The 70,711-nt window shown below is 42.9% G+C and overlaps 5 protein-coding genes and 3 non-coding genes across 11 annotated transcripts; all 8 read left to right on the forward strand.

Annotated features, from left to right (window-relative positions):
* The first annotated feature begins 7,377 nt into the window (after window positions 1–7,377).
* Window positions 7,378–11,936, forward strand: LOC110523785 (protein phosphatase 1 regulatory subunit 3B). 2 transcript variants are annotated; one of them, XM_021602804.3, is made up of 2 exons: window positions 7,378–7,496; window positions 9,423–11,936. In XM_021602804.3, the coding sequence occupies exon 2, from the start codon at window positions 9,454–9,456 to the stop codon at window positions 10,306–10,308; it is 855 nt and encodes a 284-aa protein (XP_021458479.3). In that variant the 5' UTR covers window positions 7,378–7,496; window positions 9,423–9,453; the 3' UTR covers window positions 10,309–11,936. The 2 variants fall into 2 exon arrangements, with proteins under 2 accessions (XP_021458479.3, XP_021458478.3); XM_021602803.3 differs by having other exon boundaries at window positions 7,479–7,759.
* Window positions 11,937–16,318: 4,382 nt separating this feature from the next.
* Window positions 16,319–19,074, forward strand: eri1 (exoribonuclease 1). The gene is made up of 7 exons (XM_021602805.3): window positions 16,319–16,769; window positions 16,890–17,062; window positions 17,228–17,450; window positions 17,599–17,682; window positions 17,804–17,913; window positions 18,025–18,139; window positions 18,248–19,074. The coding sequence occupies exons 1-7, from the start codon at window positions 16,692–16,694 to the stop codon at window positions 18,488–18,490; spliced, it is 1,026 nt and encodes a 341-aa protein (XP_021458480.2). The 5' UTR covers window positions 16,319–16,691; the 3' UTR covers window positions 18,491–19,074.
* A 397-nt stretch (window positions 19,075–19,471) lies between these two features.
* On the forward strand, window positions 19,472–46,947 carry mfhas1 (multifunctional ROCO family signaling regulator 1). Its single transcript, XM_021602807.3, has 3 exons — window positions 19,472–23,418; window positions 45,198–45,540; window positions 45,741–46,947. The coding sequence occupies exons 1-2, from the start codon at window positions 20,463–20,465 to the stop codon at window positions 45,326–45,328; spliced, it is 3,087 nt and encodes a 1,028-aa protein (XP_021458482.1). The 5' UTR covers window positions 19,472–20,462; the 3' UTR covers window positions 45,329–45,540; window positions 45,741–46,947.
* Window positions 46,948–51,879: 4,932 nt separating this feature from the next.
* On the forward strand, window positions 51,880–56,531 carry rpl17 (ribosomal protein L17). 3 transcript variants are annotated; one of them, XM_021601278.3, is made up of 7 exons: window positions 51,880–52,008; window positions 52,548–52,597; window positions 52,845–52,885; window positions 53,187–53,321; window positions 53,768–53,866; window positions 55,888–56,079; window positions 56,453–56,531. In XM_021601278.3, the coding sequence occupies exons 2-7, from the start codon at window positions 52,558–52,560 to the stop codon at window positions 56,498–56,500; spliced, it is 555 nt and encodes a 184-aa protein (XP_021456953.1). In that variant the 5' UTR covers window positions 51,880–52,008; window positions 52,548–52,557; the 3' UTR covers window positions 56,501–56,531.
* On the forward strand, window positions 52,694–52,763 carry LOC118964759 (small nucleolar RNA SNORD58). The gene has a single exon (XR_005051952.1). It is a non-coding gene; the product is annotated as a small nucleolar RNA SNORD58 (small nucleolar RNA).
* On the forward strand, window positions 53,585–53,654 carry LOC118964757 (small nucleolar RNA SNORD58). Its single transcript, XR_005051950.1, has one exon. It is a non-coding gene; the product is annotated as a small nucleolar RNA SNORD58 (small nucleolar RNA).
* Window positions 56,290–56,359, forward strand: LOC118964758 (small nucleolar RNA SNORD58). Its single transcript, XR_005051951.1, has one exon. It is a non-coding gene; the product is annotated as a small nucleolar RNA SNORD58 (small nucleolar RNA).
* Window positions 56,532–65,258: 8,727 nt separating the features above from the next.
* Window positions 65,259–68,903, forward strand: nkx6-1 (NK6 homeobox 1). The gene is made up of 3 exons (XM_021602809.3): window positions 65,259–66,376; window positions 66,741–66,913; window positions 67,847–68,903. The coding sequence occupies exons 1-3, from the start codon at window positions 65,824–65,826 to the stop codon at window positions 68,090–68,092; spliced, it is 972 nt and encodes a 323-aa protein (XP_021458484.1). The 5' UTR covers window positions 65,259–65,823; the 3' UTR covers window positions 68,093–68,903.
* The last annotated feature ends 1,808 nt before the right edge of the window (window positions 68,904–70,711 follow it).

The raw sequence follows: 70,711 nt of genomic DNA on the forward strand, positions 1-70,711 counted from the left end.
GTCTGCCTGATTAGTTTCTTTCCAACTCTCTTGCCTCTTTTTACCTCACTCTTTCCCAGTCCCTTTCCACTCACAAGGCAGGTAATACGCTTGACGTCATCTTTACTAGAGGCTGTTAGTCTACGAACCTCACTACAACCCCCCTTTAGGTCTCTGATCACTACTTTGTTTCTTTTTCTGTGTCCCTTTCCTCCAACAGCCATTTAACCTCTACCCAAATGGCTCCCCCCTCCTGCTCTGTGGCTGAGTGATCCCCCTCCCCTTCTCCAGACCATCTCTTGAGACCTTCTACCGTTCCTCAAATCCCTCATCCTTGACCACATCCCCTCTGACTTCAAAATTGCCCGTGTCGCTCCCCTCATCAAGAAACCAACAGTCGACTCCTCTGATGTCAAAAACTACAGACAGGTATCCCTTCTTTCTTTTCTTTCCAAAACATTTGAGCGTGCTGTCTCTGACCAAGCTCTCTCAAAAGCTCTCTCAGATCTTCTTGACCCTAACCTGTCAGGCTTCAAGACCTGTCACTCGACCAAGACTGCTTTTCTCTGTGTCACGGAGGCTTTCCGCACTGCCAAAGCTGACTCTCTCTCCTCTGTTCTCATCCTCCTAGATCTATCTGCTGCCTTCTACACCGTGAACCATCAGATCCTCCTCTCCACTCTCTCAGGGCTGGGCGTCTCTGGCTCTGCACACTCTTGGATTGCATCCTACCTGGCAGGCCGCTCCTACCAGGTGACAGGGAGATGATCTTGTCTGCACTATACACTCTCACTACTGGTGTCCCCCAGTGCTCGGTTTTAGGCCCTCTCCTCTTCTCTCTATACACCAAGTCACTCTGCTCCATCATATCCTCACATGGTCTCTCCTATCATTGTTATGCAGATGACACTCAACTACTTCTGTCCTTCCCCCCTTCTGACACCCAGGTGGTGACACACATCTCTGCGTGCCAGGCAGATATCTCAGCTTGAATGTCGGCCCACCACCTCAAGCTCAACCTCGACAAGATGGAGCTTCTCTTCCTCCCCGGGAAGGCCTGCCTACTCCAAGACCTCTCCATCATGGTTGACAACTCCACAACTCTGTTGTTTTCTGCAAACATCAAAGCAGTGACTCGCTCCTGCAGGATCATGCTCGACAACATACCATGTCACCCCGCTCCTCCGCACACCACACTCCACTGTCTTTCAGTCAAAGCTCGCATCCACTACAAGACCATGGTACCTGCCTACGGCGCAGCAGGAGGAACTGCCCATCCCTACCTTCAGGATGTGCTCAAACTCTGCACTCCAACCCAAGCATTCCATTCTGCCATCTCTGGTCTCTTGGCCCTCCCACCCCTACGGGAAGGCAGCACAACAATATGGTGGAACCAGCTTCCCCCTGAAGCTAGGACAGCAGAGTCCCTGCCCATCTTCTGAAAACATCTGAAACCCTACCTCTTCAAAGAGTCTTAAATAATCCCACAGCACCCACCCCCCTACAAAAACATACTTTTGTGAACTAACACTCGCACTTGACTTTGTTTTCCACCTTGCTAGCTCTGACCTTGCTGATAGCTACCTTGAGGAAAACATGTACTTACTATGACTGTGATATGTGTTTGTCCCACCTAGCTATCTTAAGATGAATCTACTAACTGTAAGTCACTCTGGATAAGAGCGCCTGCTAAATGTCTAAAATGTAAATGCAGTCCATATCTGGTGAGGGCAGCCCTCACTTTGCCAGAAATTAGCCCATCTTTTCCCACTAAACATACCAATATTGACATGATGTGGGCTCAATGCGGGTTAAACCATTGGACCCATGAAGGCTGCTGTAACGGCATTCCTCCTCCTCTTCTGAGGAGGAGAAGCGAGAAGGATCGGAGGACCAGTGCGCAGCGTGGTAAGTGTCCATAACGTTTATTTTAAGACATAAACTGAACACTATGAAAAAACAAAAAATTAAACGTGAACATGAACGAAACCGAAACAGTACCGTGGCAACAAACACACACAAGGAAAACAAACACCCACAACTCAAAAATGAAACCCAGCCTACCTAAGTATGATTCTCAATCAGAGACAACTAACGACACCTGCCTCTAGTTGAGAACCATACTAGGCTGAACTCAAAGCCCCAACATAGAAAAACACACATAGACTGCCCACCCCAACTCACGCCCTGACCATACTAAATAAAGACAAAACAAAGGAAATAAAGGTCAGAACGTGACAGTACCCCTCCCCCCCAAAGGTGCGGACTCCGGACGCAAAACCTGAACCTATAGGGTAGGGTCTGGGTGGGCGTCTGTCCGCGGTGGCGGCTCTGGCGCGGGATGTGGACCCCACTTCACCACAGTTTTTCTCCGCCTCATTGTCCGCCTCCGTGGCCTCTTAAACACGGCGTCCCTCGCCGCCGACCTCGGACTGGAGACCCTAGAAATGGGTCCCGAACGGACGGGAGATTCCGGCAGCGCCGGACGGACGGGATACTCCGGCGGCTCGGGACGGACGGGAGACTCCGGCGGCGCTGGAGAGGAGGAAGGCTCTGGCGGCGCTGGACAGGCGGGAACACCTGTAGGCAGAAGACGGAGAGACAGCCTGGTGCGGGGGACTGCCACCAAAGGGCTGGTGCGTGGAGGTGGCACTGGGTAGACTGGACCGTGCAGGCGCACTGGAGCTCTTGAGCACCGAGCCTGCCCAACCTTACCTGGTTGAATGCTCCCCGTAGCCAGGCCAGTGCGGCGAGGTGGAATAGCCCGCACTGGGCTGTGCTGGCGAACCGGGGACACCATGCGTAAGGCTGGTGCCATGTACGCCGGCCCAAGGAGACGCACTGGATACCAGATGCATAGAGTCGGCTTCATGGCACCTGGCTCGATGCCCACTCTCGCCCGGCCGATACGAGGAGCTGGAATGTACCGCACCGGGCTATGCACATGCACTAGGGAAACTGTGCGCTCCACCGCCTAACAGGGTGCCTGCCCGGTCCTTCTCTCTCCGGTAAGCACGGGAAGTTGGTGCAGGTCTCCTACCTGGCTTCGCCTCACTCCGTGTGCCACCCCCCAATACATTTTTGGGGCTGCCTCTCGGGCTTCCAGCCGCGCTGCCGTGCTGCCTCCTCATACCAGCGCCTCTCTGCCTTCGCTGCCTCCAGCTCTGCTGTGGGGCGGAGATATTCCCCTGGATGTGCCCAGGGTCCTTTGCCGTCCAGAATCTCCTCCCATGTCCAGGAGTCCTATGTTCTTTGCTGCTGCTGCTGCTGCCCTTTACCACGCTGCTTGGTCCTTTGTTGGTGGGTGTTTCTGTAACATTCCTCCTCCTCTTCTGAGGAGGAGAAGCGAGAAGGATCGGAGGACCAATGCGCAGCGGGGGAAGTGTCCATAACGTTTATTTTAAGATATAAACTGAACACAATGAAAAAACAAAACAATAAACGTGAACATGAACGAAACCGAAACAGTACCGTGGCAACAAACACACACAAGGAAAACAAACACACACAACTCAAAAATGAAACCCAGCCTACCTAAGTATGATTCTCAATCAGAGACAACTAAAGACACCTGCCTCTGATTGAGAACCATACTAGGCTGAACTCACAGCCCCAACATAGAAAAACACACATAGACTGCCCACCCCAACTCACGCCCTGACCATACTAAATAAAACAAAGGAAATAAAGGTCAGAACGTGACAGCTGCCCACATAGAGAGCAATAGTAATGGTGCCTTTTTGTAGGTACTAACTCCACCATGGGCAAAGCCTATGGGGAAAATGAATAGAGTTTTTCGATAAACGCCAAAATAAGGTCTGTGGTAAACACAGGTTTAGGAGATCTTACACGTTTTATTCTATCAAATCAAATTGTATTGATCACATACACATATTTAGCATATGTTATTGTGGGTGTAGCAAAATGCATGTGTTCCTAGCTCCAACAGTGCAGTAGTATCTAACATTTTTTTACATTTTACCTTTATTTAACTAGGCAAGTCAGTTAAGAACAAATTATTCAATGACGGCCTAGGAACAGTGGGTTAACTGCCTGTTCAGGGGCAAAACGACAGATTTGTACCTTGTCAGCTCGGGGGTTTGAACTAGTCCACCGCTCTAACCACTAGGCTACCCTGCTCCCCATCCACACATGTGGAGATCATCCGTTCACCCACACCGTGTCTCACAAAGACATGGCGGTAGGAACCAAAAATCTCCAATTTGGACTCATCAGACCAAAAGACAAATTTCCGCCGGTCTAATGTCCATTGCTCGTGTTTCTTGGCCCTAGCAAGTCTTTTTCTTATTGGTGTCCTTTAGTAGCGGTTTCTTTGCAGCAATTCAACCATGAAGGCTTGATTCACGCAGTCTCCTCTGAATAGTTGATGTTGAGATGTGTCTGTTACTTGAACTCTGTGAAGCATGTATTTGGGCTGCAATTCCTGAGGCTGGTAACGCTAATGAACTTATCGTCTGCAGCAGAGGTAACTCTGGGTCTTCCATTCCTGTGGCGGTCCTCATGAGAGCCAGTTTCATCATAGCGCATGATGGTTTTTGCGACTGCACTTGAAGAAACTTTCAAAGTTCTTGAAATGTTCTGCATTGACTGACCTTCATGTGTTAAAGTAACGATGGACTGTCGTTTCTCTTTGCTTATTTGAGCTGTTCCTGCCATAATGTGGTATTTTACTACCTTGTCACAACACAACTGATTGGCTCAAACGCATAAAGAAGGAAAGAAATTCCACAAATTATCTTCTACGAAGGCACACCTGTTAATTGAAATGCATTCCAGGTGGCTACCTCATGAAGCTGGTTAAGAGAATGCCAAGAGTGTGCAAAGCTGTCATCAAGGCAAAGGGTGGATATTTGAAGAATCTCAAACACAGTAGGGAGAACAAGCATTTGATACACTGCCGATTTTGCAGGTCCTACTTACAAAGCATGTAGAGGACTGTAATTTTTTATCATAGGTACACTTCAACTGTGAGAGACGGAATCTAAAACAAAAAGCCAGAAAATCACATTGTATGATTTTTAAGTAATTAATTTGCATTTGATTAATTTGCATTTTATTGCATGACATAATTATTGGGTTCAAGTCCGGGCTCTGGCTAGGCCACTCAAGGACATTCAGAGACTTGTCCCGAAGCCACTCCTGTGTTGTCTTGGCTGTGTGCTTGGGGTCGTTGTCCTGTTGAAAGGTGAACCGTCACCCCAGTCTGAGGTCCTGAGCGCTCTGGAGCAGGTTTTCAACACTCTGTACTTTGCTACGTTCGTCTTCCCCTCAATCCTGACTAGTCTTCCAGTCCCTGCCGCTGAACAAGATCCACACAGCAGGATGCTGCCACTACCATGCTTCACCGTAGGGACGGTGCCAGGTTTCCTCCAGACATGACGGTTGGCATTCAGGCTCAAGAATTCAATCCTGGTTTAATCAGACCAGAGAATCTTGTTTCCCATTGACTGAGAGTCCTTTAGGTGCCTATTGAAAAACTCCAAGTTGGCTGTCATGTACCTTTTACTGAGGAGTGCTGGAGAGATGGTTGTGTTTCTGGAAGGTTCTCCCATCTCTACAGGGGAACTCTGGAGCTCTGTCAGAGTGGCCATCGGGTTCTTGGTCACCTCCCTGTCCAAGGCCCTTCTCCCCCGATTGCCCAGTTTGGCCGGGCGGCCAGCTCTAGGAAACTCTTGATTCCAAACTTCTTCCATTTAAGAATGATGGAGGCCACTGTGTTCTTGGGGACCTTCAAGGCTGCAACAATTCCTTAGACCTCATGGCTTGATTTCTGCTCTGACATGCACTGTCAACTGTGGGACCTTATATTTGTGCCTGTCCAAATCATGTCCAATCAATTGAATTTACCACAGGTGGACTCCAATCAAGTTGTAAAACATCTCAAAGATGATCAATGGAAACAGGATGCACCTGAGCTACATTTTCCAGTGTCATAACAAAGGATCTGAATACTTATGTAAATAAGGTATTTCTGTTTATTATTTGAAACACATTTGCAAAAATGTTTAAGAACCTGTTTTTGCTTTGTCATTTGGGGGTATTGTGTGTAGATTGGTGAGGGAAAACATTAATTTAATCAATTTTATAATACGGCTGTAATGTAACAAAATGTGGAAAAAGACAAGTGGTCTGAATACTTTCCGAATGCACTGTATATCCAGGTATCTCTGCCCTAGCACTTAATCCCATTACATTACACATAAATCATTGAATAAAAGTGTCTTCTGTAGGGGATGAGATTTGTTAAGAGCAGTGATGCATGGTCTGAATATTAACACGCATTGCTTGTGGTATGGTTTTGGAAACATCAGGACCTTATCTTTAATATCAGAGAGAAATACTTTTCAAAAAACAGAAGGTTGTTGATACACACCTTTTAAAAGGGCTAGGGTTCCCACAAGGCCATATTTCCATGTTTACAGTGCAGTGTTTACAGTACTTGTTTACGGAAAACAGACAGAAGACCATGGACTACCTGTACTAGTTAGTGAATTTGGCTGTTTTGGCTTCCAGAGTCAATTCACCCTTTAAACAGAACATGTAAGATCCTTGGACTAAGATGAGTAACGTTAGGCTACTTTAGTCCAATATTGGGCATCCTTGCCTTAAAATGCTTAAGCAAAATAATGGTAAACGGCCTAAGTGGGACATCTTAATTGATCCACCAGCTTTGATTTAGCTTTAGGACCTAGACAGAAAGTAAGATGAGAAGCGAGAGGGTTTGCTCAGCTTAAAATCTGTCCACGATAATAAGACCAAGAAGTGAGGATTTTTTTTATGATAGTCAATGAGTGTCGAATTTGGTCAACAACCAAAAATTGTATTCCTAATTTGCTACGTGAGGTTTATTTGATCGAATAGAAGTTGTGTGCATACCTCACAAGACATGCCACAAGAGTGACTACATGACTACATGGAACTCTATTCCACATCAAGTAAATCATGACAGCAGTAAAATTAGATTACAAAAACACCATATGGGACAGCGGGGACTGCAAAGCAACACAAACATTGGCACAGACACATGCATACACACACGATAACATACGCACTATACATACACATGGATTTAGTACTGTATAAATGTGGTACTGGTGGAGTAGGGGCCTGAGGGCACACAGTGTGTTGTGAAATATGTGATTGTATTGTAATGTTTTTTAAATTGTATAAACTGCCTTAATTTTGCTAGACCCCAGGAAGAGTACCTGCTGCCGGGGATCCATAATAAATATAAATGGTTAGGTTGTTAATAAGACGCACGTGGCATTCCGGCAATTTACAACAAAAAAATACTATATTGGTGTTGTGACAGTTGTTGACGAGCAAAACTGCCCTCTCATTTGCTAGAATGGTCCCGCCTGATCTTGCCTGCCTTCTATCTTCGAGGACATGTATTTCCATCGTTAGAGCGGTCATTCGACTATCTCTAGATATTCTTTCACCAAGTTGACGATTCACCGAGCGCTCCTCCACGGCCCACTTGTGATTGGCTACAGGTAGGCCTACATGTTCACTTGAACCCAGTCTGGTGTTTGAAACGGTGGAATGACCGAATCTGGATACAGTTTGAAGTTGCTATTTACTTTTGATTTGTAGCAATAGTAGAGTAGCATTGCAGCAAAATTGAATATAGCCTACATGTAAACGGCAAGGAAGAGGAGCTTTCACCGCTGAGATGGTGATTTCTGACTAGTAGACGTAGCCTATCTTGTCAATCCTTCCTGAATTCATTGCAAATGTTACAAACCAATTGCACAAGGTAAGCTTGTTTCATGACTAACGTTAGATAAATGCAATTATCACTTTTGCAGGATTGTAATCCAATTCGCAGTGGTAGTTTATAACATTGAGTTAGTTCATAGCCAAGGAACTCAAACCTCAGCCTCTGAGGTCGAGAATACATAGTCTCTGAATATGGCCCATAGACAATGCAGTCATGCAACATTCAACTAACCTTTACCTTCTGGGTACTTTCTTCGTTCTTGATTCAGAAAGTTGCGGTGTATTATAAACATCTGTTTCCAGTTGCAGGTGGAACGCCAAAAAAAAGAAAATATCCAGGAAAATCTTAAATCCACTTTTTGTATTAAGTGAGATGCGTCTTGCATTTGTGTAGATCTTTGTTTGGGTTGCGTGGCCTCTGCATTGTCACTTAAAAAAACTGGATAGTTTATGGAAAGAATTTGGAAACGTAAAATGTCTCCTCACTCTCTGCAAAAAGTGCTTTTAATATCTTTTTGATGAATATTACCTCATTATTGGGGTTCTACTTGCAACTAGAACAGGAGATTGATTATAAGACAATGCGGGCTTCTGAAACGAGATTTAACAAAGTATCGCCAAGTAGTGTGAATGAATGGCAAAACATTTGCTGATTAGGCAAATCCTCAAGCAGCACCATCATATCAATGGCTATTCGTAAGCTTTAACATGTAATGTTGGGTATAGTTTATTGGCTAGTTAGTGTACCGTGTTTTTTATTTCACAATGAACTTTCAGAAAAACTGAAACCAGAAAGAGAGACAATTATGGGTCCTGTGTTGCTCAGTTGCAACACCAGGGTTGTGGGTTCGATTCCCACGGGGATCCAGTATGCAAATGTAGGGAATCACAACTGTAAGTTGCACTGGATAAAATTGTCTGCTAAATTGCCCTTGTTTGGCATATTAGAAATTAAAGGACAGCATGTGTGTAACACTGAGTAAGTAATGATCTGTAGCGTTTCAGTTCTGAAGTTCATGTTAGTAAAGTGAGACAAGTTTAGTGCAGTAAGAATGGGCTTTAAAGTGATATTTTGTCAATGAGGCCCTTTATTTAATTCCCAAGAGTCAGATGAACTTGTGGATACTATCATACTTAAATACTTTCTAAACTCTATTTCTGTCAGATATCAGTTGCGTGCCTATGCCTCACCTCAAGACAAGGCTATCCAATAAAATAGGTCAAGTACAAGAAATGTGGATATTATGGAGACCTCAAACTCATTTAGCATTTCAGAAGAACCCCCACCCCACCCCACAGCATTTCAGGATAAGGCTATACATGATCACCTTCCCTTTTCCAAATGATTGCATGATGGATTGTACAAATGCTAAGGCATACCCATGATTATACACATTGGGCAAGTAGGTTAGAGAAGACCTTTTGACAACTTAAACAGTGATATTATATGGCAGACAATCAAATGCATGTGATGGTTGGCTGAACATGAGTAACTTGGGGGTTGATCTATCAGCTGATGAAATTTATGCAATGTTTGCTCTGGCCATGCACTTAGCCTACGGTTGCTTAATGTTTCATATGCAAATTCAGCAATAAAGATACTGTATACATTTCACAAGAGAATGTGTATTCTGTCAAACATTGTTTGAAGCAACTGGACGAATGACAATGTTCTGGTATCTTTGTTTTTTTCCCCTCAGTCTATTCAGCCTCTTTCCTCACAAGTCCACCATGCCGATTGAATTGGCCATGCCGCTCTACCTGTCAAACGATGACTTCTGCTACACAAGGTCCCCGAAATCACTACGACCCTGTCTGAAGCCCTGCATGCGGTTCAAACCCTCTGCCCCTCCTATGCAGACTGAACCAGATTTGCTTCATGAGAAGAATGGGAAACCTAAAAGGCGAGTGTCCTTCGCCGACCACAAGGGCCTGGCCCTCACCAAGGTGAAGTTCTTTTCTCATTTTGACACTATTAACATCCCACTCAACATCACAGAGCTGTTCAGCTCTTCACTCAAGTTACCAAATGAGGAGGACAAACTGATAATGGGCTTCACCCAGCCCTCCTCTGATTATCTGCTGTTCCGTCAGCGTCTGGAGACTGAGCTTGTCTGCCTAGAGCACTGCATGCTGAAAGAGAAGGCACTGTCTGGAACCGTGAAAGTCAAAAACCTGTCCTTTGAGAAGTCTGTCAAGGTGCGTGTAACCTTTGACACTTGGAAAAGCTACACAGACTTGGAGTGCCAGTACTTGAAGGACACCTACACAGGCTCGAACTATGACACCTTCGCCTTCAAGGTTTCCCTTCCAGCTGAGCTGAGGCCGCACAAGCACATAGAGTTTGCCATCTGCTACGAAGTCAATGGCCAGACATACTGGGACGGTAACCAGGGCCGAAACTACAGGATCATCTGGTCTGCTCTGAAGATGGACGGCCAGGGCAGCTTCAGCAATAACCAGCAGAGACACTCGTTTGATCTTGGAATTCAATTAGACTTCTATGGAAGTCCTAGATGCTCCCATGGGATGTTCCCAGAGTGGCCAAGTTATGCAGGATATGAGGATATTAGACCGTACTACTGAAAAGCCGTCATCCTTAGAGTAAAGTGTTTTTTGTTCAGAGAAAGGGCTGTTCCCGAAAATGAGTGATTCTTTTTTTTCAGGCCAGGCCAGTCTCGACATGCTCGGGGGAACAAAAGCAATAAGAAAAATAAATACGTTTTGGGATGGGGGTTGTATACTCTGTGGATTATCAGAACTAGAATATTCAGATGTGACATTTACTGATTGCATAGCAGGTTTAATTAACAGGCATATCTCAGTGTAGATGTTGACTGAACCAAGAGAAGAACATAATTAATATCTAGCTTTTGTACTTGATCTACAGTGGGTTCTGGAATTATTGGATCCCTTGATAAAGATGAGTAAAAAAACGAAAAATTCAAACTGGTCTCTATTCTATGCTCAAAAAATGTATAAATTATATTTTGTACTAATACAATTGCTCAGACAAAGATTTTGTTTAACAAGTATTAAAAAAAAAAACGCAAAGATGAGGTCAAAATTTAGGGATCCCATGTTTTCAATATGCCATCACACTTCCTTTGCGAGGATAACGACAATTGAGCCTTTTTCAAAAATGTTTTAGCCCCATAACATCAAAGATGCACCACTATATTTTACAGTAGGGATTAGGTATTTTCTGCATATGCGTTGTTCTTTTGAAGGCTAAACCCACCATTGGTGTGCGTGGTCAAAGAGCTCTATTTTCATGTCGTATGACCATACCACCGCCGGAAGTTTGCTAGACTGCAATGGCACTTGGATAGGAACCAGTGCTATTGTCATAAGACATGAAAATAGTAGTCTTTGGCCTGCACACCAATGGTGGGTTTAGCCTTCGAAAGAACAATGCGCATGCAGAAAATACCTCAGCCCTACTGTGAATTGTGTCGTTATCCTTAAAAAGGGATGGACAAACACAGGGATGCTGGACTATTGAAAACAGAGGATCCAATCATTTTGTCCCTTATCTTTTTGAGATTGTTTAACAAGTATTATATTATATATATATATAAAATCTCTGAGCAATTGTATTAGTGTAAAATATACATTTCATGCAATGTAGCTCAGTATTTATTTTATACAGTGTATTTTGCCCCTCTTTGTCAAGGGATCCAGTAATTCTGGACTCCACTGTATGTGTTGGGATAAGCCATTACACTAACTGGTAAAACTATGTACACTGTTATGTGTGATGCAGGTCAAAATAATTGGAAGAGCAATGTTTACGATAACTTTCAATGATTTTTAACAAATAGATTTGGAATCAAAATGTCTGTACTTTCACATCACATCTCTTGTACTGAGTTCTTTAAGTTGATTTATGTTAAGTGATATGACTTCAGAATAGACTGGTATTTTTAAGTCCCTTCAGGATTTACACCATGTTTGTACTGAGCTCATTCTGGTATGTGGGTGTATTGAGTTCAAATCCTTCAATTTTTAAAGGGGTGGGAATGGCAGGAATTTACTTGGGACTGGAACCTTAGAAATACACATTTCTGTCTGCTCCTGTTGATGATTTCAAATGTTTTACCGTGTTCACTATGCTGCTCTATGTAAATAAGAGTCATTGGATATGTTTTAAAAGGAACAAGTATGAAGGATGGATTTTTGTATGTCAGAATTAAATATGTTTTGCAAGAATATTACATTGTTTGTTTATTTAAACTCCTCGTTGAAACCTCCAGCACAGAGGTGGTATTACTACTGTGGGTGATATGAAACAAGCCTTTTGATGGCAATTCAGTGAAATGATAGGAGCGCTAACCAAAGGTTTGTTTGACTTATCAATCCCATGACCTCGTCACTATGAACTATGATACTCAAACAGATGTCTATAGAAGTGACTGATGAAGCCTGTTCAACGCATAGCAACCTGTACAAAGGTCTGCCAGCTGAACTATATTCAGCAAGACCCTTAGACACCATTCACCAAGCCATACATTAACAGATAAGACTGTTTACTGTAGAGTTCACTACTATATCAAACACACTAAAAACAAAAATGAACTGAGTGAGGGGTAAGAAATCTTTCTTGGTCACTAAGAACAATTTGCTGCCTTTTATTAATGGTCTTATAAGAGTTGGCAATTTTAGCATGTAAATCTTGGGGCAAACAGAAAATATAAGGAATTTGAAATGATTTATACTTTAACTTCTACTTTTGATACTTAAGTATATTTTAGCAATTACATTTACTTTTGATACTTAAGTATATTAAAATCAAATACTTTTAGACTTTTACTCAAGTAGTATTTTGCTGGGTGACTTTTATTTGTAACTTTCTATTAAGGTATCAAAACTTTTACTCAAGTATGACAATTGGGTACTTTATCCACCACTGACAAACGGTACCCACAAACTGTTAGGGCCCACATAAAGCTTTCCCAACTGTGGAGTACCAACATCAGTCCCAACACCTTACCACTGCCACACCTGGTAATCAGCGGAGCCTTGTGTGGAAGCAAAACAGTTCATTCAGCCTCATTTACTGCCTTTCAAAAAAAATCATGGCTGACTTGCATAAACAAATGTGTTTTCTACTGACAATTGAGATGTACAAACTATGGCATAAGGGGACGACAAGCGGAAAAGAGGCAAATACGTAATTTTAAGACATCAATGAGCGAGCTAGGTTGGAGGTAGCCATAACTATTTGTCCACCACTTTTGAAATGTACAGCGACAAAATTCAGAACATTGGCCATTGTTAGTGTTCTCCCTGTACACCAAGTCAGAACCGTAGGATAGATAAAGGAGGCATATAAGCAGACAATGAAGGCTCTTACAATATTCAATGATTACATTTCTCTAAAACTTGAACCCGAACGAACATGTCTGGAGAGACCTGAAAATAGCTGTGCAGCTACGCTCCCCATCCAACCTGACGGAGCTTGAGAGGATCTGCAGAGAAGAATGGGAGAAACTCCCCAAGTACAGGTGTGCCAAGCTTATAGCATCATACCACAAAGGCTGTAATCGCTGCCAAAGGTGCTTAAACAAAGTACTGGATAAAGGTTCTGAATACTTACACTACCGTTCAAAAGTTTGGGGTCACTTAGAAATGTCCTTGTTTTTGTAAGAAAAGCATTTTTTTGTCCATTAAAATAGCATCAAATTGATCAGAAATAGTGAAGACATTGTTAATGTTGTACATTTCTATTGTAGCTGGGAATGGCTGATTTTTAATGGAATGTCTACATAGGTGTACAGAAGCCCATTATCAGCAACCATCACTCCTGTGTTCCAATGGCACGTTGTGTTAACTAATCCAAGTTTAGCATTTTGAAAGGCTAATTGATCATTAGAAAACCCTTTTGCAATTATGTTAGCACAGCTGAAAACTGTCCTGATTAAAGAAGCAATAAAACGGTCCTTCTTTAGACTAGTTGAGTATCTGGAGAATCAGAGGAGTGGGAGTCCCTGGTGCACAACTGAGCAAGAGGACAAGTACATTAGTGTGTCTAGTTTGAGAAACAGATGCCTCAACTATCATAAGTCCTCAACTGGCAGCTTCATTAAATAGTACCCGCAAAACACCAGTCTCAACGTCAACAGTGAGGAGGCGACTCCGGGATGCTGGCCTTCTAGGCAGAGTTGCATCGAAAAAGCCATATCTCAGACTGGCCAATAAAAATAAAAGATTAAGATGGGCAAAAGAACCCAGGCACTGGACAGAGGAACTCTGCCTAGAAGGCCAGCATCCCGGAGTTGCCTCTTCACTGTTGATGTTGAGACTGGTGTTTTGCAGGTACTATTTAATGAAGCTGCCAGTGAGGACTTGTGAGGCATCTGTTTCTCAAACTAGACACTCTAATGTACTTGTCCTATTGCTCAGTTGTGCACTGGGGCCTCCCACTCCTCTTTCTATTCTGGTTAGAGCCAGTTTACGTTGTTCTGTGAAGGGAGTAGTACACAGATCTCGTACACAGCTTTGCACGATATCGTCAATTTGCTTTTCTTTCAAAAACAAGGACATTTCTAAGTGACTCCAAACATATGAACGGTAGTGTATGTAAATGTGATATTTCAGTTTTTAATTTTGTATACATTTGCAAACATAAAAAAAACGGTTTTTGCTTTGTCATTATGGGGTGTTGTGTGTACATTGAGGAGGAAAAAACTATTTAATCAATTTTAGAATAAGGCTGTAATGTAACAAAATGTGGGAAAAGTCAAGGGGTCTGTATACTTTCCGAATACACTATGTACAGTACCAGTCAAACGTTTGGACACACCTACTCATTCAAGGGTTTATTTATTTATTTTTTACTATTTTCTACATTGTAGAATAATAGTGAAGACATCAAAACTATGAAATAACACATATGGAATCATGTAGTAACCAAAAAAGTGTTAAACAATCAAAATATATTTTATATTTGAGATTCTTCAAATAGCCACCCTTTGTCCTTTGCCTTTCTCTCAACCAGCTTCATGAGGTAGTCACTTGGAATGCATTTCAATTAACAGGTGTTCCTTGTTAAAAGTTCATTTTTAATGTGTTTGAGCCAATCAGTTGTGTTGTGACAAAGTTGGGGTGGTATACAGAAGATAGCCCTATATGGTAAAATATAAAAAAAAGTCCATATTATGACAAGAATGAGTAGTTGTGTCCAAACCTTTGACTAGTACTGTATGTGGAACAAAGCCTTACAATTATGTTTAGTTATTAATTTAATTTGAGAATAATTCACATCCCACTGTTAAATCAACTTTCCATGCACAGTGTAAGCACCAGTATTTCTGCATGAGTTGTGCTGTGACCACCAATGTACTGTAGCTTCACCATTATTTTATACTGAAGGACAATATCAACTTAACATACAACAATTTCAAAGATTTTACTGAGTTCCAGTTAATTTAAGGAAATCTGTCATTTGAAGTAAACTCATTAAACCCTAATCTATGGATTTCACATGACTGGGAATACAGATATGCATTTGTTGGTCACAGATACCAACAAAAAAAGAGGTAGGGGTGTGGATCAGAAAACCAGACAATATCTGGTGTGACCACCATTTGCCTCATGCATTGCGACACATTTCCATCGCATGGAGTTGATCAGGCTGTTGATTGTGGCCTGTGAAATGTTGTCCCAGTCCTCTTCAATTGCTGTGCGAAATTACTGGATATTGGCAGGAACTGGAACATGCTGTCGTACACATTGACCCAGAGCATCCCATACATGCTCAATGTCTGGTGAGTATGCAGGCCATGGAAGAACTCTGTTATTTTCAGCTTCCAGAAAATGTGTATAGAACCTTCTGACATGGGGCTGTGCATTATCATGCTGAAACATGAGTTGATGACAGCAGATGAATGACACGACAATGGGTCTCAGGATCTTGTCACGGTATCTCAGTGCATTCAAATGGTCATCGGTAAAATTAAATTATGCTCATTGTCTAGTTTATGCCTGCCCATAGCATAATCCCACAACCACCATGGGGCACTTTGTTCACAACGTTGACATAAGAAAATCTCTGGCTCACACAATGCCATACATGTGGTTTACGGTTGTGAGGCCGGTTGGACATACTGCCAAATTCTCAAAAATGATGTTGGGTATGGTATGGTATGGTATAGAAATGAACATTCAATTTTCTGGTAACAGCTCTGGTGGACATTCCTGCAGTCAGCATGCAAATTGCTCACCCCTCAAAACTTGAGACATTGTGTTGTGTGACAAAACAGCACATTTTAGAGCTGCACCTGTGTAACGATCATCCTGTCAGCTTCTTGATATGCCACACCTGTCAGGTGGATGGATTATCTTGGCAAAGAGATGTAAACAAATTTGTTTACAACATTTGAGAGAAATAAGCTTTTTGTGCTTGTGGAAAATGTCTAGGATATTTTATTTCAGCTCATTAAACATGGGACCAAAACTTTATAGTTTGCGTTTATATTTTTGTTTCGTAAATTAGATTGATTGCTTGTTACTTTCTAGTGTCTCCTTGTTTAGATTCAACTAAAAAGAGGAGCCTGGTAGTCGATTTACTGATGTAATGGTCTTCCCTGTCATTAGGTGTCGCTAATGTATTTTAGGCAACAAGTTTAACCGGAACTGCAACCGGAGATTACGTTTGATTGTTTATATTTTCCCACAATTTTATATGTATATGTAAAATGTGTATTGTCTGAATAAGGTTGGAAATATATGAATAAAGGGAAGTGTCTAATATCGTGTAACGTTAACCTTGTTCCGCGACAAACTTCGGATAAATATTTTTTTAAATCGCTGACCACGGACACGCGGGAAGAACGCGCGGAAACAGAGGACATGACAGGAGGATTGTTTGCTACAAGAGACCAGCTAGCTAGCAAGTAGCACGCAAACATTTTATTTCCAGTCAACATACTTGGATTAGTTGGTTGAGGCAATCCTATCCCTCAATAATGGAGGAATACAAGGAGAATATTCAAGACGAGGGTGACAATGTGAAATTGTCTTCTAAACCCGAGGAAGATGACAAGGTGAGTAATTTACTGTACAGCTAACGTTAACTCTGCTACAGTAGGAATAACAGCCAGGTGGTGTTTTAAACGAGTTACCTACTTGTGAGACTAACGTTATATTCATTTCTCTACTTCAAGTCTTGCAACAAGGTGTGTAGTAACATTGGCGAACCTGTCCCTCAAGTATCTTCTACTCGTGGCGAGTTCAGTGATCCTGTTTACAAGGAGATTGCTCTTGCAAATGGACATATCAACCGCATGAACAAGGATGAGCTTCGGTCTAAACTGGCAGAGTGTAAGCTTGACACAAGGTATGTAGGAACACTTGTTTCAGCAGGAGATTGCTACAAACGTAATCCATTGGAGATCAGGATTTCTACGTTAGGAAATCCCAGAGCTGCTTGACATATCACTGGAAAAAGATCTGTATCACTGAACATGATCCCAAGTGTGTGTCTCTCTCACTGTGTGTGTAGAGGTGTGAAGGATGTGATGAAGAAGCGGTTGAAGAACTACTACAAGAAGCAGAAGCTGTCTTTGATGCAGTCTGTGACAGAGGGTGGCCCAACTGATGCCTACTACGACTTCATCTGTGTGGTGGACTTCGAGGCAACGTGTGAACAGGACAACCCCCTTGACTTCACGCATGAAATCATTGAGTTTCCAATGGTCCTGTTCAACACCCACACTTTAGACATTGTAAGTGAGGAGGGGACTTTGTTAGAATCAATGCATTGTAAGACTTGCGTGTACTATCAGATGTATGGCCCTTTTGAGTTCACATTAGTAGTTGATGCAAATAATACACATGTTTTGTTATCATGAATGACACTTGATTTCATTGTAGGAGGACAGCTTTCAGGAATATGTCAGGCCAGAAGTCAACACACAGCTGTCAGAGTTCTGCATAAAGTTGACAGGGATAACACAGGTGAGACACCAGACAGATTGTTTTCTAAACCAATTTTGAAGGACTAGAATACTATGATCCACAATACTTCACACATTGTACTGTTAATATAAGAGTTTTCTAACTGCTTTTTTTGGGCCAGAAAATGGTGGATGAAGCAGACACGTTCCCCGATGTTCTTAAGCGGGTGGTGCTTTGGCTTCAGGAGAAAGAGCTTGGCACAAAATACAAATATGCCATTCTTACAGATGGGTACGTACGTGTTGTCAGAGGGCACTAACACTGCTTTTATGTATTAATGATAACTAGCGAGATGTTACGTGTTCTCATTAGTACAACTATGTGCTTTTGTTATTTCCACAGATCTTGGGACATGAGCAAGTTCATGAACACCCAGTGCCGTTTAAGTCGGCTCAGATATCCACAGTTTGCAAAGAAGTGGATCAACATCAAAAAATTCTACGGAAACTTCTATAAGGTTGTGATAATAAGATTATCAGAAATATCTCTCTAAATGTAGAGACATGTTAGACACAATCTGTTGAGTAGAACAATAGAACTAGAATCCTCACTTTCTTTTTCACAGGTCCCTCGTACCCAGACCAAGCTGAGCAGCATGCTAGAGAAGCTGGGACTTCAATACGAGGGCCGCCCTCACTCTGGCCTGGATGACTCGCGCAACATTGCTCGCATTGCGCTGCGCATGCTGCAGGATGGCTGCCAACTGCGCATCAACGAGCGCATGCACGAAGGACAGCTGCGGACTGTGCCCAGCTCTGCCCCTGTGGAAGGAGCCCCACCCCCACATAATCCTTGCAGCAGAGTCTAGCCCCCCACCTCGACTTCAGCTCCACATCCCCTGGCTCTGACTTCCACATTGGGGCCTTCAAGCAGGCATCCCATTTCTGTTTTACTCCCATGACTTGAAAATAATTCATTGCATTTTTCCCACTCAATCTGAGTCTACTTTTTGTCCCAAATTGTGGGACTCTGTGGATAGTTTTTTAATTTTATTAGTAGTGCCACTTACCACAATAAAAATGTTGTTTCTGCCTTTTGACAACTTCTGTAGATTTCCACAGTAGCACTCAGACATGGTTTGCTACAAGTTTCTTTAAAGAATAATTTTTATTTCGCTGTGCTTTTGTCTTTCGTATTGTCTGAAAACAAAACAACCTTGCTGACCCTCAAATGTACTTAACTGTGTCTGTTAGAGGCCTGGCTTCAGTTTTTTATTTTTTATTTTACAGCGCATGCCTGTGTACTTATTGAAATTGAGTCCACTAAAACAGGTTCAAGAAAATTGAGAATATGTTTGGTGTAAGCAATGCACAAACTCGTGGCCTAATAATGTATGAGCTATTGTCTTAAACCATTTCTAGTTTAATACTAATAAATATTTCCTTCGTTTTAGCCTGCTTTCTTTACTTTCTGGGGGGGCAGTATATTTTAAATGGCTTTTGTGGGAAAAATACCCAATTGTCATACTTGAGTAATTTGCATAAAATATAATTTACAAATGGTACAACATCTAACATTTCTGTGCTTCATGGTAACGGGTTCACGAGAAAAGCATTATGCCCTTTTTATGTTATGTACAAATCCAATCAAATTTCAACTTTGGGGTCCCGAGTGGCGCAGCGGTCTAAGGCGCAATAATGTGTTCTTAACTGACTTGCCGAGTTAAATAAAGGTAAAATAAAAATGTCTAATTTCAACACATAATGCAATGTGATATGGTGACGTAATGGTTTTTTACCAAATCATGTGTATTCACATAATTTCCGTTAGATGGAGACAAATCACATGTAACTCGCGGTACAAAGAACACGCATTTTCCCGTCAAGGAATACCAAGAGAAAGTGGTACAGTATTTTGTATTTGCCCCCGATGAGACATCAAATCAAATGTTATTTATCACATGCGCCGAATACAACTGGTGTAGACTTTAAAGTGAAATACTTGCATACGAACCTTTCCTTACGATGCCTTGAACTCATTACATCATGCAAGTTTCAATGTCTGCTACTAAAAAATACATTTGGAAGGGGGACATTAAATGTGGTGTTTGATCAAAATACATTTCCAGAAACTTAATTCGGTACTATTTGGTCTGTATTTCTTATAAGCATATTATATCCCATCTATGACCAGAATAATTATGGGGGAAATGAGCGCAATATAGAATCATTAGTTCAACTTTTACAACTCATCAGTTGGTGGGGAAATATATATCTAAATAAAATGAAAAACAGTTGTCTTCTCTGGATTAAACATACGTAGTCCTTTATTTTTCTTGCCAAGCAATAATAATAGCTTTCCCTCATCATGGTCAATATAATCAATAACTTAACCAAGAAGGTGTGCTCAAAGCTGACGCAGTGTGTTCTAGGCGTTGTTGCTCTTTCCACACGTCCCTGAGCAGGAAGGACTGCAGTTCACGAGAGAACACGGACAGAGAGAGTAGCAACTAGCGAGACATAAGGAGTGACGGTTCCCGTTGTTTGATTTAATGCATTGTTTGTTTGAATAAGGGACGCGATTGGATGCTACGATACCAGATAATGCGCTGGAGGGACCAGCCGAAACGCATGGGTTTTAAAATAGACTTGAAATTGCGGTAGGTTTCCCTTTTCATTGTGTGGTTCGCGGCCGTAGATAAAAGAAGATGCGTGAAGCGCTGCTGCCCAGGTCCAATCGTCTTGATAGGATTGAAAAGCATGGTTTCTTGCTCCTACTCGAAATGGAGTTACTGTCGTTTTCCCCGTTGTTTGTATTGTTGATGATAAGAACAATAAACGATGAAACAAGCACCTAGACCACCATGCGACCAGGATAACAAGGAGGGGTCGGTCTGCAAAGCCATGGAGGACAAGGAGAACAATCTCAAAACGGCTACGCTGTGGAGAGATGCTGCTGTCCGCTCTAGGAAGCTGCGAAGCAACCTGCGTCAGCTCACTATCTGCTCCAAAGACAGGGAGAGGATAATTCTACCTGAAAATATAAACGAGATAGAGGTGCTCAATCTGGGCAATAACTCGCTGCACGAGCTACCAGAAGGATTGGGGGCTACCCTCACAAACCTGCGTATCCTTATCCTCCGCAGGAACAAATTTGTCACAGTTCCTTTTGTGGTGTTTGAACTAGGTCAACTTGTGGAGCTGGACATGAGCCACAACTGCTTGAGCCACTTCTCTGAGGATATAGGCCTGCTGAAGGGGCTGAAAAAGCTCTGCATCAGTCACAACAAGATCCAGTACCTGCCGTCACAGATTGGGGCACTGCAGTGCTTGGAGGAGCTGGACATAAGCTTCAATGACATACGTGATTTCCCCAGGTCCTTCTCACAGCTCAAGAGGCTCCGTACTCTGGATGCCGACCACAACAACCTGGACCAGTGTCCCCCGGAGATTCTTGCCTTCGGTGACCTGGAGGAGCTCGACTGCTCTGGGAATACGTTTGCGTGTCTACCAGGGGACATCATGAAGCTGCAGTTCATCAAGATCCTGTGGCTCAGCAGCATTCACATCTCCTCATTACCTGACACCTTCTGTCAGCTGCACAACCTGGAGAGCCTGATGCTGGACAGTAACAACCTCTCAGCTCTGCCTCGTTCCTTTGGCAACCTTCAGAGACTTAAAATGGTCAATCTTTCATCTAATGAGTTTGAGGAGTTTCCCCAGGTTATCCTGAACATCACAGGACTAGACGAGCTTTACCTGAGCAGAAATCGACTGTCTTTTGTCCCAGAAGAGATAGGCCAGTTGCATAGGCTGGCAAACCTCTGGTTGGACAATAATAAGATTACTTATCTGCCTGACTCCATTGTGGAGCTAGAGAGATTGGAAGAGCTTGTTTTACAGGGTAATCAAATAGCCATACTTCCAGATAACTTTGGAAAACTCTCCAAGGTAAACATTTGGAAGGTGAAGGATAACCCCCTCATCCAGCCTCCCTATGAGGTCTGTATGAAGGGAATCCCCTACATCGCTGCCTATCAAAAGGAACTCACACATTCCCAGCTTGCTGTGAAGCCCAGATTAAAACTGGTCCTGATGGGAATGAAAAATGCTGGGAAAACAAGGCTCAGACAGAGTGTGGTGAGTGAGCAGCAGGATGCCAACTCTGCTCAGGGGAACAAAGGGATTGATGTGACTAACTGGGTAGCGGACGCCGATCGCAGTCTTACATTTTTAGTGTATGACCTGTCAGGGAAGCCAAATTATGACCTCGTCAAACCGTTTTTTCTCTCACCCGGTGCTCTGTACATCCTTGTTGTGAATCTGAAAACGTACTCGCCCAAGAGCTTTTACGCCCACGTGGGGTACTTCCTCCACCTCCTCAGTGCCAAAGTGCCCCACGCTGTGGTCTGCATGGTGGGCACACATACAGACCTGTGTGGAGACATGGAGGTGGAGGAGAAGAGCCTGGATATTCACAGACAGATTGCCCTGCAGGAGAAGTGGGACAGCCATTGCCTGCGTACCCTCGCCCAACAGGTGGACCAGGCCCTGGAACAGGGCTACAACATCCGCACCTCCAGCCCTCACATCCTCTTCTACGGCGTCACAGACAAGAACCTGAGGCGGAAGAAAGCCCAGCTGCAGTACATGCTGAACCACAGGCTGCAGCTCCTGTCCCCTGTCCTGTGTGTCAGCTGCACGGAGAGCCAGAGGAACATCCAGAGGCTGAGGGAGAAGCTCATGTCAGTGGCTGACCACAGGGACATCTTCCCCAACCTCCACCGTGTGCTGCCCAAGTCCTGGCAGATGCTAGAGGAATTGCACTTTAAGCCCCAGGACCTGTGGCTCTCGTGGTGGGACTCGGCCCGCTTGGGCCTCCAGGCAGGACTCACAGAGGACCGCCTGCAGAGTGCCCTGTCCTACCTGCACGAGAGCGGGAAGCTACTCTATTTCGAGGACAGTCAGACACTAAAAGAGTACGTTTTCCACAACCTGCCACGCTTCATCGCCATCCTCAATGTCTTCTTCCAGAGTGATGAGTCCACTCTGCTGGAGAGGCTACTGTCAGATGGGGAGAGGGGGGACAAGAGGAGGGCCAGTGTGGTTACGGAGGGGGAGAAGGAAGAGAACCTCCGGGCTACCCATCTACAGCACCATGTGGAGGGCTTCCTCAGCCACGGCCTCCTGCCTTCCAACGTCATCCGGCTGCTCCTGAGACCTCTCATCCAAACCCAGCAGGACCTCCACCTCATCATGGAGCTGCTGGAGAAGATGGGGGTCTGCTACTGCATCAACAAGCCCCGCAGCAAGCCTCTGAACGGGGCCACCGTCTGGTACAAGTTCCCAAGCTATGTCAGCAATGAGGAGCCCCATGCCGAGGCCTGGGTGAACGGGAGCTCAGTGGCTGCTAGTCCGTTCTTCTCTGTGGAGCAGCTGAAGATCGAATACAGCTTCCCCTTTCTCTTCCCACCTGGACTGTTTGCACGCTACAGTGTGCAGATCAACAGCCATGTGGTTCAGAGATCAGATGGGCGGCACCAGATATTTGCCTATCGTGGTAAAGTGCCTGTGGTAGTCAGCTACCGTCCGGCTCAGGGCAGACTGCAGTCCGAGACACTGTCCATAGCCAGCCATGCCTCCCTGCCAAATATCTGGACTGCTTGGCAAGCGATAACACCACTGGTTGAGGAGCTGAATGTCCTTCTGCAGGAGTGGCCCGGGCTCTACTACACTGTTCATGTTCTGTGTTCAAAGTGCCTCAAAAGAGGGTCACCCAACCCACACACCTTCCCAGGTAAATATGATTTCCCCTCTAACTCTCTGACTCTTTGATTCTCTGTCCCGCTCTTTCTCTATCACATCCCTCTCTTTCTCTATCACATCCCTCTCTTTCTCTATCACATCCCTCGTTCTCTATCAGATCCCTCTCTTTTTCTATCACATCCCTCTCTTTTTCTCACATCCCTCTCTTTTTCTATCACATCCCTCTCTTTTTCTATCACATCCCTCTCTTTTTCTATCACATCCCTCTCTTTTTCTATCACATCCCTCTCTTTTTCTATCACATCCCTCTCTTTTTCTATCACATCCCTCTCTTTTTCTATCACATCCCTCTCTTTCTCTATCACACCCCTCTCTTTCTCCATCACATCCCTCTCTTTCTCTATCGAGTCCCTTGTCAAGCCTCCCAGAAGTAGGCACATTTTCATTGTTACACTTCTAATTTAGCAAAGATGTGTAAAGGACTTTGTAGTTTACATTGCCCCACCCTAATTTTCATTATTTTAATGACAATATTGGGGTTATATGTGGTGAGAGCAACTGGAAGTGTAAAATTACCAGTGGTTTAGGATCATCATGGCATTATGGAAATATCTCATGGAGGGGACATCTGATACAGGTGTTTTTTATGACATACTCCTCTCCTGGGATTCATTTGAATGGATGAAAGAGAATAATGAACTGCTAATAACAACAGATTTGAGTCAGCGTCACGCCGCGGAATTACCCAACAGTAATATGGTCTGACCTATTATGAATGCGTCAAGCAAACTTTGGAGGTTTGAGTGAGAAAGTGAAAGCTGTTCTGTACACTCATTCACTGCTCTTGTGCTCTAGTCAATCGAAATAGGGGTTTATTGCTGTGTTTGTGTGAGGATGACTCATTAGGTTTAAGGTCAGTCAGTCCGTGGGGGATGGAGGCTACACAAAGGCTACAGTGCCGCTGTAGGTGACATTAGCTCAGCTAAAAGAGGGAGGGAGAAACAGCTCCGTGGGGCTCAAGCCCCACCTCTGATACACAAATTGGCCTCAGAGCTGTCTGTTCTCGGCCTCTGGCTGAGCTCATGGACAAGTTCTGACATGGTGGTGTAGACTGAGGGTTGCCATGGCAACACAATGTGCCTTTATTTTCTTGGAATGTGACCATAGTAGATGGATCATACAGCATGAGCAAGCCCAATCTCAGCTCTTTTGTTATGATGCACAATGCCATCCAGACATCAGTAGACCAGTGTAAACTCAAATGGCGAAATCAGTAAAGGTCTCCCTATTCATGCATTAATTGGGAAGAAGTGTAGGCCTACAGTACATTGTCTCCTTACTGCTGCTAGTATGAGATTGATTTTGTTGTGATGTCATTGTATTACCTCCTTCGAGTGCACTCTTTTGTATGAGAGTAGAGCACCTACTCATTTTCCTGATCCTATGAATGACAGAATATCTGCCAGACTGATATCTTTCCCTTTTCTTAAATAGTGCTTTTAAATGGGCCTTTTTATACTGCAGATCTTGTTTGTATCTTCTGCTGAAGCAGTCTGTAGTGCTGGAGCTATGCGCCAATCAGGATTGCTGATATCGTAAATTAGGTGTGGTCCTGAATTGAGCAGACAGCTGGGTCTTGGCTGGATGGGTAGCTACCCCAATCCCTGACCCTCCTACCCTAATTTTATTTCTCCCTCTTTTCTTCTCTCTGTGTCAGCTCCTCACACTCTCTTGTTTTCACGCTTCAATCCCCTCATCCACCTCTCCCTCTCTCTGGCCCATGGAGGGCTTTGGCGGTCTTTTGTGGATTAGTTCACGTCTGCGGCGTTGCTGGTTTGAATCATTAGACGTGAGACCGTGCTTTTTCAGAGCTGTTTCACTGGCATGCCTAGGCTTCCGGAGCCACGTCTGTCTGACTGACACGGGAGCCGGGACACAGACCAGCGCCTGCTATACTAATACACTGGAGCTTAGCACATAAACTGGCCGGTAGATTGAAGTAAGGCATTTCTCTGGCAGATAGACTAGATGTCATATACTGTAGTAGAGACCTAGGAGGAACATACGCACTGTTGTAGTTTGCCACATTTGGGAAGGCACAACATATAGGGATTAATGTTGTCCTGTAGACACCAACAGTTTATTTAACTGACTAGTAACTAGATGGTGACTGCTTCGTGCTTGTGTAAATGTCACATTTCATTGCAAGTGTCGTTCTAATTTCTGCTAGATAGGAGTGAGAGTTACTCTACCACAAAGCTAGTCTTTCTGCTTGGGTATTTATTGAAGCAAGGCTGGATGTGATATCATGCTTGGGAGACTTTGACAAAGTGAATGGGGTGGGAGGGAAGGGAGGAGATGGTTTTGTATGCGTGGGTGGGTGGGTGGGGTGGGGGGGGTGTAATGTGTTGTAGGTTAGTGATTTGGAATTCAATTAATGGAACTTTAGCCCTGTGCACTGTCGCCTTCTTCCGACCAACCCCAGCTGTGCGCTTCTTCATTTAGACTGGCCGATAGCTGAACTTGAACAACTCACTCAAGTAGTGACTTTGCAGGTGACTTTTGTTCAGCTGCACCTGCCTGTTTCCATGGGAATGTGCCCTCTTGTTGTGTTCACTGGAGCAACTCAATGGTCGCTATAGGTTTGCTCTCCTGTAAAAACATTGGTGATTCAACTCCTATAGAATGTTCCTTTACCCCTGCTTTGTGTCTGTGGAAATGAAAATGTTTTACCTTTTCCACAACCTGTGTTCCTCTTCCATTTAGCTGCACAGCTTTTCATATGTCCTAATATGGCCATGTTTTTGTCTGCTGCAGCTTGTTGACTCAGTGTTGGGGCTCCTCTCTTTCCGGCAGACTAAACATGGAGGACTCTTGAATATAATCTTTCTTCTGTGGAATCTAGAGAGACGACCTCCATCGCAATAATCGTTACCTGTTTCGGCCTGACATCTCTGAATCAAACAAAGGCATGCACTCCCCTTTTTATTCATGACCTGATCTGCCTTTATATGGCTGGAAAAAATCTCAGCAATGCAGACCAATTTCCTCCATACACGATGCAACCCCACAAACCTTGTATTGTGTGTGTGTGTGTTTGTGTAAGTGAGTCTGTTTGTGCTTGTGTTGAATGTATGTGTAAAGTGACAGAGGGTGGTGAGTGAGTAATTAGTAATGTGCAGTTAATTATTTCCTCTTCCACACACATCCAGAGTCGTTTGTTGCCTTCTGCTGATCTGACAGATAATGACACTTGTCGTAAGCAGAAAGAATGTGATCCTTCACAGGTTATCCTTAAAATTGATGTGCCCACTCACTCCTGACCACACAAATGGTGTTTTAAAATACTGTTCAAATAGCCCTCATTTTGGTGGAACTCTTATTGACCTCTTGAGTTTTTTTTTTGCGGGGGTACAGTACAAGTTCCTGAAAATCGTCTCAAAGTGTGTTTGTGCAGACATCCAAGCTGCCGTCAGTCGACCCTGAGTGGAAGATGTGTGAGAAACCAGAGCATGATCTCTGGCTGGGCGCCCAGGGTCTGCCCTTCTCCTGTACTTTGCTGTACCTCGTGTAGCAACCTTCACCCCTGCCCAGTGCCTACCCTGTGAATTGTAGTACAGTAACAGCACAACAAATAAACCTACTGGCCTATATATCTGTCTGTCAACATGTGAACTTTGAAACATGCTTGGTGCAATTTACATTCCAAGCTGCTAAGTCCAATAGATTTATTTCAGGTGCTTACCAAGATGCCTTATCTCACAGATCATTCGTGCCCATCATACAAGTTCAAAGGAAAAGGATAGTATTTTGTGTACATCTGCTCTTTTCAAATCAAATTTGATTGGTCACATCCAAATATTTAGCGGATGTTATTGCGGATGTAGCAAAATGCTTGTCTTCCTTTTAAAATTTTTAAACATTTTATTTGAATTTTTTTACCCCCCTTTTCTCCCCAATTTCGTGGTATCCAATTGTTAGTAGCTACTATCTCGTCTCATCGCTACAACTCCCATACGGGCTCGGGAGAGACGAAGGTCGAAAGTCATGCGTCCTCCGAAACACAACCCAACCAAGCCGCACTGCTTCTTAACACAGTGTGTGCATCCAACCCGGAAGACAGCCGCACCAATGTGTCGGAGGAAACACAGTGCACCTGGCGACCTTGGTTAGCGCGAACTGTGCCCGGCCCGCCACAGGAGTCGCTGGTGCACGATGAGACAAGGATATCCCTACCGGCCAAGCCCTCCCTAACCCTGACGACGCTAGGCCAATTGTGCGTCGCCCCACGGACCTCCCGGTCGTGGCCGGTTGCGACAGAGCCTAGGCGCGAACCCAGGGTCTCTGTTATGCTTGTCTTCCTAACTCCAATAGTGCAGTAGTATATAACAATTCCCAACAATACATAAATCTCAAGTAAAACAATGGAATGAAGAAATATATAAATATTAGGATGCGCAATGTCGGAGTGGCATTGCCTAGAATACATATGAAATGAGTAAAACAGTATGTAAACATTAATGTGACCAGTGACTCCATGTCTATGTACGTAGGGCATCGGCCTCTAAGGTGCAGGTTTGAGTAACCGGGTGGTAGCCGGCTAGTGACAGTGATTAAGTTCAGGGCAGGATACTGGGTGGAGGCCGATTTAGTGATGGCTATTTAACAGTCCGATGACCTTGAGATAGAAGCTGTTTTTCAGTCTCTCTGTCCCAGCTTTGATGCACCTGTACTGGCCTTGCCTTCTGGATGCTAGTGGGTTGAACAGGCTGTGGCTTGGGCCTGTCCTTGATGATCTTTTTGGCCTTCCTGTGACATCAGGTGCTGTAGGTGTCATGGAGGGCAGGCAGTGTGCCCCTGGTGATGCGTTGGGCAGACCGCACCACCCTCTGGAGAGCTCTGCGCTTGTGGGCCGTGCAGTTACCATACCAGGCAGTGATCCAACCTGACAGGATGCTCTCGATTTGTGCATCTGTAAAAGTTTGAGGGTCCAAGCTGAATTTCTTCAGCCTCCTAATGTTGAAGAGGCGCTATTGCGCCTTCACCACACTGTCTGTGTGTGTGGACCATTTTCAGATTGTCAGTGAGGAACTTGAAGCTTTTCACCTTCTCCACTGTGGTCCCGTCCAAGTGGATGGGGGCGTGCTCCCTCTGCTGTTTCCTGAAGTCAAGGATCAGCTCTTTTGTTGACGTTGAGGGAGAGGTTATTTTCCTGGCACCACTCCACCAGGGCCCTCACCTCCTCCATGTAGGCTGTCTCGTCATATTTTGGTAATCAGATCTACTACTGTTGTGTCATCTGCAAACTTGATGTTTGAGTTGGAGGCGTGCATGGCCACACAGTCATGGGTGAACGGAGTACAGGAGGGGGCTGAGCACGCACACTTGTGGGGCCTCAGTGTTGAGGATCAGCGTAGTGGAGGTGTTGTTTCCTACCTTCACCTGGGGGAGGCCCGTTAGAAAGTCCAGGACCCAGTTTCACAGGGCACAGTTTAAACCCAGGGCCCGAACTTAATGATGAGCTTGGAGGGTACTGTGGTGTTGGAAGGCTGAGCTGTAATGAACAAAGTATCTGTTGTTGAAGGACAGAGATCTAGGGAGTGGTGTCCAAAGCCGGCTTTGATTCTTAGTGTCGAAGGCGAGCCCTCCAGCACTTTCCCTCTCTGTGTGGATCCTCAAGCCCAACTTGACTCTGTACTACTGGGCAAACCCCTCTAATCCAGTTAGGGGATCTGCTCGGATCAGGCTGCTAGTGATAATGGCCATGCAGGGGACTGGCCAAGAAGGCAAAGCTGAGTTGGTTAGATTATCACAGAAACACAATCACACAGACACACGAACAAACGCATTCATCATTTCACTTACCCTCAAGCTCCTCACAGCCTCATCCACCCATACCTTTAGAGGTATAGTAGTTACATTGAACTTTACCCAGTTTTTCCTGTATAATTGCATCGTTCTTTTGTATTCTAAAAATGAAAGACATGAGATGACTGAAAGCTCACAACTTTAGGCTGCCTGCCCAGCAATGATGGTATGAAGATATTTCAGTTCACTGGAACATTTGTTGGGACATGTTCCCACATTATTTTAATTTCATTCTGACTTTTTAGTGAATAAGGAAACTGACTTTTCACTGTGGACGAGCTGCTAGCTGCTTGTTGAGGAATTGGATGAGTAGTGGTGAGCCGTAAGTGCCCATAGGGCTCCCTGCTTGCTAGTTATTATAGTCGCACAGGCAGTATATCCTCTTTGTCCCAGTATACCATGGATATACTGTATCAAGGAGGTGCATAGATCAGTCATACAATCAAGTATTGTTTTCTCACCACATGGCGGTCAATTTAATTGGACTCCTTACATGTTATTTAGATCCCCTGGGGAATATCTGGAAAATTCTTAGGCCAACTTAAGATAAATTATTGCGCTTTACCCCAAGAGACAGAACTGGTGGGTGCTCCAAATATAGCCAAAGGCCTCCAAGGCTTTACAAGAAAGTAAGACGAGCCACTACATTGATACCTGTCACAGGAATCACAGAGAAGATGTGGCAGTATCGGCTAAGTTTCATTGTTCATTGTTTAAAAATGTAGCAAACCACCATCTTGAAATCTTTAGCAATATGGAGCTGTCATTACCAGTAATGGAGTACAGGGATTGGCGATGAAGTCTAAATGAGGAAAAAGTTGAAAACATGTCTCTTGCAACTCTTCGGCTGGAACTTCTCTGTCCGTTTATGACTGTGTGTGTTTTGCCCATTTAAACATGCCACTGGTGGAAGTGCTAGGAAATGACGCAGCTTAGACACTTTGGCCAAGGACTGACAGCAGGGTCAAGAGGAAACTCAGAGGCTGGTGATGATTGTTAACTCAGTAACAGCCAAGCACAAGGTACTCTGGAAGAATGAGACCAAATCTAACAGCCAAAGTAGAGCTGTTTTCAGGTACTGTTCAGAGACTGGAGATCTTGAGAGGCACAGACTAAACTACAAATGCAGTGTATTGGTTAATACAAACTTAAGCTGCTGAAGGGCCTGACTTGTTGCTGAGTGGCTGTATCTAGTGAATGTGGGCCAGTCACAACTGTTGATGCAGAGAGAGAGTAATCATATTAGTGATTGTGGCAGGAAACCTGCTGGTTCTGTTATAATGGAGAGGTTCAGATGTCTTGCGCTCAGGGACAAGGCTGGAAGTGAAAGTGATAGAGCTCATATTGCCCCTCTGACTGATGTGCTGTTGTGGCCTTCTGAATTGTCTGTCTGTTCAGTACAGTTAGCCTAAAGTGTTCTTCTCGGTTGTGTATGTTCGTGTGTGTCTGTGTTGGGGACGTGAATGAGCTGTTGACCTGAAAGAAGGTTAGCCTAAAGGGTGTTTTGTTTTTAACTCTGTGGACATCACATGGGAAATGGTCTTCTGGATATCTCACGTTAGATGTGACCCTCTGATGACCTGACCATAAAGTTAAATAGGCCTACCTATGATTGTCTTCCTGTACAGCTCATGCTGACATGGTTTTATTTTCTACCTGTGAATTCTAATTCTCGCTGTATTCTGAGGAATTACTCCTGTCTGCACCTACCTGTGCACTCTCTACCACACACTAACTACACTTAGGTGGATAAGACACCAGTGAGCTAAATTCGTTTTTTCAGAGTTGCTGTGTGTTTTGAATGGTTTGGTCTGCTCTAAATGTTGTTTTCCATATCACCAGCTTGTTTTTTAAAATGTATTGGGGCTGTATGAAATCTGTCCTCAACGCAGCCTAGTAATCTCTGAGAGGACGTCAAATCCTGTTATGTCACCAGTTGGCTGCCCAACTGGAGTTGTGTGCAGTAAGCCTGTCCACTGTATTATCTCTTAGACATGTGACAGACAGTGGCTGTCGGGTTTGGATGGGTTCATCGCTTCTATCCTGTGGGAACACAGAGAACACAGAGTCAATGGTCACCTGGCCTCCACCGAGCCCCCAACAACCGGCTGTTCAGGTTTTGTTGCTGCATGCTGCATGTATGGGTTTTGCAAGCCTGGTTGCCAGCCCTCGTTTTGTGGTGATGATGTATATCAAACCCTTTTCAGCTATAGCTTTCCCCTTTTCCCCACTAGCATCAGTCAAAATCCCGAATGTGTTGACCAAAGCCATCAAGGCTCAAACTTGTAGTTTCCTAGAAGGGAGCAGAGTTAAAAAAATAAAATACAATTCTCCATTTGGCAGGCCATTGTCTGCCTTGAAAGGGAAATGCTGTCTGGAAATAAAATTAGGGCACTCTCATTTATAGTTCTTCACATTCAGGCTTTCAGGCTTTTCTTCCGGTCAGCGCACACTCCTTTGACGTGGTCAGAGGTCTAGAGCTGATAGCAATGGTGGAAATGGGCTGTTTTGGTCACCGTCGGACAGTTCACGTCCTGGATGAAGCATGAGCACAATGTTTCTCTAGGCCAGGGATAGACCACTTTGATGGGGCTGGGAGCCATAAGAAAATCTGAACTGATGATGAGGGGCCGCAGTTGCTCACGGGTTAGCCTATCCACAACCCCCTCCCCCCACTGCAAGCAAAACATTTTAGTGACCTCCCCCCTCTTGACAGCACAGATATTTTGGGGTTTGTTTTAGAGTTTTTTGCAATTCCACATATTTTGCCATGGGATGTAGAGAAATGTTTGGTTTACAGCTTATTTCCTGCAGTTCTACACATTTTGCCGTAGGGTGGATAGAAATGTTTGCAGTTTTAAATATGATATCGAAGTCAGGCTAACAAAATCAATAGGGGCCCCCTGGCTGGTAATTGAACCATGCTAACACGGAGAATGAACCTGTCCTCAGATCAGTTCAGTTCCTGGCAGATTGCCTTGCCAGCTGCCAATTACTCAGCTCCGCCTGAGGAATGATGAATGATGGGGGGGGGGGGGGGAGAATGTGATGATCAGGCTGTCTGTTTTAATGACCATGATAACCTAGCTATTACTGTTAGCTGCTAATTAATACAATGTTCAGCAGCATCCTGCCCCAAGGAATGGACAGCTATTTTAGGAGCCCCTCTTGTTGGTTCTACTCTGGGTTTATTTTCACCATTGGTGGACATATACAGTTGAAGTCAGACGTTTACATACACCTTAGCCAAATACATTTAAACTCATTTTTTCACAATTCCTGACACTTAATCCTGGTAAAAATTCCCTGTCATAGTTCAGTTAGGATCCCCACTTTATTTTAAGAATGTGAAATGTCAGAATAATAGCAGAGAGAATGATTTATTTCAGCTTCTATTTCTTTCATCGGATTCCCAGTAGGTCAGAAGTTTATACACTCAATTAGTATTTGGTAGCATTGCCTTTAAATTGTTTGTGTCAAACGTTTCGGGTAGGTTCCCACAATAAGTTGGGTGAATTTTGGCCCATTCCTCCTGACAGAGCTGGTGTAACAGAGTCAGGTTTGTAAGCCTCCTTGCTCGCACACGATTTTCAGTTCTGCCCACAAATTATCTATGGGTTTGAGGTCAGGACTTTGTGATGGCCACTCCAATACCTTGACTTTGTTGTCCTTAAGCCATTTTGCCACAACTTTGGAAGACATAACGCGTCTCCTTCCTGAGCGGTATGACGGCTGGTCCCATGGTGTTTATACTTGCGTACTATTGTTTGTACAGATGAACGTTGTACCTTCAGGCATTTGGAAATTGCTCCCAAGGATGAACCAGACTTGTGGAGGTCTACACTACAATTTTTTTTTCTGAGGTCTTGGCTGATTTTCTTTTGATTTTCCCATGATGTCAAGCAAAGAGGCACTGAGTTTGAAGGTACATCCACAGGTACACCTCCCAATTGACTCAAATGATGTCAATTAGCCTATCAGATGCTTCTAAAGTCATGACATAATTTTCTGGAATTTTCCAAGCTATGTAAAGGCACAGTCAACTTAGTGTATGTAAACTTCTGACCCACTGGAATTGTGATGCAATTGTGATACAATTGTTGGAAAGATTACTTGTGTCATGCACAAAGTAGATGTCTTAACCGACTCACCAAAACTATAGTTTGTTAACAAGAAATTTGTGGACCTAACCCCAACCTATGTAAACTTCCAACTTCAACTGTATCTGGTTCTCTCATGTTGTGATATTACCGTGTAATTTAATATATCCATGCTCAAGCTGATTTTTAAGAGGATACTGGATGTGTCCATTTTCAGTGTTTTGATAAGGGCTACATTTGAATGTGACAGATTTTATGAAAGACATTTACACACAGGATTTTTTATTTTTTTTTGCTCGAGTGGACAATAATTGCAAGAATTTTTGCTGTAGGGAATATATACATATATATATAATATATTTGTCTCTCCTGCTCTCTCTCCAATTTTCCTGGGGCAGACTGAGGCATATTTGCCTCACATCACATGGTGTATTTTCCTGCGTTATACAGTCGCCAGGTGTTACCATTAAACCCATATTTAGTCATTTTCTTGTTTGCGTATATGACCTTGCTACAACAACCCGATATACAGCACACGTTGTTTTAAAACGGATATCCGTTTAATATGCATTACTCTATATTAGCGTTCCTTTAGCTAAGCCCAAGGATTGTCTCATTCAAAATGAACATGATTGTGATTTAGGGCCTTAGCCCTAAATCCCCACCAGCCAGGCCCATCAGTGTGAGTGGGCTGATAATGTGATTGGACAGCTTCACTGTCAAAGGAAGAGGAGGGCAGTGGGGCTGGGGCTGTTTTTGACTGCTGTGCTGCATCAGGGTGATCATCTCATTATGCACCAGATGTTAACATCTGTCCCTGCAGCACGCACACACACACATTCGCTCGGGCATGCACACACCACTGTCTGAACAGATGAGCAGCAGCTGTCTCTGTGCACACAATATACAGGGGAGAATATAATGGTCTGCTAGTAGTTATTCCATATCCTGCCCTGGTTATAAGAGCCTGTCTGCACTATGCTGCTACCCTGGCTATGATGGGAGCCTGTCTGCACTATGCTGCTACCCTGGCTATGATAGTGCAGACAGGCTCTTATGTTACTGCCTCCTCTCTCTTTAGTGCAGATGTGTTCATGTGCAGGATAATGCCGCTGTGATTAAAATCTCTTCTCTGCCTGCCAGGATTAAGCTCCACTTTAACCACAGTGCTGCTGGCTGGTTCTCCCGTCTTCACCTCTTCATCCTAAAGGACCCCAGAAGGCTGCCTTTGACACTGCCAGATTCTCGTCTGGCCTACTTGCTGTTTGCCAGGCAGGCCCAACTCAGTCTCCAAGGCAACCCACTGTGGAATGGCCAGAATGGGTTATTTTTGTGCCATCTCCTCTGGCAGAGAAGTAGGGCACACATTCCTCAGGCTGTAGGCCTGTCCGTGTCAGGAGGCAGGAGCCACTCGCTGTTCAAAAGGGATTAGTCTAATTTAACGTGTTTGAGAGACTGGTCACGATATCTTCCTGTCTCTTTGTTAAGCTGCCTCTAAGATAGAGGGAGATAGTCATGTCTCCAATCTGTCTGTGTAACCCTGACTCTTATCAGACTAGTCAGCTAAGTGTTTCTACATTTGTGTCTAGTGCTTGATTTACCCCACATCTTGTTCTATAGCGGACTGCAGTGCTTTAAATAACTGATAGGAGCAACTATTTTATGATTTGGTCAATATTTCCCTCCTTTTGGATTTATGGAGTTTGTTAGAACTAGACTAGAATGCCAAGCAGCAAACTCTGATGTGTAATTATCCTCCCCCCACTTTCTGGCAATGTGCATTGTTCATAAACAGTCAGTTACCTCATCAGACAAATGATGATCTCATCGAGGTGGTGGTCCAAATTGATGCAGCAACTTAAACTGGAACACTTACATGTGCTGGCCAAGGAAAGCCACTTCAACACTCAAAGCCAATCAAATTGCAGGCTTTTTTGTTGTTGTGGAGACTGAGTTAGGTCTTGGCCGAGGCTACCAAGACCAAAGTTTATGCTCCACACCAGACGTCACAGACATAGGCTAGTAACAACAGAACGTTAAGTGATTTAAAACCCTTGTTATGCAGTACGTGTAAGGTAATGACTGACCCTGGTGATCAAAATGTGTGTTAACGTGGAAAGAATGTGGTTTTCATTGGGACATTTTAAATGGCGTTCTGTTTGGGCCTCATCCTGGGCCTTCTCACCTGCACAGCACAGACTGGGCAGAGCAGACAGCTGCCTATGTGGAAATCTCATTCGCACCCAGCCCTAACTCAAACGCATCTGACCACCAGACGGCTGCTAGACTCTGTGTGTGTTTGGGTGTCATGGAAAACTGAATTTTGTGTGTGTGTGTGTTTGAGTATATTTAGCACTGCTATATGTCGGTCTGTGTCAGTGAGACAGAGTGAGTTGTCTCTGGCCATGTTTGTTGATCCTGACCAGCTGCTTCATGTGACGTGCTTGGCCTGACTGTTGTTTTAACACACTGTGGTGCTAATCCTCTGACTGAGCTGTTGGCCTCTGGATCTGAACTCAGAGCAGCTGCCTCTGCCCTATGTCTACCACTGACTCACTGCTCTCTCTCTGCCTGCCCTGGGCACTACCGCTTGGTCTGACGCTGCACAGGTGGCAACCGGAGCGCTGTGTCTACTGTCCAAGATGTCTGATCTGTTTAGTAGAAACTCAAAAGGTCAGAGTATGCCAGTACTCTGGCATCCAAACATCATGAGTTCCTGACTGTACGAGCCACACTGTCTTTACTCAGGAGGAACCTGAACTGATCGGACTATGTACAGGCAACCTGAGCTCTCTTTCCCTGTGCTAGTGTAGATTTCAGTCACTGTTCTCTGTGAGGGGTCAAATGGTAGGCTGCTGATGAGGGACATATAGTTGAAGTCAGAAGTTTACATACACCTTAGCCAAATACATTTAAACTCCGTTTTTCACAATTCCTGGCATTTAATCCTAGTAAAAATCCTTGTCTTAGGTTAGTTAGGATCACCACTTTACTTTAAGAATGTGAAATGTCAGAATGATAGTAGAGAGAGTTATTTATTTCAGCTTTTATCTTTCATCACATTCCCAGTGGGTCAGACGTTTACATGCACTCAATTAGTATTTGGTAGCATTGCCTTTAAATTGTTTCACTTGGGTCAAACGTTTCAGGTAGCCTTCCACAAGCTTCCCACAATAAGTTGGGTGAATTGTGGCCCATTCCTCCTGACAAAGCTGGTGTAACTGAGTCAGGTTTGTAGGCCTCCTTGCTCGCACACACTTTTTCAGTTCTGGCCACACATTTTCTATGGGATTGAGGTCAGGGCTTTTTGATGGCCACTCCAATACCTTGACTTTGTCCTTAAGCCATTTTGCCAAAACTTTGGAAGTATGCTTGGGGTCAATGGTAGAGACATTTGTGACCAAACTTGAACTTCCTGACTGATGTCTTGAGATGTTGCTGCAATCCGTCCACAATATTTTCCTCCCCATGATGCCATCTATTTTGTGAAGTGCACCAGTCCCTCCTGCAGCAAAGCACCCCCACAACGTGATGCTGCCACCCCCCGTGCTTCACGGTTGGGATGGTGTTCTTCGGCTTGCAAGCCTCTCCATTTTTCCTCTAAACCTAACAATGGTCATTATGGCCAAACAGTACTATTTTTGTTTCATCAGACCAAAGGACATTTCTCCAAAAAGTATGATCTTTGTCCCCATGTGCAGTTGCAAACCGCAGTCTGGCTTTTTTAATGGCGGTTTTAGAGCAGTGGCTTCTTCCTTGCTGAGCGGCCTTTCAGGGCATGTCGATATAGGACTCATTTTACTGTGGATATTGATACTTTTGTACCTGTTTCCTCCAGCATCTTCACAAGGTCCTTTGCTGTTGTTCTGGGATTGATTTTCACTTTTTGCACCAAAGTGCGTTCATCTCTTGGAGACAGAACGCGTCTCCTTCCTGAGCGGTATGATGGCTGCGTGGTCCCATGGTGTTTATACTTGCGTACTACAGTTTGTACAAATGAACATGGTACCTTCAGACGTTTGGAAATTGCTCCCAAGGATGAGCCAGACTTGTGGAGGTCTACAACTTCTTGGCTGATTTCTTTTAATTTTCCCCTGATGTCAAGCAAAGAGGCACAAAGTTTGAAGGTAGGCCTTGAAATACATCCACAGGTATACCTCCAATTGACTCAAATTATGTCAATTAGCCTAACAGAAGCTTCTAAAGCCATGACATAATTTTCTGGAATTTTCCAAGCTGTTTAAAGGCACAGTCAACTTAGTGTATGTAAACTTCTGACCCACTGGAATTGTGGTACAGTAAATTATAAGTGAAATAAACGGTCTGTAAACAATTGTTGGAAAAATTACTTGTCATGCACAAAGTAGATGTCCTAACCGACTTGCCAAAACTATAGTTTGTTAACAAGAAATTTGTGGAGTGGTTGAAAAACAAGTTTTAATGACTCCAACCTAAGTGTATATAAACTTCCGACTTCAACTTTTTGTGTGCCAGTTGAACTGTAGGACAGAGGACACTCCAGCTGAAGAAAGGAAATCTTCTGAACTAATTTGAGGTTGTTGAGAGGCTCGTCTTCTGTCATGATAAATCACACTGAAAATACCACAATTATTTAGGCCTGGTGGGGATTGCCTCTGAAAATATGTCTCTCCTCATGATCAGTGTTGGCTAACTGTGAGCTGAATTTAGACAGAAAATAGAAAATAGTTTGAGCAACTATATTCCAGTCACGCATACGGTACAGATGTTTTTGTCCCATGAACACTTAAGGTACATACCTGGAGAGCTGGAAATACTTGACCCAAATTTGACTGTAAAAAGTTTGACAGAAGCATGTTTCTGCTTGGATGCGCTGGTGAAAACGTAATGGTATGTCAGGACTGGATAGTTATAATAGGATATTATTACAACACAAACATTACAGTAGTAGCTCTGCCATTATCTCAGCTTTGTGTTTGTGGGTCGTAGTTCAAATACAGTAGGTTTACAACACATCAGTTATTGTGTTGGGAGGTCTGACTCATTTCTGTAAAATCATATAAAATCAATTACCCTGGTTAGTCGAGGTTATTAAGGTAATATGTACAGTACATGTAGGTAGAGTTATTAAAGTGACTATGCATAGATAATAACAGAGTATCAGCAGTGTAAAAGGAGGGTGCAATGCAAATAGTCTGTGTAGACATTTGATTAGATGTTCAGGAGTCATGGCTTGGGGGTAGAAGTTGTCAAGTAGCCTTTTGGACCTAGACTGCGGTACCACTGTTGTGTCACCTGCAAACTTAATGATGGTGTTGGAGTCCTGCCTGGCCATGAAGTCATGAGTGAACAAGGAGTACAGGAGGGGACTGAGCACAGACCCCTGAGGGGCCCCCGTGTTGAGGATCAGCGTGGCGGTTGTGTTACCTACCCTTACCACCTGGGGACGGCACGTCAGGAAGTCCAGGATCCAGTTGCAGGGGGAGGTGTTTAGTCCCAGGGTCCTTAGCTTAGTGATGAGCTTTGAGGGCACTATGGTGTTGAACGCTAAGCAACTAATAGCATTCTCACATAGGTGTTCCTTTTGTCCAGGTGGGAAAGGGCAGTGTGGAGTGCAATCGAGATTGCGTCAACTGTGGATCTGTTGGAGCGGTATGCAAATTGGAGTGGATCTAGGGTTTCTGGGATAATGGTGTTGATATGAGCCATGACAAGCCTTTCAAAGCACTTCATGGCTACAGATGTGAGTGCTATGGGTCGGTAGTCATTTAGGCAGGTTATCTTCGTGTTCTTGGGCACAGGGACTATGGTGGTCTGCTTGAAACATGTTGGTATTACAGACTCGGACAGGGAGAAGTTGAAAATGTCAGTGGAGATATTTGCCAGTAGTAGGTGAGCGCATGCTCAGAGTACTCATTCTGGTAATCCATCTGGCACTGCGGCCTTGTGAATATTGACCTGTTTTAAAGGTCTTATTCACACCGGCTACGGAGAGCGTGATTACACAGTTGTCTGGAACAGCTGATGCTTTCATGCATGTTTGTGTTACTTGCCTTGAAGCGAGCGTAGAAGTAATTTAGCTCCTCTGGTAGGCTCATGTCACTGGGCAGCTCACGGCTGTGATTCCCTTTGTAGTCTGTAATAGTTTGCAAACCCTTCCACATCCGACGAGCACCGGAGCCAGTGTAGTACAATTCAATCTTAGTCCTGCATTGACGCTTTGCTTCGCTTCGCTTTGCTTAGCATCTGCTTCATCTGACCATTTTTTTTATTGATCTAGTCACTGGTGCTTCCTGTTTAGTCTTTGCTTGTAAGCAGGAATTGGGAGGATAGAAATATGGTCAGATTTTACAAATGGAGGGCGAGAGAGAGCTTTGTACATGTCTCTGTGTGTGGAGTAAAGGTGTTTTTCCCGACTGGTTGCACATGTAACATGCTGGTAGAAATTAGGCGAAACGGATTTAAGTTTCCCTGCATTAAAGTCCCCGGCCTCTAGGATCACCCCCTCTGGATGAGCATTTTCTTGTTTGCTTATGGCTTTATACAGCTCATTGAGTGCGGTCTTAGTGCCAGCATCGGTTTGTGGTGGTAAATAGACAGCTACGAAGAATATAATGAAAACGTCTTGGTAAATAGTGTGGTCTACAGCTTATCATGAGATACTCTACCTCAGGCGAGCAAAACCTCGAGACTTCCTTAAATTTCATGCACCAGCTGTTGTTTACAAATATGCATAGACTGCCACCCCTTTGTCATACCAGAGGCGGCTGTTCAATCCTACCGAAACAGTGTACAACCCGACAGCTTTATGTTATGTATGTTATTCATGTCGTATTCAGCTGTATGTTATTCATGTTGACTAATAGGATTGATGGTAAAGGCAGATTACCCTCTTGCCATCGGATCCTTACGGAACCCAGACCCTGATATCTCCGTGTCTTTCTCCTGTGAATGACGGGGATGAGGGCCTTTTCAGGTGTCTGGAGTAAATCCTTCGTGTCAGACTCGTTGAAGGAAAAAAAATATATATCTTCCAGTATGGGATGAGTAATCGCAGTCCTGATATCTAGAAGCTCTTTTCGGTTATAAGAGACGGTGGCAGAAACATTATGTATAAAATAAGTTACAAATAACGTGAAAAAACATTCACAGTTGGTTAGGGGAGCGTAAAATGGCAGCCATCTCCTCCGGCGCCTTTCTCAGATAAACCATATGTTTTTTAAGTTACACGTGACGTGGCGAATTCAGTGTGTAGGTCGATTCTCTGTCCGATTATTCTGGCTGTGTCAACAGAACTGCAGTCAGTCCCGTGTGACTAATTAGAGCCCGGGAGCTGTTGGAAATCCTCCTCTGGTGTGTGTGCATGCTAATGATGGTGAGTGTGGATACAGCGGCGGGGGTTCCAGGAACTCTCACACACAGCCCCTCCCAGTTGTAGTGCCATTGTGTCCACACAGCCCCCCCACCCCCACCCCAACAGGACTAAAGCTGCAGGGGTGTAAGCTTGAATACAGCCACTGCCCTCCTTTGTCCCCCTGCCTCAGAGAGGCTGGTGCTTCCTCCCTGTTTCAATCCACTTGAGTCTCAGTGGTATCTTTGTGTGCACAACACACACACATACACACACACAGACATTAGTTATACATCTAGAAGGCTAGACCTGTGGGGCATGTTGTTTTGTGAAAGGGGCGGGCAGTGGCAGGCTGTAGGCTGATAGGAGGTTGGTAGTGTTGTTCTGTTACCCTTTGTGTGGATATGCTCCAAGAGCATAATAATGTAATGCTGCAGTAGACGGGTGGGGCTGGGACATGTGTAGATGCTATCACGAGGACCATCATCCTTGGGGTTGGGGATTAAACTGTGGAATTGGTTTCTAAAACCCCTTTTCTGTGACCTAAGCTGATTTCTAGTATTGAAAACAAATATGATCTTTTGTGCTTTGTCCAATCCCCCCTCTGCCCTGTTTATCCCTAAAGGTGATTATCAATATGGCTATGACATGCTCACTGTGTTTGTCCTGTGTGTGTTCTTCTGTTTGGTGTAGTGTATGTATTCCATGGCGGTTGTGTTAGCTCTGAATAGGCCAATGAGGGAAGAGAAGTTCTCCTCTCTCTTTACCCTTCATTAATATGGAGTAACCTAATGTAGCAGGCGTAACATAAATGCCTGAGTCGGGTCGTCAGAACCCGCATGCATCGGGTTTTCAGGCTTCACCTCTCCTTTCCCCCTGAACTGGGTGCTTCCAGTTTCTACCGACCCCCTGAGGGTGAGTGTGGATACTGGGCAGAAGGCAGCTAACTGCCCGCCCTGTTTGCTTTAGACCTGGGCACACTGCAAGCTTTGTCACGGCATTGGCTGTTACTCAGTCCGCGAGGGAAAGTCGCCTCTTCTCGGTGGCGTTGCCTTTGTTTTTGTTAGAACAGCTGTGAAGAACTCTGGCTTTTTATCGATCTCCTCAAACCCCAGTGTGAGTTCTCATCTACCAGTGTGGAGCGTGGCAGATGTGGAAAGAGGGAGGAACCCCTCCTTTTTGTTGTATAATGAATGATGTCACTTGATGAGTAAGAGGAAATTAGTGTGTAAGAAGATGATGATTGAAACTTGGGGAAATGTTGATGTGGTGACAGAATGGAGGAGGGACAAGGCCTGTAAAATCAGTCTTGATTGGATGCTGAGGGTCATTCCCTTTGCGGGGGATGGGGGCTGACTACAAATGGCCCATTTGATCTTCCTACAGAAACATTGTGTACAGAGAAAGATGTATGAACGAGAAAGTAATTGAGTCCGACACCCTCCGAAACCAGGCCCTTTCATGTGTTCATATGCCCCTCCACCCCTCTTGAGTGTGTGTTGTTATCGATCATTGTCAATAGCCTTCTTTGAAATGAACCCCCTTCTACGACCCCGCCAACCCCTCTTCGCCCCTCTCCCTCTCTTTCCAATGATGCCCAAAGCCGGGAAAAAAGGGGAAGTGGAAGCGAAGGACTGAGTCCATTGTGAAAAGACCAGACGTGGACATTCTCAGCTAGACTCCTCCTGTGTTTTTCCAAACACATCCAGCATCCTACTGGGACATTCTTGGAAACAGGAAAATATATAAATATTTTTTTCTTTTCTTCTAGCAAGCCTGGAGAAATAGCAGTTTTCCTTTTATGGTGGTAGAGTTCAGTGGAGAGAAAAAGAGCAGAAGTGGACAGCCTGGCAGAAGATCAAGCCTAGTAGAGCAGGGCAGCAGCACAGGAATGTACATGCTCATTATCCTACCTGCTTGCTGATGCAATTGTGAGTAGGGGGGAGTGGAGGTGAATAGCACATTCCTAGTCATTGATGTCAGGGCCAACAGAGTCCTCTGTCCATCTGCACACTGTATAACTAGCCTTCACCCAGTGAGCAGTGAAGGAGGTGAGACTGGAGTGAGCGTTTCTTTACTGTCCTCTGTCTGACTCTCTGACCCAGATGAGGGGAGCGGCAGAGATGACTAACTGGCTGTGTGATTCAGCACGTATGCTTCCTGTAACAGACTCCCCACTGTTTCCACACAGCGAGATCTGGTGCCGGCAACATTCTCAGGAATGAACCACTAATACATCACATGTCAGGACGTCCTGTATATAGCAACACTGTGATGTTATACATTCCGACTGTATTGCAGTGAACAGCAGCACTACAAGCACAATACTGTAAAAATCACACCTTTTTAACCAGGACAAAAAATACCATGACTTTAACCTTTTTATTCCAGTCTGTCTGTTTCCGGTGCTAAATGACTCCAGCATGCTAGTTGGACCCCCTGCTTTGTCCTGATGAGAAGAGAAAATCAATGGGTTAAGTGCTGCTAAGGACAGGCTATTAGATAGGCCTTACACACCCAGAGGGAAGAACAGGCATTGAGATGAATCCTATACATTGTGTTGAGTGTAGGGAAGAAAATCTGTGTGAACTAAATTGTTTCAGGACTAAGACACGCTGAGAAATGAACAGTGCTTGAAATGATCAGACATACCAAGACCAGAGCAAATATCAACCATGGTAACAAACTATATATTTTTTGCCATATCCTTGGTAACAAAAAAAACCCAAATTGGCTTTTGGATAGGGTTGCTATGAAGGTTTTAGTTTTACAGCATGGTGACAGTCATGGTCACACAGACACAGCCTCGGAGACCATACTGGATCTGAACAGTGTTGATGACGATATGAGGTGCAGATAGTAAAACCAGGTCAATCTGTTTGTGTAGCAGATAAGCCCAGATCAGACCCTGCCGGTGATGGGGTAGTACAATATTAGTGAGCTATCTAGGCAGTCTAACAAAGACAAACAAGAGGGGTGCATCATTATTTAACCAAGGAAAAGGATCATCGGGCCTAATCCATTCTTACAGCTAAACCATTCAAATCATGTGAGCTCTGAGCATGGTACACGTCAGTGAGTATAAATGATTCTGTCAAAGTAGCATGCAACATCCCCCCCCCCCCCCCCCCCCCACCCACCCACCCACCCTAACATATTGATTGGGGTTATCACACAACAGAGATTTTATAATAAAACCATTAATGATAGAGAACGTAGTGACATTGTATTACTGATGGGATTTAACCACTGTTCGTCTCATGGACTTCCAAGCACTATGTGAGTACATTATCCAGTTGGCTATAGTAGCAGTGCGTGGTCAGGCTGTCTGTGTACAGACAGAGCATGTACTAAACCCACTCACTGTCTGATGGGTGTAGTCCCGTGCTGCACTGCATTACTGTCAGAGGCGGCCAGCCAGGCAGGATGACCGTAATCTTATTCCGTGACGGATGATGTAACAACTCATTGTTTCTGCCTGCCTCAATCGGACCGATACCCCGCCATCATCACAAACAGACCTACGCACAGCATCCCAACATGCCCTGTCAGTTGCGAACTGGCTGACAGTGTTTGGAGGAACCCTGGCTGTGCCACACAGGACTTCTTTTAGAACCATTAAGGATGCAGCAGAGAATGAAGGAGACTTGGGATGTTTGTTTTCACCTTTTTAGCTGCCTTTCTGATTCTGTTCGTGCTGCACCTGCTCTGTTTCCTGCTATTGTGTCTGAAAACGGAAAGAAGAGGTCTTTCAAAAATGTTCTGCATAGATCCTTCCACTCAAACCAACTAAGGCTTTAAGGGCAATAATTAAGGTTTAGTTTTCTAGAAGATGACGAGTAAATCGACTATCCTGGATAGAGAATGAAGTTCAGGCATGTTTTTCTGTACATTCGCATTCACACAACACAGTGGTTAAAAGGCCTGCAGATGGCCTGTTAGTGAGGCAAATGGGGCATTTTTGTTTTCCCCATAATTAGAAGGCCATAACATGTGACGTACAGCCTGTTCTGTGCTGATAGTCAGGAAATGGCCTTGGTTACAGAACATGTGGTGATAAACACCCATGCACGTTCACATGCACGCGCATATTCAAACACACGCAGGCATCCACGCACAAGCTCTTTCTCTCACTAACATACATTCCCCAACAAACTGCTAGTACCTTGTGATTTTGCTGACGAGGACACACCCTTTGAATACGAGGGGATCTGCAGCTATTAAACAAAGCCTGTTGGAGCCCTCCACTCCACAGAGGTCTCAAGGGAAATGAACATGCAGTTATTTTTCTCTGTAGCAGGCTCTGGCAATCAGTGGTAATGCAGTGAAATTGCCATCTAGTGGACAAATAGAGAACTATTTTGTTACAGCTCAAATCTTGGCAAAACATTGATTTTGGATCCTGTACAAAATCCACTATATCCTGATATCATTGGATAAATAATCTCTGTCGGTTGGATAATTTGAGTATTATTTTTAAACTAACTCTCCCCCTGTCTTGCTCTTTCTTAGGTGAGCTTCTAAGCCAGCCGCGCCCTGAGGGGCTGACTGAGATAATCTGCCCAAAGAATGGTTTGGAGCGGGTTGACGTGGCGCTGGTTTACCCACCTACGCCCACTGTGGTCAGCCCCTGTCTCAAATGAGCCACGAGGCCTGGCCTCTACTGTCCTGTCTGACTGTACCCTCACGCCCGACTCTCTAGCCAACACCTGCTGCACACCTGAGTCTGAACCCCACAACCCAGCTCTCCCTCGGAATCCCCTCAACCCACCCAGGCAGCAGCCAGACTGGACACACAGCCATGCAAGGTCACAGAGATATGCACCGTCAGCTGGATGCAGTAGAGCTGATAACTGTAAGTATCTTCCAGAAAGGGTCATAGGTTGGTAACTAGAGGGTTCGATGCTTAGAAGCTTCTATATACTGTGTAAATGGATCGACATCTAACCTATAATTGAATATACCTGATAAAATTGATGATAGTGAAGCTGTACTACAAATGACAAAGTATGTAAGTAAGAGTATGTTATATTCTTTGTATTTTTTTATTTGCAGGTTATCCAACTGTTCTTACACTGCCTCGCTATGATGACAAAGGCCATATTACAGGACTTTGGCTGAAAGCAAACCTTCACCTTGGTCGTTTTTAAGACCCATCAGCAAGCAGTGTCTTTTCCAACTCTCTTACTCCACGCTGCCCTCCAGATCTATGACAAACCTCTGCCTATAACCTAACCAAGACGAAACACAGGAAATCCACCGTATCAACTATCAATTAAACAATCGAGAGATGAGTGGGCAAAGACTTGGACGGAAGACTTTACTACTTAGTGGAGTCATGAAATGTTGGAAACCGCTTGGCTGGACTGCTACCCCATTCTAATTTCCCGTAATGCTCATTTTTAATGCTCATTTTCCACGTGTCCACGTGTAAAGGCTGTGATTTGAAGAACATAGAAAAGAGAACTGACTGAACCTCCTACTATATCAATCTATGACTGACAGTTGTGGGGTCTATCTGCCTGTCTGTTTCTATGTCTGTAAACCAAATACAGCCTTGTATAGCCAAACACATGAACACCACCTACTCTTAAAGAACACAACACACGTTACCCATGTACGGACCTTGACCTTTGCTTTAGCTTGCAAAGGGGCAGATGTATCATATGAAGTAAATGCTGGAAAGACATATTATGTGAGGTCAGTGGACTGTGTTTATGCCAAGGAAATCCCACTTCAGCTGTACTTGTTTCTTTGTAGCATATCCTGACTATGGTGTGATGTATTCGTGATTTGCCATTTCAGCTTTAGCAAGAAAAGTACTCAGTTTCACTTTAGACTCGTTCAAAAATGATCATTGTATGTAAATAAAAGATGATCATGTTCTCTAAAGGAAACAGAAAAAGATGTCTGTAGGTATTGAGTCTGAAGTCTTCACAGCACCTTCTTTGGTCGTGTTGGAATAGAGGAATTTATTTCAAGATGGTCTTCACTGGTATGGGGGAGATACTGCAATATGTTTAAAACATGCAAGAAAAAAGTTTATAACTTTTGTATATAATATCTTTATTTTTGTATATTGACTTCAGTTGTCACCACCCCCTTTCAACATTATTTGCAGTGCAACGTTGTGCATGGCCTCACTTAGCCATTGTGAGAGTGTAGGCTACGCACACTTTTATAAGTAGCAGGTCAAACTGTCTCACAGCACAACGTAAAAAGCACCAAATACAAAATAAACCAACTACTGGTTTAAATATGACCACGTTGTCTTTTTCATTTGTCTTTCTCTACACACTAATACTGATTATACATCTTTATGGGAAAGATACTTTGCTATTGGTCGCTGTGTTTAAATGACTTTGCATAGAGTTATGACTGATGGCAGCAAACGGTCTCCCAGCACTGTATATCACGTTTGATTAAAGTCAGGAGTGTAGTTTCTGTATGCTCTCTCTTAGTAAAACTGCTCTAGCAGTAGAGCATGGGCGCTTAGTTGCAACGCCGTGATAGTGGGTTCAGTTCCCAGGATTACCCAATATTTTCAAGTGCACAACTACGTCGCTTTTGAATAAAAGTGTCTACTAAAATGGCATATATTATATTGAATGACCACTCTCATCTCCGCCAACTACACACTCCCAGTTTAAATAGCTGAGGTCACGTTCCTGACCTGGACTCCCAGTCCAGGCCAGAACTCAAGGATATTACACCGATTAGATTGACTAGAGTAAAAAAAAAAAAAGATGACCTGCCATTTTTGAACCTCTTAATCTATAATCTAGATTAGATCTACTTAGAGGGGGCACCTCCACTGCAGACTGATCAGGTCAGAGATCAATAATGTTCAAGCCAGGGCAACAAGAGAAGAGGGGGTGAGATACAGGATATTGTGCTGCTAAGGTGAGGTATTCCACACAACATATGCGCTGGAATCATATAGGTGATCGAGACAGTCTAGAATCAAGGGGAAAAATATGACATTCTGCATAGACCATCTATTTTACAATCTGAATTTCACAGACTAGTTCACAGCACTTTCTGATTAAAAGGAGCTCTCTTGTATATCAGTTACTTATGTCACAGTTGGTCCAATGTTGACTATTTGCCAAGGTAACAGCACCACAAAATCAGAGACTCCTACAAGAATTTGAATGGTTAGCCCCTCTAGTGATAAAACAGACCTCAGCAGCACACCTAATCATTTGAGGTAGAGATGAGAGGTCCCAAAAACTCAGTGGTTGTCATTGTCATACTTGAGTAAAAGTCTAAAGAATTTCAAATTCCTTAAATTAAGCAAACCAGACAGCACAATGTTCTAGTTTTTTTAACAGAAATCCAGGGGCACACTCCAACATCATGAAGCATTTTTATTTGAACCTTTATTTAACTAGGCAAGTCAGTTAAGAACAAATTCTTATTTACAATGACAGCCTACCCCGGGCCAAACTCAAACAATGCTGAGCCAATTGTGCACTATGGGACTCCCAATCACAGCCAGATGTGATAGAGCTTGGATTTGAACCATTAACTGTAGTGGCACCTCTTGCACTGGGATGTAGTGCCTTAGACCACTGCACCACTCGGGAACCCCAGCATTCAAAATGAAACAAGTACTTTTGAGTGTCAGGGAAAATGTATGGGAGTAAAAAGTACATTATTTTCTTTAGGGATGTGGTGGATTAAAAGTAAAAGTTCTCAAAAATATAAATAATATAAAAAAACTACTAAAATAGTACTTTGAAGTATTTTTACTTAAGTACTTGACACCACTGCAAAAAAACTCCAGTACAAAAACATGAGCTTATATTAAATACATATAAAGGTAGTTAGAGAAATTTGAGGTTTATGAAAAACAGGGCATGTTGTCCCCCACGAATGATGCAGCCTCCCACCTTATAGCCCCCGCCTTGTACTAATCAGTGGAATTTAGTAAATGCCAGATCTCTATGGCAAGATACATCATTCACCCAAGTTTCGTCAAAATCCAGATAGTGCTGTCTGAGATATCACGTGACTAACATACAAACGTACTAAAGAACGGAGACAGATGCACAGTTACCTCCCCGATTTCATCGTGGGGGTTAATCATTGAATTACTTACAGTATATGAACCCATCAAAATACTAGACTATTGGTCCCATCAGGCCTTTATGCTTATATTGATTTAGACAGGGGTCCTGAACTGCTTTGACTGAAAAACAGAAACCAAAATATATATTTTTAAAGGCAAAAGTAAATCTGTTGCATCATTCGTCCCCCCACGAATGATGCAGCACCCCCCTTGGGCCAATCAGTGTCATTGTCTAAGTGATGGATTCCCTTGGCAAGACGCATCATTCACCCAAGTGTCATCAAAATTGGGCCAGTGGTGTTTGATATATCACATGGGATAGCTAGACTTGTAACCCTGAGAATGTGTGCCAAATTTCAGCACTCTGAGTCAAACAGATCAAGCGATATTAACATGTGCCCATTATAGCGCCACTGTGTGGTCGATATTAATGTTCTGTCATGTACTGAGTCTTGACAGTGTTTACAAGATGCGTACCAATTCTGTTGACAACACGAATATCCTTGACTGATTTATATGCATTTATGTGCCAGACCACGCCAACTGGAATGTTTATTGGTCAATATGTTGTTTTAGGTACAAGTCTGTAAAATATTGCGTTGAGAGATCTTTGTCCATAGATGCCACATAATCAAGTTTAGATTATCGATTATTTGGTGCCAGAAGAGTAGCGTTTAAGTGTTTTTTACAAAATAAAAATCCATCATGGCGGACCTTATGGCTCACTGAGGCAAATTTTTTCCTTGTGAGGAGAGGGGGCTATGTATTGAATTTCATGACTTTAGGTCAAACGGGGTGAGGGGCGTGACCTTTCAAATAATTTTAAATATCTTGTTATAGTACCACCATCTGGCCAATCAGTGTATTTCAGTAAATGCTGGATCTCTATGGCAAGACCCATTATTCACAAAAGTTTCGTCAAAATCTGGCCAGTGCAGTCTGAGATATCATGTGCGACTAATGTACAAATGCACTAACGGACGGAGACAGATGCACAGTCCCCTCCCCGATTTAATCGTGGGAGACAATAATGTCTCTGTTGATGGTGGTACTGTACTTGAAATAATCAGAGAACATCATTTTCCTGCTCTTTGAGCCCATCTAGTCAGGGGGCGACTTAGTGATTTGGAGGGCTCAGGCAGAGGATTGAAAGTAAAGACGTAATTTAACTATAATAATGTATTACCTTTTAATGTGCCATGAACAGAACCAGTCATGATGTTTTCATCTGATTGTCAAACAAATCACTTAAAAAAGTAAGTTACCCTTGCACGTTCATCCAAAATAATTCCAGCATCCGAACAGTGCACTGTGCATTGTGCACTTGCCAACTTTCCTTCAATTCGCAAGTGGCTGAAACTATCTCACTGGAGAAAGCATCCGAGCGAGTGTAGCAGCGCCCCTCTGTCTTACTATACAGTATGTAGCCCATGTATCTGAAGCTGTCTGGCCAGAAAGAGTATGACATAAAAAATTTTGGGCCAGATAGCATCACGTACATGGGCTACACATATATGTACTCTGCCTCGATGACAATGGCAGTATTATCAGCAGCACCTGTCTTTTTACTAAAGAAATGCGTATTGTATCCCCCTAGAGTCTAAGGGCCAAGGTCTGGATTTTCTACTATTTTATGTGATCTTATTTAAACTTTATTTAACTAGGCAAGTCAGTTAAGAACAAATTCTTGTTAACAATGACGGCCTACTAAAAGGCAAAAGGCCTCCTGCGGGGGCGGGGTCTGGGATTCATTTTTTTTAATAAATTCAATAAAAATATAGGACAAAACACGACAAGAGACAACACAATATTACATAAAGAAAGACCTAAGACAACAACATAGCATGGCAGCAACACATGGCAACAACACATGGCAGCAACACATGGCAACAACACATGGCAACAACACAACATGGCATGTAACATGTGGAATTGTTTTAAGATTTTTATACCAAGGATAATTTAGCAATACCTGTAAATATAAAATCATATGTATTTTATGAATCATTTGGCCTTACCCCTTAGTACCTTGTCAGCTCAGGGGTTTGAACTTGCAACCTTCCGACTACTAGTCCAATGCTCTAACCACTAGGCTACCCTGCCGCCCCAGTATATGTATATACTGTAATATACTCTATACCATCTACTGCATCTTGCCTATGCTGTTCGGCCATCGCTCATCCATATATTTATGTGTACATATTCTTATGCATTCCTTTACACTTGTGTGTAAAAGTTAGTTGTTGTGAAATTGTTTGATTACTTGTTAGATATTACTGCATGGTTGGAACTAGAAGCACAAGCATTTCGCTACACTTGCATTAACATCTGCTAACCATGTGTATGTGACCAATAACATTTGATTTGATTTGATAACTTTTTACGTGGAAATTCCCTATTCAAATCAAATCAAATCAAATCAAATGTATTTATATAGCCCTTCTTACATCAGCTGATATCTCAAAGTGCTGTACAGAAACCCAGCCTAAAACCCCAAACAATGTAACACGGTGGCTAGGAAAAACTCCCTAGAAAGGCCAAAACCTAGGAAGAAACCTAGAGACGAACCAGGCTATGAGGGGTGGCCAGTCCTCTTCTGGCTGTGCCGGGTGGAGATTATAACAGAACATGGCCAAGATGTTCAAATGTTCATAAATGACCAGCATGGTCAAATAATAATAATCACAGTGGTTGTCGAGGGTGGAGCAAGTCAGCACCTCAGGAGCAAATGTCAGTTGGCTTTTCAAAGCCGATCATTAAGAGTATCTCTACCGCTCCTGCTGTCTCCAGAGAGTTGAAAACAGCAGGTCTGGGACAGTTAGCACGTCCAGTGAACAGGTCAGGGTTCCATAGCCGCAGACAGAACAGTTGAAACTATTCAATTCCATTCATTTTTCAACCCGGTATTGGTTTACCTTCAGACGGGCCCCGTGACCCTTATTTATTTATTTTTTTGATGCCCAGATCATGAGGCCCCTTGATGATGTGAGGCCTCTTCTGACAAATGTCCGCCAGTGCATCCAGTTCATAAACGTTTCACAGTGCTTGTTCAAAATGAGAATGCAATATCTTTGTAATACAAAAGGTGGCGGTAAACTCTTTCTATTGGAATAAATGCCTGTCAGAAATTACACCAAAGAAGAACACCTAATCTCTTTCAAAGATCTCTGAATATCTCGCGAGACGACATTTACGATTTCCACTCCCAGAATGCTTCTTTCTACCTCTTCCCTTCCGCGGCCTTAGAAAGTAAGTGAGCCGATACACATCTGCGGCCGAGAATCCATGTAATCGCTTTAATATCTATGGCATCCCGACTCTTAAACGTTCAATTTACATGTATTTAAACCACTACTTAGAAACGCCGGCGTCTAATTGTGTATCGGTGGCTATTTTCACCAAAAGTCATATTTGTGATATGCTTGGCCTCCAGCCACTTTTAGCATTGCTAACGAAACCATGACCATGATGTCGTCCCCGGCCCTACGAATGAGTCTTGATGAAATACATAGTGCCTCTTCCACTAATCCAATTGTTTCTTATGGACAGAAAAGAGCGGAGGCTCTGAGCTGTCCGATCAGGTCTATTGTCTACTACTAGCATAGTCCCAGTGATGTAGTCGTATGTGATTTGCTCGATGTCTTGGGTTGGTTTAATGTTTGCTAGCTATCAACTAACACGTAGCGCATCCTCCAAGGTGTCTGACTTGTTTCTCAGTCAAGCAACACACTAACACGTTCTCCGACTAGTTTTAGTTGGCTAGTTAACAACCCGTTTATCTTTTGCAGATCTCTGAAAATGGTCCGCTACTCGCTCGACCCCGAGAACCCGACTAAGTGTGAGTACCGGTGTGATTGTTGCCCTGGATTTATTCATTAGCTCGCTAATGCAAGTTAACTAGCTAAATTAGCTAGCTTATCAGACTTAACCATGGTTGTAATGATGACTTTCTTAGGACACCTTTAGATTACCCATGAAAAGAAATATGAACGAGGCTGAGCAACCACACATAAATGGTTTATTCACCATGTAAGGTTATTTCTGTCTTGTGACCTTACTGATCATTGCTGTATTTTCTTCTGAAGCATGCAAGTCGAGGGGCTCAAATCTCCGGGTTCACTTCAAGGTAAGGTGTTCTCTTTTCTGATTCACATGAGAAGTTGCCTTCAGACATTTTGTCCACTGTAGTTGTATCCGTGTGGGAGTTAGTTGCTGTTGGTTGATATGAATTGGTAGTCAAATGTGTGCAGGCTGAAAGGTATGATGCTTTGCTATGATGACAACATTGGAGACCTTTGGAATCAAATGTGACAATATCTAACAAATAACTGAGCAATTTTGCATTCATGCCTATCAAGACAGTTATAACAATCTGTTATTGATATAGCTAGCTACTATAGTAATGCTTCTTGTTTGTTTCCCATCAGAACACCCGTGAGACAGCTCAGACCATCAAAGGCATGCACATCCGCAAAGCCACCAAGTACCTGAAGGATGTTACCATCAAGCACCAGTGTGTTCCCTTCCGTCGCTACAATGGGGGTGTCAGCAGGTGTGCCCAGGTAAACGCCAATTACATTTACTCTAGCCTTAATTGAAATATGTATAGGGGACTTTGGTTGGTTATCTTCTGACAATGTTTACGCTTTATTATATTTCCTATGTAAAGTATTGGGATTAGCAGGTATGAAAGGGATCCCAAAAAAATAAAATAATAATACATTTGTTCAACATGGGCTTTGGAGAGGGGCACAAAATGATTTAAAATCTTTCTGGCTTATCAGACCTTGCACTTATGGTTTTAATGCATGTCTGTATGAAATGGTTGCAATGATGACTTTCTTAGGACACCTTTGGATTACCCATGAAAATAAATATGAACGAGGCTGAGCAACCACACATTTGCGCTTATGTCTACATACATTTTCCCCGATGTTGACCAGAAATGAGGGCACCTATTCTGGCCCAGTGTTGTATGCACACGACTGACCCAACTGTTCCTCTGCAGGCCAAGCAGTTTGACTGGACACAGGGCCGCTGGCCCAAGAAGAGTGCAGAGTTCCTTCTCCACATGCTGAAGAACGCTGAGAGCAACGCGGAGCTTAAGGTAATGTTGGTATTTTTGTTGGGCCTGCCTCTTATTGTGTCATGCCTGTAGTGGAGAGATTTGTGAAAAGTATGATGCTACCAAGCTTGTTGGGGTTCAAACTGTGAAATGGGCACAATTCATGATTGCAACGATGACCATTTGGGACACCTTTGTATTAACCATGAAAAGGGACATCTAAGCCACCGTGATGCTTGTATGAACAATATAATTTAAAGCTGGAATCCTTCATCGAGAAGATTGTTTTGGTCAAAAGCTGCAGGATGGGCCTGAAATGTTAACCCTCTCAAATTCAAAGCGAGAGCTTTGAATGCATGGACTGACATCCATGATATAAGCATTGGTTTCAACCATGTTTTGAGGCTTTAGTATTTGTTTAATATACTTTTTCAAACATTGGACCATTACAAGCTTATTCTGGGTTCTGATTAGGTACAGCAGTTGAATTAAGCTCATGAGGCATTTAGAAAATATTTTCTTCCTGAATCAATAAGTACATATTATTCATCCTAAAATTGATGTAGTAATTAAGGATTCTAGCTTTGCCATTTTCAACATTTGTATGAGTGTAAAGAATTAGATTTGTGTGTTGATACTCCCCTAAATTGGAACGTAGTGGCTGTACAGTGACATGCGATACATGCGCATGCGCAGGTGTGCATCCTGTTTTCATTGATCATCCTCGATGTTTCTACAACTTGATTGGAGTCCACCTGTGGTAAATTCAGTTGATTGGACATGATTTGGAAAGGCACACCTGTCTATACAAGGTCCCACAGTTGAGGATTGTGTCGAGGCACAGATCTTGGGAAGGGTACCAAAATAAGAAGTTTGTAACCACCGATACTCTTCCTAGAGCTGGCCACCTGTCCAATCGAGGGGGGGGGGGGCTGACCAAGAACCTGATGGTCACTGATAGAGCTCCAGAGTTCCTCTGTGGAGATGGGAGGACCTTCTAGGAGGACAACCATTTCTGCAGCACTCCAACAATCAAACCTTTATGGTAGACTGGCCAGACCAAAATTGATCTCTTTGGCCTGAATGCCAAGCGTCACGTCTGGAGGAAACCAGGCACCGCTCATCACCTGGCCAGTTCTATCTCTACGGTGAAGCATGGTCGCAGCATCGTGTTGTGGGGATGTTTTTCAGTGGCAAGGACTGGGAGACTAGTCAGGATTGTGGGGCAAGATGAACGGAGCAAAGTGCATAGAGAACCCTGATGAATACCCCAGTCTGAGTGCTCTGGAGCAGGTTAAGGTTCACCTTCCAACAGGACAATCCCCTAAGCACACAGCCAAGACAATGCAGGAATGGCTTCGGGACAAGTCTCTCAAGGTCCTTGAGTGGCCCAGCCAGAACCCGGACTTGAACCCGACCAAACATTTTTGGAGAGACCTGAAAATAACTGTGCAGCAACGCTCCCCATCCGACCTGACAGCTTGAGAGAATGGGAGAAACTCCCAAATACATATGTGCCACGCTTGTAGCGTCATACCCAAGAAGGCTCGAGGCTGTAATTGCTGCCAAAGGTATTTCAGCAAAGTACTGAGTGAAGGGTCTGACTAATTTAAATGTGATATTTCAGTTTTATTTTTAATTAGTTTGCAAAAATGTCACCTGTTTTTGCTTTGTCATTATGGGCTATTGTGTGTCGATTTGAGGGGGTGCAATTGAATCAATTTTAGAATAAGGCTGTAATGTAACACATTTGGAACTCGTGAAGGGGTCTCAATACTTTCCAAACTTTCCTAGTTCAACGGCACAGCTAGGATAGCTCAAAGTACTTCATAAGCTAGGTTCCTATCTAATTGGCGACAGAATTTTATGCAAATATTCTCAAATCTTTACTTTGCATGTACTTTTCGTATTTATTTTGTAAGAAACATTGTAATTTAGCTCTATACTTATAGGCCAATTCCCACAAGTGTCAGTTAAGTACTGTATCCCACAGACAACTGGCCATCCATGTATGTGGATTATTTGACTTGCTTACCAGTTTAATCTGTGCTCTATTCTGACAGGGTCTGGATGTAGACTCCCTGGTGATCGAGCACATCCAGGTCAACAAGGCCCCCAAGATGCGCAGACGCACATACCGTGCCCACGGTCGCATCAACCCCTACATGAGCTCCCCTTGCCACATTGAGATGATCCTCACAGAGAAGGAGCAGATCGTTCCCAAACCAGAGGAGGAAGTCGCTACTAAGAAAAAGGTACGCATGCCAACGCATTTTGCAGAAGACTGCTTGGTATCTTCCTGAAAATATGCACTCATCCCCATATTTCCCATGTAAAAGCAGTGTGATTAGAAGGTACAAACTCTTGAACAAGAGCTCTGTAGACTGGAACGAAAGAGTTTACTATCCTTCTGGCATTACTCGTAAAATCTTATCAGACCTTTCACATAAGTGTGTTTGAAATGGTTGCAATGATGACTTTCTTAGGACACCTTTGGATTACCCATGAAAATAAATATGAATGGGGCTGAGCAACCACACATTTGCATTTAAGTCTACATCATTCTGTCCCCATGAGGGTATTATCAGAATCAGTATGGTGGCCTAATACAATCTCTTTGTCCTGCAGGTTTCTCAGAAGAAGCTGAAGAAGCAGAAACTCATGGCACGGGAGTAATGTAAATTAAATGGAACCATTCTTACCAAAATGGAATATGTCTGTCTTTTCATGCTTCTTCATAAGTATTATGAAATCCCTACACCTCATGTAAAGTTGGCTTTAATCCATCTAAAGGCTCCAAATAGATAGGATACATGATTCATGACTAAGGGCAATGCTGTTAAAACGTTGCAGGTGAGACAGGTTATTTGGGCTACTTACTGAAATGACACGTGCTGAACTAATCATATTCTGGCTTAAAGAGATATCTATTATTCACATCAGTATGGACATTGTAAAATCAAACTGTTGGCACTTGTGACTCCAATGCTGTCTTTCATATGAGGGGCAAATGGATGTATGTAAAAATGGAAGTGCTAGGCCACAATGTGCTATGAGGATTACATTTCAGATTAGTGCACATGACATTTCAACCTCATTTTCATTATTTCTAGAACATCAGTGGGAAGGTGTTTATTTTAAATAGAAAAAACGTGTTAAACATTTATACTTGACGACATCAAAAGTTTAAACATTTTAACCTCTACGTGATCTCCAGCCGCCCCTCCCCCCGCTGGACGGTCTTATATGGGCAGAAAGCTTAAATTCTTGTTAATCCAACTGCACTGTCCAATTTACAGTAGCTAGTACAGTGAAAAAATACCATGCTATTGTTTGAGGAGAGTGCACAACTTTTATTACGGCAACTGGTTTGATGCATTCGCCTCTGAAGGTAAATAATGTACTCAAGTCATCTTGCTCTGATTTGTCATCCTGAGGGTACCAGAGATAAAATGTAGCACAGTTTTGTTTGATAAAATACATTTTTATATTAAAATGTAGGAACTGGGTTCTACAGTTTGAACCCATGCTGTGTCTGCCCCCCCATCTAACTCAAGGTTGGTGAATTTTCTGTAGGGAAGCTAATTAGCCATCATTTATGACATTACTGAGAGTATAAACACAAAATGTATTATCATATTTGTATGTTCTCTAAAGTTTTGTACTTAAATGTATCAATTAACCAATTTGGCACATTTGGGGGGACTTGATACATTTTGAACAGTAATGCAATGGTTCATTAGATTAGTCTAAAACTTTGCAAATACAGTGCTGTTGTCTAGTGGCCAAAATCTAAATTGCGCCTGGCATTTGCATTTCAAAGATGGAACAACAAATAGAAAATGCATGTTTTTTTGTTTTATCTTATACCAGGTCCAATGTGTGTTATTCTCCTACATTCATTTAATATTTCCACAAACTTAAGTGTTTCCTTTCAAATGCTATCAAGAATATGCATATCCTTGCTTCAGGTTCTGAGCTACAGGCAGTTCGATTTGGGTTTGTAATTTTAGGTGAAAATTGAGGGGGAAAATGATTGTCAAATACTGATTTAAGGTGATGTGGGGTCTAAAGTTGTTGCAGGTTATGAAAATATACTTCTAATCTTACCCTGTGATGTAAGACAAGCATTGTTGAAGGACCTGATCCTTTTTAACCACAGATCATAGAAAAGCTCTGTTCACGTGTAGATACTGGTTTGGTGCTGGAGTTGATGAATGAGGATATTGGCAGAATTGGCCTTTAATCCATTGACTTGGAAATGAGTCTACACCAATGATTTATTTAAATGAACAAAAATAAACAACACGTAAAGTGTTGGTCTCATTTTCATGAGCTGAAACAGTGAGTATTTCTCCTTTGCAAGATAAACCATCTACTTGACAGGTGTGGCATATAAAGATGCTGATTAAACAGCATGATCATTACACAGGTGCACCTTGTGCTGGGGACAATTAAAAGCCACTCTAAAGTGGAATACTGCCAAAGATGTCTCAAGTTTTGAGGGAGTGTGCAATTGGCATGCCGATATCAGGAATGTCCAACGGAGCTGTTGCCAGAGAATGTAATGTTAATTTCTTTACCATAAGCCGCCTCCAATGTCGTTTTAGAGAATTTGACAGTATATCCAACCGGCTTTGCAACCGCAGACCACTTGTAACCACTTAAGCCCAGGACCTCCACATACGGCTTCACCTGCAGGGTCGTTGGGGGAAGGGGGATGCTAAGGAGTATTTTTGTCGTAATAAACTTTTTGTGGGGAAAAACGTATTCTGATTGGCTGCTCTGTCATGGGAAATCTATAGATCAGGGCCTAATGAATTTGGTGGTGGCAGCATTATGCTGTGGGGATGTTTTTCAGGGACCGGGAGACTAGTCAGGATCGAGGGAAAGATGGAGGGAGCAAAGTACAGAGAGATCCTTGATAAAAGGTCGCTCCAGAGTGCTCAGGACCTCCAACTGGGGGTGAAGGTTCACCTTCCAACAGGACAACAACCCTAAGCACACAGCCAAGACAACACAGGAGTGGCTTCCGGACAAGTCTCTGAATTTGGAACAAGTCAAGGGGTCAGAGTACTTTCCGAATGCTATATATACACTGCTCAAAAAAATAAAGGGAACACTTAAACAACACAATGTAACTCCAAGTCAATCACACTTCTGTGAAATCAAACTGTCCACTTAGGAAGCAACACTGATTGACACATTTCACATGCTGTTGTGCAAATGGAATAGACAACAGGTGGAAATTATAGGCAATTAGCAAGACACCCCCAATAAAGAAGTGGTTCTGCAGGTGGCAACCACAGACCACTTCTCAGTTTCTATGCTTCCTGGCTGATGTTTCACTCTAGTGGTAGCACACAAATGGCTCAGGTAGTGCAGCTCATCCAGGATGGCACATCAATGCGAACTGTGGCAAGAAGGTTTGCTGTGTCTGTCAGCGTAGTGTCCAGAGCATGGAGGCGCTACCAGGAGACAGGCCAGTACATCAGGAGACGTGGAGGAGGGCAACAACCCTGCAGCAGGACCGCTACCTCTGCCTTTGTGCAAGGAGGAGCCCTGCAAAATGACCTCCAGCAGGCCACAAATGTGCATGTGTCTGCTCAAACGGTCAGAAACAGACTCCATAAGGGTGGTATGAGGGCCCGACGTCCACAGGTGGGGGTCGGGCTTAACAGCCCAACACCGTGCAGGACATTTGGCATTTGCCAGAGAACACCAAGATTGGCAAATTCGCCACTGGCGCCCAGAAAGCAGGTTCACACTGAGCACATGACAGAGTCTGGAGACGCCGTGGAGAACGTTCTGCTGCCTGCAACATCCTCCAGCATGACCGGTTTGGCGGTGGGTCAGTCATGATGTGGGGTGGCATTTCTTTGGGGGGCCGCACAGCCCTCCATGTGCTCGCCAGAGGTAGCCTGACTGCCATTAGGTACCGAGATGAGATCCTCAGCACATCTGGGACATCATGTCTCGCTCCATCCACCAACGCCACGTTGCACCACAGACTGTCCAGGAGTTGGCGGATGCTTTAGTCCAGGTCTGGGAGGAGATCCCTCAGGAGACCATCTGCCACCTCATCAGGAGCATGCCCAGGCGTTGTAGGGAGGTCATACAGGCATGTGGAGGCCACACACACGACTGAGCCTCATTTTGACTTGTTTTAAGGACATTACATCAAAGTTGGATCAGCCTGTAGAGTGGTTTTCCACTTTAATTTTGAGTGTCACTCCAAATCCAGACCTCCATGAGTTGATAAATTTGATTTCCATTGATAATTTTTGTGATTTTGTTGTCAGCACATTCAACTATGTAAAGAAAAAAGTATTTAATAAGAATATTTCATTTATTCAGATCTAGGATGTGTTATTTTAGAGTTCCTTTTATTTTTTTTGAGCAGTGTATAGTAGATGGCTGACAGGGCGCTGTTCTGAAGCCACCTGCAGCCATGTTGGCACTCCATTGTGAAAAATATTTTGGAAGCTATAGAAATGCATTTTAATGTCACATTTTTTGCCACTTTTTCTATGAGCTAATCATGAGAAATATACATTTTCCTTAAGCTACAATATGTAACATTTTGGCCAACTGACCAAATTCCCCTAGAAATATGAGTTATAGATGTCACTTATTAAAAGCTTCCCTTGCATAAGTTTCGTTTTTGCATCTCCGTTTTTTACACCAGCTTCAACAGCTGAAAATAAAATATTTTTGGTTATGGAAAAGACTTCACAATGGTTTAGATGGTACATTGATTATATACACTATAGGTGCTTGTTTTTTCACAAACTGAAAATAGACCAACTATTAGAATTTTTGGACCAGGAAATGTTCGAGCGATTTCTGCGTAGCGCAGCTATAATCTCAAGTACTAATGTTACTGTTGCCACTACAACAAAATACTGAACTGTAATTTTGTCCTTAACTTTAAATTAAATGCTATAGAATTACATCAATTCCTGTGGTGGAGAGCCAATAGAGAGAAATATTAATGGCGTCTTTTTGTAGGCTCTAACTCGGACATGGTTCGTTGGACAAAGTTTATGGGATAATGAATGGCGTTTGATAAATGCCGAAAATGTCTGGCAAACACAGGTTTAGGAGATTTTATTTGTTTTAATCTATGAGAATCTTAATCTGCTAACAACTTTTTTTTGTGAATTCTGACATTTAGGTAAAAAAATTAAAAAAATAAAAGCACAAAGGCTTCATAATTCATAAAGGTTGTAACTGACTGCTATTATCTTATAGAACGATCTTATTTTCTGCATTTATTCCAAACCCCATTCTTTCCCCATTCATTTTTCCCATAGGGATGGATTCACGAACCAGAGGTAACTCATTTCTGGGTTTTAGAACTACAAACTGAAGAGCTCTATAAGGCTGACAGGTGGCGTCAAAGCCTATTTGGTCAATAGAGCCCCACAGTGGAGGTGTCATAATATCCAACAGGGAAATGGTTCCAATTGTTTTTCCACCATTCATTTTTCCCATAGGGAATTTTAGAAACACAAAATAAGGTCTGTGTTTCATGTAGGCTTACCCTGGAGTGGCATTTTGATTACCATGTAAATCTCTCTCGGACAAGGTAACTCAGTATATTCGGCTCTATTTTCTCTGATTCGAAAACGCTAACTAGCATCAAAGTAGACATCATGCAAGACTACAAATCTCTGCAAACTCGCATGTAATCTCTAGCGGACACCTTTGATAACAGGTATTGTGTCAATTTAAAACTAGCACAAGACAGTTCACAGAATTGTCAATTTAAAGAAATGTAGCCAATTTATTCATTACTAAATGTAGCTAACATTAGATAGTTAATCCAGAGATTCTTATCCTTGCCTCGATTTAGGAGTCTAGTCCAGATCATCATTACATTTATAGATCTTTATGAAAGCCACATTAGCATCTAATTAGCATTTCATTTTTGGGGGTTAAATACAGGTGTTTTGATAGCTGTGTAATTCTCTCTTGGATAAGGTGAGTTTTAACAATATATTTGCCTCAATTTACTCTCAAATTCAAAATGCTTATTAGAAACAGAGAAGACCTCAGCAAGACTATACATTCCTACAGGAAGCTCCTGCACGTCATCTCTAGCCGACACTGTCAGCTACCATTCGCCAGTTCAATCAGAGGGACCTGTGCTCAATCCATGATGAATCCATGTGCTGTATTGAAATTAATTGAATAAAGTGTTGAACTTCTTCCATTCCCTTCTCTCTTATAGCATCAGCAATCCAGGGTTTACATCAGAGATCTATATATAATGACGAGATGCTCATGTCTCTGCCCTAACAATGGGAGTCGTTGTCCCAAAGACGAGAAGGCAGGCGACAAGCGCAGTGAAACCTCTCGCTTCGCCTCTCGCTTCGCCTCTTCCTCTCCGTTTATATACATCGTTGGTCTACACTGGGATAAAATCTCAACTTGGTTGCGCCCATGTCCAGACTTCTGATCCCTACACTGGATGTAGGCTTCAATACAGGTTTATCATGGCAGAATTGTTACCTTTTTTTATTCAGAGAATAAAGAAACTTGAAAGAGTCACATCACATGAGTAACATCTGCCCATGAGTAAATAGGTCTAAATCATTTCTGCATTTTGTCTACAATTAGTTTTCAACTTCTCATGAATCTCCATCTGTTAACTGGTAAAATGGTATAGAATCAGCTTGATCCGCTCTGTCAAATGCACTTAGACCTTTTTTTTGAAGGAAAATGAGAATTAAAAACAGGTTCAGTCGTGATCTTGCAGAGTTACTCCACCTCAAGAATTGCATTTGGCAAAAGGCTAGGCACACGCATACTCAGGCTGACTGGCTATAGTTCAGGCAAATTATAAATAAGTGCACTCAGGCTATCCGGAAGGCCAAAATGAGTTACTTTAAGGAGCAGTTCTCTCTCTATGGGTCTAACCCCAAGACGTTCAGGAAAACGGTTAAAGACCAGGAGAATAAACCCTCCTCACAGCTGCCCATGTCCCTTAATGTTGATGATGTGGTTGTTACTGACAAGAAGCACATGGCTGAGCTCTTTAATCACCACTTCATTAAGTCAGGATTCCTATTTGACTCAGCCTTGCCTCCTTGCCCATCCAACATTTCCTCATCTCCCACCCCTTCTAATGCGACTATCCCCGATGCTTCTCCCTCTTTTTCCCCTGCCCTGCTACAAAGTTTCTCCCTGCAGGCAGTTACTGAGCGAGGTACTAAAGGAGCTCCTTAAACTTGACCCCAGAAAAACATCTGGGTCAGATGGTTTAGACCCTTTCTCCCTTAAGGTTGCTGCTCATGTCATTACCAGGCCTATCTCCAACCTTTTTAACCTGTCTCTCCTTACTTGGGAGGTTCCCATTGCTTGGAAGGCAGCCACAGTTTGTCCTTTATTTAAAGGGGGAGATCAAGCTGATCCTAATTGTTATAAGCCTATTTCTATTTTGCCCTGTTTTTCAAAAGTGTTGGAAAACTTGTCAATAATCAACTGACTGGCTTTCTTGATGTCTATAGTGTTCTCTTGGGTATGCAATCTGGTTTCCGCTCAGGTCCTCAGTGATGCCACCATTGCCCTCGATTCTAAGCAACATTGTGCTGCTATTTTTATTGACTTTGCCAAAGCTTTTGATTCGGTAGACCATTCCATTCTTGTGGGCCGGCTAAGGAGTATTGGTGTCTCTGAGGGGTCTTTGGCCTGGTTTGCTAACAACCTCTCTCAAAGAGTGCAGTATATAAAGTCAGAAAAACTGCTGTCTCAGCCACTGCCTGTCACCAAGGGAGTACACCCAAGGCTCGATCCTAGGCCTCATGCTCTTCTCAATTTACATCAACAACATAGCTCAGGCAGTAGGAAGCTCTCTCATCCATTTATATGCAGATGATACAGCCTTATACTCAGCTGGACCCTCCTCGGATGTTGTGTTAAATGCTCTACAACAAAGCTTTCTTAGTGTCCAACAAGCTTTCTCTGCCCTTAACCTTGTTCTGAACACCTCCAAAACAAAGGTCATGTGGTTTGCTAAGAATGATGCCCCTTGTTCCACAGGTGTTATTACTACCTCTGAGGGTTTAGAGCTTGAGGTAGTCACCTCATACAAGTACTTGGGAGTATGGCTAGACTTTGCACTGTCCTCCTCTCAGCACATATCAAAGCTGCAGGCTAAAGTTAAATCTAGACTTGGTTTCCTCTATTGTAATCGCTCCTCTTTCACTTCAGCTGCCAAACTAACCCTGATTCAGATGACCATCCTACCTATGCTAGATTTTGGAGACATAATTTATAGATCAGCAGTTAAGGGTGCTCTCAAGCGGCTAGGTGTTATAGGACACATCACTGCACTCTATACTCCTCTGTAAACTGGTAATCTCTTTGTACCTGTCGCAAGACCCACTGGTTGATGCTCATTTATAAAAGAAAATATTAGGGAAATGCAGCATTCCATTAAGTGCAGCATTAGATTCTACCACTGGGTGTCACTAGTGTCTGTCTTGCAATCCTTCAGTCGTTCTTTAGGAACAGCTTGCAATGTGGCATAGGGAGGCCTACTCAAACGTTGATCCATATCATCCATATATGAGCCATTTAACTTTTTTTCCAATGCAGAATAATATTATTCGATTTTTAAATCGTCAGTAGACAATTTACTTAATGGTTATTGGTGCATTTGATTTTGCCACTCTGGATTGATAGGCTGGAAGACTGGGCATAGGCTATGATTGATTTCAAGTCAATACCTGTTGAACAATATCCCAATAGATAATTTTACAATTATGTTGGCAAAAAGTCCTAGTATGAATTCATATTCGAATAGTGGAAGTGTTGTACTCAATTGATCTTATTAGGCTGATCACAGACACACGCACACACAAACTCGTGCCCTGTTTTCTCAAATAGGAAGCAATCAAATAACCTATTGTTTCAAAGTAGTTTTGAACCTAAATATGTGGACTACAAAACTGGATACAAACGGCTAGGCTACTCAAGGCTATATTTATTCCAAATTTTGTTTGGGCTTCATTTTCATGATGGCCCTCCAACATAAACGAAAACGTTAGGGCTAGCCTACTATTTGATCTTGTTGAACGGACAATAAATATGTCATGAGTCATATTTAGGTCTATGGCTGAAAGCATCTGTCAATAGCCTAAGCTACAGCTTCTTCAATATGAATAGGTATGGATAGACAAAAGCTACATTTGGATATAGTTACCTAGGCTACTAGGCTATGTCACATGATGAGCACATGCAGATGTCCCTTTATCTAAAAAGTAGATCTAGAATTGACTGGATTGATTCTGTTGCTTTTGTGTTTAGGCTAATAGTGGGTCGGGTGGCAACTCTTTTAATGTGCAAATCAAAGCTATGATGGAGAGCCAATGAGGACACACTCCTAAATCCTGTTGGCGCTCACGCTTGACACACCGACTACGTCACCGTTGGGTTACCCAATCGCAACAGAAACACCCCGTCTACTTTCTGTTTTCTACTCTCAAAGTTTTTACTTTTGCGGTAAAAGACAGCGGAAAGTGATGATAATGTTTTATTATCTCAATGATCGTCTTGTGCATCGGAAAGAAATGGTGGCGTTTTATCAATAGATTTCAAATATTCAGTTATATCATCTCTAAAGCAGTCTGTCCAAGTTAGCGAGGACGACGTGGGAAATTCATCCTATTTGAACGACTTTATTCTCAAGATTTGCAAGGTTGAAGAAGCGGAGTTATCCCTGTAATAATGGGTATTGGATCTCGGCTAAATTAATCTGGGATTTCGTCTAGCATGGTTTCGTTTTAAAACACGACATTTTCATTTTAGAGACAATTTTTCAGGCGCTCAGTTTGCAAATGTTGAAGTTGGGCTAATATAGGCCTACCTCCAAGGAAACTTGTATTATTCTGTCTGTTTAATGAGAAAAACTTTGCATTATCACTTGAGAGCGTGAGCATTGCGGGTATTTTTGTTGTTGACCAAACCGTCGCATTTACCTATTCTCGGTTATGTTAGCCGTGGGACAGATGGACGGGTCCAGACAGAGCGCTTTCCTCTTAAGCACCCCACCTTTAGCAGCTCTGCATAGCATGGCGGAGATGAAGACCCCACTCTACCCAGCCTACCCGTTATCTTCCACCGGGCCGGCCTCTTCTACCTCACCTACTGCCACCTCTCCAAACCCCGGTGGCATCCCGGTGTCCTCACCGGGGATCAAACCATCCTCCGGAATGTCATCTCTCGGATCCCCCCATCAATGCAGCGCGCTAGGAACACCTCATGGAATAAACGACATCCTCAGTCGTCCCTCGATCCTTTCCCCAGGAGCTGCTGCTGCCGTTGCTGCGTCCTCTTCTGCCGGAATCTTGTCCGGAATGCCCCGCTTCAGTAGCTTGAGCCCCCCGCCACCCCATGGGCTCTACTTCAGCCCCAGCGCTGCAGCAGTGGCAGTGGCTCGCTACCCCAAGCCGTTGACAGACCTTCCAGGCAGGACCCCGATATTCTGGCCAGGAGTCATGCAAAGCCCACACTGGAGAGACGCCAGATTCGCATGTTCACCCCGTAAGTAACTAGTCCACGTTTTTGAGCTATCTGAACTTCAATTTAACTGATTTTATTTTTTATAGTTAATGTATAGGCTACAGGGGTTATTAATAATTCCCCAGTAGCCTATGGTATTTATTCCTAAAAACCGAAGCTGATCTGACTTGAATGTCTAGCTGCAATGTGCATTATTATAATGTCCCGAACAAAAGTTTATATTATAACAGCTCAAATTCAATTGATTATGATATCATATGAGAACATGCTAACATTAGGCCTATTCTAATATCATATACATATTAAATAGCCTACTATTGGCATATTCTATCAATAGGCTACATTTAGTTTAATGGACTAGATGCTTTATGTTTTACATTTTCAGATCAGAATTCTGTACTGCTCGACAAAGATGGAAAAAGAAAACATACACGTCCCACCTTCTCTGGACAACAAATCTTTGCCCTGGAAAAGACTTTTGAACAAACGAAATACCTCGCTGGGCCAGAGCGAGCACGACTGGCCTACTCGTTGGGAATGACAGAGAGCCAAGTGAAGGTAAGACATATTCTGAAATAGTCTTTATAAAATCCAACAATATGCATAATAATATTGTTTGATAAGTAGCCTGTAGTTAACCTGCAACTAAAGGGGAGCACACTAGCCTCTTGTAGAGTGCTACTCAATTTGAACATTTCTCAATGTGAACATTTCTCAGTGCCTCAATGGTTTGTCTTTCGTTTCAACATTCCTAAATAGAAAGATATAGCCTACACTGTCAGTTGAAGTGCCTCGTGTATTTTAGACAATGGTTTGTCTTTCGTTTCAATATTCCTAAATAGAAAGATATAGCCTACACTGTCAGTTGAAGTGCCTCGTGTATTTTAGACAATGGTTTGTCTTTCGTTTCAATATTCCTAAATAGAAAGATATAGCCTACACTGTCAGTCGAATAACAGCGGTCAACGAATCTAAATAGAAATGACTGTCTATTGCATTTCATATGAATGAATCGCCAAATAGGCCTAATTGTTGTTATAGGCACGACTATAAATATTTCTAAAATATTAGTATGTATATTTAATAAATTATTAATAAAGTAAACTACAATTTAACGAAGCATTTTGTTAATTTTTGTCATGCAAATGAGTAAATAATGGTAGCAACGTTTTGCAGTGCAGGGCAGCATGTAGATGTTTGCCAACAACATGGATGGACGCAAATTAAACCTATATTTTCTCTTTAGAAAAAGATTTTGTCAATTTTTCTAAACGAACGATTAGAATGAAATATAACCTACTATTATTTGGACATGTGGTGACTTCACGTGACCTAGGCATATGCCCTTTTCATTTGGCATATCAGCAACGTTTGTAGGCCCAGGCTACATAAATGATATGCAAATTATGTCTGATGCTTGTTAATCAATATCTTTGCAATAGATTAAGAGGTTCTTTATTTGCATGTAATCAATGAATATCAACTTTTTAGGTGTGGTTTCAAAACCGAAGAACTAAATGGAGAAAACGGCACGCGGCTGAGATGGCTTCGGCAAAGAAGAAGCAGGATTCTGAGACCGAGAGGCTGAAAGGGGCTTCGGAGAACGAAGATGATGATGATGATTATAACAAGCCGTTGGACCCTAACTCAGACGACGAGAAAATAACACAACTACTGAAAAAACACAAACCAAACTCCTCACTCCTTATTCATACGTCAGAAAACGACAGTTCGTAGACAGACAAGGGGGAACGACTTTTGACGCAACATTTCAAAGTGGAACTGGTGCAGGTTCTCCCTTTTCTCGTCCAAGTTTTGAAATTAATAAATTTGCACGAGGACGGAGGACGCATGCCAGATCAAAGGAATAGACCGCTATTTTGTAGTCTGGATCATTGGCCAAAACATGGACTCTTCAATTTATAGAAGTTTCAGCATTAAGAAGATGGTACTTACATGTAAATAGAAACGTGAGTTGTATTAAATAGAAATTATATTACTGTGAATATTTATGTGTAAAAAAAACATTTTTTTTTGTATCAAGCACTGCTGAGTCTCTTCTGCTCAGTTCTGACGTCTGACATTGTTATAGCTTTGTCAATTGTTAAAAGCGTAGCCTATATTCTCATCTTCATTTTCCTTTAGTTTTTGAAATTAGAAATTTACATTACATTTCATAGTGAAGTAATAAGATACACCTGTTTATAGGACCCAATTTTCAACCTTTATGGACTCCGAAACAATATCAGAACAAGCTTACCTAAACCTATTGCCTTTGTATACCGAGTATAAGAAAAAAAATGAAACGAAATTAGCCACATATTTTACGTGTAAAAAAATACTGGTTGTGACACAATTGAAGTAAATTTGTAATATACATGAATACTGTTTGTCTCCCTAATGGTAAAATGTTTTTCCCCCCCACATGTTACTTAATTTATATAATGTTTTAAGTTTGTAACAGTGATTGAATCCTGCATAAATGTGTAGGCCTAACGTTACCGCAGGTTCATATGTAATGCACTTTTATTTAATAAAAGATAAAATGCATGAACGTTGCTTTACTCTGGACATAAAACAATTAAATGTTGTTCTCGGCAGCATTAAGCTAATGTAGAACATAATGGAAGAAGCATAGGGGGATTTATTTAATTTAGTTTTATTTTATCTACCTATAGGCCTACATTCTATTTGTGTACATTAACGAAAGACATTTGAAGATATAAACAGGATTTGAGACACTGTTACTATTCATCTTAATGTAGGGGTAATCTCTCTTTGCAGGGCAGCGTAAAGTTGTATATTTGTTTATGTAAACAGTGAATATATGAATCATTATTATTGTTATTATTATTATTATTGCTGGTGATGTCATGCCACGTTTCCTTGCTATGATATAGCACCAGCAATATGCACATCTATTGTTGTAGGCCTATAACCACGCTATAATAATAATAATAATAATAATTTATAGTAAATCAATAACAGTATTCACTTTGCAGTGCTTTTATAAAAATTATTCTGCACTCTTTCCCTAGATTACTGGATCATAGAATAGATTTTTGAATATCGAATCGAATAAGTAAGCTTAGACCCCAGACGGTACAACTAGTGTGGACTTGCGTTCATAGTATCGTCTGACGCCGATATTAATGAATTATAATTGTCTATCTGGCTGAAATTGTTCATCGTGCGATGGTGTGAAGATACAGTCGATGGGCAGAATATTCCAACAGTCACAGACAGTTAAAACATGGCCTGAAAAGTTCATAATTAATTTATCTGTCGAAGAATCTAGAAATCTCTCCGCAGTGTCTATGTGTCTTCAGATTCGCATGATTACATCAGCATGTTCTTTTAAAATTGGAAATCACTCAACCGATTCACAGCGCTAGTAAATATTTAATTTATCAGATGTGGATATAAGTAAATTGAGGCATTTGCCAAGTCATTTTTGGAGAGACTCACTGTTAGTAAATGCTAGATTTAAGACTTTAGCCTATTGAGAAGAGTATGTGATATTGTCATCAACATTTGGTCTAATTTATATAGACTAGGCATAGAGATAAATGCTAATTTTTTATCTAATCGGCAATTTTATTGTACATTTGCAATATGGTAGTCTTAATAGCAACCTACATAGATACAATGAACAGTTTGAAATAAAAGTAAGTTCAGGAAACTGAAAGAACACAACGATGTCTCTCAGTTAGATATGATTTCGAGTGCAGAAATGGTTAGTTACTCTGATGTAAACCTATACGAAATATCTGCTACCAGACAGAAGGACCTGTAGTTTATGGATGTAGTTTATGGACTTGAAAGGTAGGCCAATGCGTGCCAGTAGAGGCTGCTATTTGTATAACCATTTGAGATTCAGGCTATAACCTACTAAGTAACTTTCTCAATTAACATCATGTTAAAAATGTGGTGGCAGTATATTTTGGTTGACCACTTTTTCTGTCCACTTTCTCTTTGAATATGTAGCACAACTACAACTGCAGGATTTCAATAAATACATTTTGATCTGCCATTTTGTCTCAAGTCTGCAATTAACATGAAGTTAATTGTTAAAAGTATGCAATGATGGAGAACAACAGCTGACAATGAGGATTTGTATGTCTCACATTATAAATATTATTGTGGCATATTTTCGAACGTCATTAGCAATTTTTTAGCCTACTAATTCAGCCTATAGGCGATATATTTGATGCCATTTATAGACCGCACTAGGGCATAACAGGAGCGTAATAGTTCCGACCTTCATGTTGCACAGTGCACAGCGTAGCCTCTTCAGGGTTTAAACGTTTTTTTATAGCTGTCCGGTCGCAGTGGCGGAAAAGTCGAATGAAAACT

Source organism: Oncorhynchus mykiss, chromosome 5 (assembly GCF_057628025.1).
Source record: "Oncorhynchus mykiss isolate SJ-2025 chromosome 5, ASM5762802v1, whole genome shotgun sequence".
Classification (NCBI taxonomy): domain Eukaryota; kingdom Metazoa; phylum Chordata; class Actinopteri; order Salmoniformes; family Salmonidae; genus Oncorhynchus; species Oncorhynchus mykiss.

Excerpts from the sequence above, each read along its gene's own strand:
- LOC110523785 (XM_021602803.3), top strand. The coding sequence starts at position 7,737 with ATGTTACAAACCAATTGCACAAG. Across the intron at positions 7,760-9,422 it reads TTACAAACCAATTGCACAAG|TCTATTCAGCCTCTTTCCTC; the intron begins GTAAGCTTGTTT and ends TTTTCCCCTCAG.
- rpl17 (XM_021601278.3), top strand. The coding sequence starts at position 52,558 with ATGGTCCGCTACTCGCTCGACCCCGAGAACCCGACTAAGT. Across the intron at positions 52,598-52,844 it reads CCCCGAGAACCCGACTAAGT|CATGCAAGTCGAGGGGCTCA; the intron begins GTGAGTACCGGT and ends TTTCTTCTGAAG. Across the intron at positions 53,867-55,887 it reads AGAGCAACGCGGAGCTTAAG|GGTCTGGATGTAGACTCCCT; the intron begins GTAATGTTGGTA and ends CTATTCTGACAG.
- mfhas1 (XM_021602807.3), top strand. The coding sequence starts at position 20,463 with ATGAAACAAGCACCTAGACCACCATGCGACCAGGATAACAAGGAGGGG. Across the intron at positions 23,419-45,197 it reads CAACCCACACACCTTCCCAG|GTGAGCTTCTAAGCCAGCCG; the intron begins GTAAATATGATT and ends GCTCTTTCTTAG.
- nkx6-1 (XM_021602809.3), top strand. The coding sequence starts at position 65,824 with ATGTTAGCCGTGGGACAGATGGACGGGTCCAGACAGAGCGCTTTCCTC. Across the intron at positions 66,377-66,740 it reads CAGATTCGCATGTTCACCCC|ATCAGAATTCTGTACTGCTC; the intron begins GTAAGTAACTAG and ends TTACATTTTCAG. Across the intron at positions 66,914-67,846 it reads TGACAGAGAGCCAAGTGAAG|GTGTGGTTTCAAAACCGAAG; the intron begins GTAAGACATATT and ends TCAACTTTTTAG.
- eri1 (XM_021602805.3), top strand. The coding sequence starts at position 16,692 with ATGGAGGAATACAAGGAGAATATTCAAGACGAGGGTGACAATGTGAAA. Across the intron at positions 17,451-17,598 it reads ACACCCACACTTTAGACATT|GAGGACAGCTTTCAGGAATA; the intron begins GTAAGTGAGGAG and ends ATTTCATTGTAG. Across the intron at positions 18,140-18,247 it reads TCTACGGAAACTTCTATAAG|GTCCCTCGTACCCAGACCAA; the intron begins GTTGTGATAATA and ends TCTTTTTCACAG.